Below are 69,513 nucleotides of genomic sequence, written 5' to 3' on the forward strand. Positions count from 1 at the left end.
CATCAATAATTCACCCCTCCTCACATAAGTTTTAGGAATTAATTTTAATATTTCTTTTGGTTGTAACCCATATGCGATGTCTTCACCCGTTGGGGGTTGTTTAACATTTAGCATTTTTTCATTTTCACTAGTAGTTATATTATTGATGTTACGGTTTTCGTTAGTATTATCATTTATTACCTTTTCAGTTATTGTTATTTCTTGAGGTTGACGTTCTTCCATGGAGTAATGTAAGTATCTTTGTAAAATTTGTAGATAAAGCGCCCATTTTTCGCGATCATCAATTTACTTGATATAATTTTTCCATTTCTAAATCCAATCTACTTTGCGGTGTTACTTTATTTTCATTCTGATGTTTCAGTTTATCAATAAAGTCTTGCTCAACAAGAAGCATTTTTTGTGTTCATTGTGATTTATTAAAACAACTTACAAGGGTGCTTAGAATTGTACCCAAAATTATTGGAAGAAAGGACCCTCCTTTTTGTATTAAAATATTTTTCCTGTATTCAAAACTTTTTCCTTTACTGATCAGATTACGTAAGAGATTTTTAACTTTTTTTAATTTTGTTTTTGTATTCTCTTTTAAAGGTACTTTTCTTTGTAAAACATTGTGAATATATTCACATAGACAGTTAATTTCTTGATTATTACAAGACTTCAATAATATCCTACGATGTTTGGGTTTTAATTTATGTAAAGCTTATAACAATTCCTTATGCGTTGTTATTCGTTGATACATGGCTCATTACTGACTTAGAGTGGCTGTTTACAAAGATACTTATACCTTTTCATAAGAACATATATTGTACAAAAATTACTAGATTCAAATATTTTAGATTTTATGCGGCGAGCATCATCAGTGTTTTGTTTCAAATCAATCATTAAATAACCATGAGATTTTTTAGTAGCAACGGTATATGAATCTTCAATAAACTTGGTATCTTCCGGTGAAACTTGTCTAGCTAGAAACCGTATTTGTGTTTTGTCACGGGGATTTTTAAAATAAATAATATAACTTGAATTAAGTGAAATGTCGCGCTCACCTCTTCCTTGATGAAATAAGTTTTGGGTTATGTAAAAAACACTCAAATTTTGTAAGTATATCAACAACTCGACCATCAGATTCCCTCATTAAGTCATCTATTATAATCAAATGTGGATTTTTACCATCAAACATATGCAATTCCGGTAGTCCTTGGTGGTAATTTACTCCGGGTATATTATATAGCGGCTGCATTTCATCATAACACCATGTTATTTCTAAAAAATCTCATTACATATACTACTTTTATGCTTAATGAAATTTACAACAAAGTTAGATTTTCCACACCCACTAGGTCCTGCTACGATGGCAGCAAAGGGATGAATAAAATGAATCATTATTTTTTGACTTCTGTCTTCTTCAGGGAAAGGAATAAAACTAAGTTGATATTTAAAAAACAATTTATTTATATGAAATATACAAAAAATGTAAGTGTTATATTACAATATTAATGTACACGTTTATACATTATACATGTACAAAACAAATTTATTTTACATAAAAATTTACAATTTGTTATATTTACAATAATGATTAACTTAATTACATACTATTGATTTGGTAATGACCTATAGGTAACGTATCGATTTTGTTTCGTAAAATGTACCGCTTAGTGTCATTAAAAAATAAACACACCTTATTTATTTCCTGTGTAAAAATTGTATGTTTTAATAATCTAAACCGATACATTTTACAATGCTGTACGTTTTTATTAAACTACGTGTTAGTTATAATTATCCAACGTTAATTTTTTAGTGACACATTTGTTAACACACTTCGCCTTAGTAATAATTTTATCATCTACCTGTAATGCATACATTTTTGATCGCAAACCCAAAAATTCTGTAAAGATTTTACCACAATTTTCATTTTTAAAATAACCTAAGTTTTTCTTATTTACTTGAGGAAAATTAAAAACATTGTTTGGATCATAATCTGATGTATCGAAATGTGTACAAATGTCTGGCTTTATATCATTATAAAAGTTACTAGTAAATATTTGATAAATGAGACTGTCAGTATTTGTATACAGTAGTTTCAGATTTGAAGTAAATTTCTCTTTCATGTAATTATAGTGGAAATCATACATCAGCGTTTTAGATATATCTATTATACAAAATCCGAGATAAATAGGTTTATTATAAATTAATTTCATTTTGTTTAATTGAATTGCAACAAGACTATCAGAAAATATTGAAACACTGTGAAAATGTGGTTGAGCAATTAGATCCCCAGCTCCCAATACTCTGCCCCTATTTTCCCAGTGGGTTAACAGTTTAACGTTAACTCGTTTCTCAATATTTTCCATAGTCTTACGAAAAACAGCGTTGTTCATGAGTTTATAGAAATCTTTCTCAAAATCGGAATTAGCTCGAGTTCTTAATTGTGTATTAAGGTCTATATATTTCTTTAACCATGGAATGGATGCTTAAATTTAATTTAATATTCTATAAACTTTTAATAATTTTAAACCCATTTTCAAACATTGAATTAAATTTCGATAGTGAATAATATATTTGGATTTCCTTTCCTTTCCTTTCCTTAGCGTCCCCAACTGGTATATTTTCTGGACAAAGAGGTAAATCTGAATGTTTATCATGTAAATCCACCGGATACTCCAGATCTACTTCTAAGATAAAACCTATATCCGATGAACAACTAACATTAAAATCTGTATCAACAATAACCCACTCAAAACAAGAGTCAAGATATTGTGACATTGCCCAACCATATAGATTATTGGCATCGAAATACATTAAGAATGACTCTTTATCTTTCGCATTATAGTCAGACATGTAAACATTATTTGCTTTTGCATAGCGAGTGGTACATTGCGAAATACCACCACAAATTCCTGATTTAATAAAAGCAGATCTATATCAGAAAGTAATTCAATTTCTGTTTTAGTATGTTTTAACATAGCATCCCAACTTAATCCAGGTGCTGTATAGTAATGAGCCGGGTCTAAATCGTACGTTTTAATGCAAACTCACCTAAAATTTTCAAAAATATCTGCTAACAATAAAACATCAGTTTTTAAATAAAGATTTGAATAATCCAACATATTTTTACAATTGAAATGATTCCAAACATCTTTGGCATGGTTGTAATCTTCATTAGAAATAATGGAATCTGTAAGAGTACTGTAAAAGTGTGGAAGATCTGGAAGTTGATAGTAGTTTAAAGTATCAAAATCTTTAATGAATTCATATGGAAATACACCTTTTTTAGTCAGCCGTTTAAAGTCTTCTGAATTGGGAAAGCATTTTGATAATTCATTAAAATTATTTTTCATTAAATTTTTTGCTAAAGTATCTAAGCTGCTGGGTAAAAATTTTAGGGAATCCACAAAACGTAAAGTTACATTACTGTTATTGATTTTAAGAAACTTTGAAAATGATATGCATTTTTTCTTTATTTTGTGGGAGAACTTCTACCTGACCTTCATCAAAGTTTAAGGCATGTACGATAAAATGTGCATCATAATGACTTAAATTGTGCAAGAAGACTGGTATAGTGTAAGGTACTCTAAATTTTTCTGAACAAACTTTATGTATGACCCCAACAAATTCCCCAGTAAACCAATCGTAGTAAATCATTGAATTCCCACACAAAATTTTATCACAAATATAACAATGATTAGATTTGCTAAGTATATCTTGCTGTATTGGTGATATTTTATTAGCAACTTTTTGGAAACCATTTTTTTTAACAATTGTTGTCAAATTATCTTTCAGTGTTTCCATAAATTTTAAAGCACCAGTATATGTTACATATTTAGACAATTTATCATCGTATGAGCATTTAATGTAGTATCCAAAACTATACACATTATGTTTTTGTACATTTATTGTATGTGATTTTGAAGGATCGTTTGAACATGATGCTAAGGGACTTAAAAAAGCCTCAAATTCCGCATATATAACAAAAGGTAACATCAATTTACGTTGAAATTTATCAAAACTTAATTTACATTCAGAAACAATATAACCCCACCAATTTCTTTTATTTTTATCTAAGCTTGGTATTTGTGTACAAATATGTCTGCAATCATTTATTTGATGGTTATTTAAACGTTCAGATGTTGAAAAATAATGTAAACAAAAGTCACATAGATATATAGCTTCCTTGGATTTCGAAACTTGACTACTTATTAATCGTGACATATTTTTTATATAACAATAATGACCGATTTTACCCTGTGTCAAATATAGTAAATTTATATGAGTCTGCATTTTATTCTTTGTAAAATACAATGGCCCAACAATACAATGTTTTTTTCTTTGTTCCTTATATTCTAACCCAAAAACATTAATGCTTATATTATTAAGACTTTCAATTTTAACCTTAATGCGCAAAGGTCTTCAACAAAAAGCACAATGATTGACTTTGTACAATGTAACATAGTATTTATACTAGTGGAAAACTGAAACATTACTTAATTATATAAACATATGGTATTAAAATCTGAAGCATGAAGAAACTAAATGAAACTATTTTTTAAAACTGTAACGTTTTACACTATCTTCCTCGGATATCCCCTTTGTTATGTTGTATACAATATCCTTTATCTGAACATCAATGTTGGAATCGTTTTTCATGTAATATGTAACACGAATATCTGCATTTTTCCAATGTTGTGCCACTGGGATTTCTTTCAACTTTTTTAAACTATATAATTCCATTCTCACAAGTATGTCAGCGTCCATTCCATCATCTTTATCAGTCGATATATATGATATGCTTCCCTCCTTCCCTGCACTGTCAACACTTGAAGAAAGTTTAGTTTTTTTCTTCTTCCGGTCAGGTTCTTGAAGAAAGAAGTCATCTAAACGATTGGTCTTCTTATTTTTATTTTCTGTTATGTTTAAAACGTCTTCTTCATCATCAGATAAATTATAATAATTATATGGTCTGAAACAATTTTCCACATCTTTCAGGTTGTATGAAGACTGAAATATAACATAAACAAATCAAAATGCGTTTCAAAAAATAAATAGGAATTATTAAAGAATTTACTGAAACCAAATTTAAAAAATATAAATAACTTACCTCCATTGTTGTTTATTATTTCAAACTTTCAACCACTTCACTTTTGTCGAACTTAGAGCACAATACTAAATCTTTCTACAAGTATCGGGTTATATAGACTGGTAATGGATATCATTATCTAGTTACGATATTCAACTCGACTGCATGTTTGAACAAGTATCCATACCTATCAGTAAAATGTGGATAATAAATACAAAGGGCACTCTAAATACAAAGGGCAATCTTAAGTCATTGCATTTTTAAAATATTTTTGAAATAGATAAGAACAGAAATATGTGTATCTAGTAGTTTAGCCACCACATATACGTATAATTATTATAATATTAAGAACAATAAAATATATTTACGAATATGAAAATATAAACGAATAACCTTATCAGGTTTTTATTAACCTTCATTACTTTTGAAGTATATTTTAGGATAGGTTCCTAAGAGATGTATTATAGGTTTTAGCCTATATATAGATGGTCAACAGATACCTTCAAAAGCGTTACAACCATCATTTCCAAACGATGTATTTACTAGCGCATACCACAACCTGTACTCAGGCACCGGTATACATTTTCTTAACGAAGGTAATGGAATATCGAGGGAGCAATATTCAAATGGGTACTGTTTACTAGCTTTTGATTTAACACCTGACTTGTCGGCTAACTCTAATGTGCATTGGAATCTTGTACGCCATGGTAGTGTAAGAATGGAAGTAAGATTCGAGAGCGCATTGACTGAAACAATTAACTGTGTAGTTTACGCAGAGTTTTCAAATATTATAGAAATAGATAAGAACAGAAATGTATGTGTGGATTATAGTAGTTAAGCAATCACTTATGTAATTATTATGATATTAAGAATAATAAAATATAATGTAATCGAATATGACATGGTTTTTATTTACCTTCATTACTTTTTTTTACAAAGAGACTCATTACTTATGTTGAGATCATATTATGTGTGTTTAAATACATTGGTACAAATATGAATTGATAGTAATAAATGTAGTCAGTAAGAGAGTGAAAGTGTGGGGGAGTAAACGCGTATTAAAGTATGAACACGCTAGAATTGCAACGTATATCCTTCAAATGGATTGCCGATGTATGCTCAGGTGCCAGCACTTATCATATGCAATCTTGACCCTGATTCACAGCCGGGGTCTCATTGGGTGGCTATTCATATAAACGTTGAAAGAGTTGGGGAATACTTTGATTCGTTTGGACGTAAACCTATTGAAGCAATAGAAGGATTTTTAAGGAGGAATTGTTGCATGTGGAGATACAATAGCCTTACGGTTCAGGATTACCTATCGGCGGTGTGCGGAGAGTACTGTTTGGAATACATATATTACAAGTTCAGGGGGATGAGATTAGAAGACTTCCTTAGAAATTTTACGTGTGACTCAGAGAACAATGATACGGTGCTAGTAAATTTGTATAGAAATATAATGGACATATAAATAAAAGAATAATACCTGGAATAAAAATGTTTTATTTCAATATGTAACCCTTACATCTAATTTTATTATAGATAATGGTGTTAATGTAGGTTAGGTATATTTATTGTTGTTTGCTTAGACCCGTAGGTTAGGTTAGGTTAGACATAGTTTATTCTATTTTTCTTTTAGAGCCATAGATCGGGTTAGTGAATGTAGGAAAGTAGATAACGATGCATTCGTACTGAGTCATTAAGTAATTAGATAATGAGTGGGAATTTCGTGCAGGAAATAGTAGCTGATAAGGTGGTGATTAGTAAGTAATTAGCAAGGGTTTTGGGAAAGCTATCTCTGGAACGGTTAGAGCTATCACTTCAGGAGTGAGTGCATTCGACTCCACACGGCCTGTTTAGTGGGGGTAGAGTACAGAGTTTTTTTTTTAGGTTTGGCCAACCATGATTTTTACGTTTTTGGGGAACTTTGACGTGAGGCAGTCGCCGGGAATCCCTACTACTGTGGTCAGCTTTCTCTATCAAGTCCTTGCCTATTAATTGCTGACCATATACGTAAGACTTGGCACTGGAATAAACGGGATGAAACGCACCCCAAGTTTCATGGTGGTTTAACGACAACATTGCTGGGTGATTATGCCTTAGGTATCCATTTAGAAACTATACCTAAAATACATATTTCAAGTATATTTCACATTTCATTTAAATGTTAAAAATGAACGCTATATATATCGTTCCGAAAGCGTGTATTTGTAACACAGTTTTAAAGCTTAAACTGTTTTGTCCTTATTACTCTTCAAACACATTGTGAATAAATAAACGTGACAAAATAGGTTACGGATACTTTTATAAATGAGAAAATATAGCAACATATAATAGCTTTATCTGTATGTTTGCAAGAGAACAAAATGTCCAAAAATATGTATTGGAGGTTATAAAACAAAAGACTTAACAATGAACGAAATTCGCTTGTATGTTGACCACAGGGTCTCCTCCAATCATAGACACGCGCCTCTATCCGTCGTTTCATTTGACCAATCAAAATCAAACGGAACGCGTTTTTCGTTTGTTAAACATTCTCACGTTTTTAATAACATGTAAAATGGAACGCAAATAAGTGAAAGGTCTAGGAGTGAGCGAGATAGAAGGATAAAAAATATGGGAATCACGAATGTTGTCAATTGTCTTATAGTCTTTAGTTTATTCACGTTTTGTAGGTGCTCGAAATATCGTGTTATTTAAATAATGTAAATTCACGTTTATATTTGTTAAATATTTATTCCAGGTCGGGTGGTAATTTAATCGAGGTCTTAATTACCAATACTGGTGATCTAATATAACAATACTTCATCTTCCCACCACCATACCTTATCAGAGACATAGCCACCGTTCCCTACGTTGAAGCGATGAAAATCGAACCCACCTAAATTACTCGTTTGACTAAAAGTGCAATCGTTAATGTTATTTTAATGTCGGTTGTTTGGCATTTTCTTATTAAGATACAGACGCAATATGAAATTTTATTGTCCAGTTCATGAAACTGCTATTAATATGAGATAATTTCATTTTTAAGTTATCTGCATTTGTCAAGTTCAAATCTTAAAGATACTTTCATATAAATAAAATCTACGAGATCCTTCTGTAGATTTATAAATGCTTCTCTTTATTAGTAATTTACTAAACTATATTTACAAACTATATATCAAATTACTTGAATTACGCTTCAAGCGTGTAATGAAATTTTAAGGATTCTCTCAATTTCAACTCATAATGACATATATTTTCTGATTTCGTATTAGTCAAAGAAAGAGACAGATAGATAAAAGACACGTGTGTTATGTGAATTAAAAACGTAGCATTTATTTGTTTTATCTTAAGATATATTATGTTCATTTGTTTATTTTGTTATAATGAAATTATATCTTTCGAAAAGAAAAATGGTTTTTTAATTCAATAATTAATCTTTATTTTTCTATTTTGAACTCCGTGAATTAAGAGATTAAGAAGATTTAAATTCTTATTAATAATTAAGGTCGTTGTATATGAATTGCATTTATAATAAAAATCCATCTCAAAAATAATAGAAGGTTAAGGAAAGGACGACCCCGAAATAGATAGGGCAATAATATGCAAAATCCCTCATTACGAAAAAAAAAATAAACAATGATCATGATCTGTAGAAAATAATTATTGATCTTTATATTCAAGAATAAATTTATCGATGATAAACTTCGCAATTTCTGGTTGTTCACTCGGCACCATGTGTCCCGCGCGCCGCAGTAACACATCTGCGAAATTCCCGCCATTCTTCTTGAACCTGTAAAATTGCATACATACGTTTTCTTCATTGTTTTATGTTTATGTATACAATAAAATAAACAAATACAATCTGATTGAAAGAAAACAATTTTTAACCTGATTAAAGCTATGTGTATTATTACAAACTTATAATTATAAGATAAATTTTCCGACGTACTTTACAGCGTGCGTGGTCAGGTTTACTGAGCGTTTCTTAATATAATCCGATTTCATAAAATTCAATTAAATATGTCTTGATAAAGATCAAATAACTATTAATAATAATAATAATAGCAATATTTATTTAAATACTTTTACGTTTAATACGTTTCTATTTGAATCTTCTTTTAGTGTATCTGTGTGCCTTTTTTTGGCGACGGCCTCCTCCAAATCCCGCCGTTTCTCTCTGCACTCAAAGTCAAAGTCAAAAATCATTTATTCATACAGGTAACACAATGTATACTTATGACGTCACTGTGCCACTCTCGGTCATGTACCACCAGCTGTAAGCTTTTCTTTAATTTGGTCTATTTAAGGTGGATACCTTCTCAGTTGTCTTCCTCTTTTTAATTTGCTGTACCTTGAGCACCAGTTTAGTACTTCTTTGCTCTACTTTTCTGGACCTCTTGCTGTGTGACCCGCTCATTTCACCTTTAGTTTATTAAATTTCATTGTAACATCTGTTACCTTTAGTTGATTTTCTTTATTTTATCTATTCTTTTCTTTCCTATCATATTATATATTTTATTTATAGAAAAGCAAAGGGCAGGAAGCTCGTCTGAAGTTAAGTGATAGCGTCCATGGATACTCTTAAGGCCAGAGGGATCGCGTGTGCCAGTCCAGCAGTGCCTGGTCCCACACGAATATTATTATCCTAGGACCTCGGCAGAACGAAAGACCTGCCCACCGACTAGGTGGTCTGACGACATCGTCAAGGAGGTTGGCTCCCAGTGCATGCAGATACCCCAATAACAGGGCGTGTTTGAGGGAGATGGAGGAGGCCTATGTCCAGAAATGGACCAAAAAAAAAGGCTGATGATGATGATCCATGTGAGTATGCGTAATGCAGGAGTTATATCTATTGTAATGCTTTTAGGCAGCAAGTGGAACAATGCAACGATTTTTCAGTCTCTCTTCTGTTTCTGTTCTGTTAGGTGTAAAAAATATTTTCAGTTACTTACGCTACAATTCTCTTGTCGCCAGCATTGCGCAGACGCCGTCGTGGGGCTTCCACATACTCATCTCTTTTTGACCATTTTAAGTTGGAGTAGAGGTTTACTGATAAACCATATGGCAGCATTACATCCAACTGTCCGCTAGGAAATTATTATTATATCACACATTTTTGAAAGTTATTCTTCTCGTCTCTTTCCATAGGTTAGACAAATAGATACGTGACAAGCATTCATAAATATAGAAGAGTCTTTAAATATAGTCATTAAAATAACGGACACAGAACACACAACTAATTTACCAGCGATAAGTGGTCAATGATGTTTTACGAGTATAAAAATACAGACGCAAATTATGTAACCTACCATTAGTTAAGTTACATATAAAATAAAACAAAATGTTGGCAATTAACGTAGACCTAAACTCATATTAGTTTTTACCACAGTCATTAATTGTAATTAAACATTCTCGTTTCCGAAAATCTTCAATTACATAATCGGATTTAGATTTATGAACCCTTACATAATTCAAGTTAGTTTTTGTTGTCGCAACCTAAAATTAGGTTTAATTGTATGCTCATATAAAGAAAACACTTTTTAAATGGATTGAAGCTATGTATTATTATTATAAACTTATAATTATTTACATAATTTTAAATTTATTAACATAATTTCAATAGAGAAGACGGCCTAAAATTATCAAACACCTGGGATCCAATAATATCCAAATTAAAACCCCAAGACAAACCCCAAGTCTTCTCTATTGAAATTAAAACTATGTAATTAAATTTAAACTTATGTAAATAATTATAAGTTTATAATAATAATACATAGCTTCAATCCGTTTAAAAACTTTTTTCTTAATGTGTAAAAGCTATGTCAACAAAAGACAATACTTTATGCTCATATTTTAAACGAATAAAATCAATTGTTACCAAGCTTCAAACAAAGTGCCACCAAACTAACCTAGTACAAGGAATAAATTCAATTACCTATAACACAGGACTCCATAATGCTCAAGAAGTTCTTCAACCCACGGTTTCGTTGTGTTCATTATATCTAGCTGCATTTTTTCATACACATACTGGTTATTTAAATCAAAAGATGCATTTCCTGTGTGTATTTGAGCTCTAATGTCTTCTCGCTTAACGAAGTGCTCGAACGCCGGTGCACTGTTATTTTGCTCATCATTGAAGTTAAATAAACTTACGCCGCTGTGTTTCTTTATGTACTCCAGAGTTTTGTTATACGCCTATAACAGATATAATATTTGTTTCATAGAGATGAAGATTCTTATTCTACGCACCCGAAGGCGAGGTTTACTAGAGGTGTAAATTCTTATGGATATTGAAACTGGCCAAGCCCGACGATTTGTATGCAAGTTCAATATAGTACCAATGACGCTACAAACATTTAGGTCTGGGTCTCAGATTTCTGAATCGGTTCCGTTATCCGTAATAGGCAAGTAGGTGATCAATATAGTTCTTACAATATTCATCTCACAATGAATGACCGTTATTATCAATAAAGTTACTTTTGGCAGTCATCGCGTCATATATATACCCATTGACAGCAACGCACCCACTAGGGGGGAGTTGCTGGCCTTTCATGGAAGGAATATACTCGTTCTCTAAAAAATTAGACGTCAAAAATACCTGGGAAGAGCCCGGGAGTCGATTACACAGTTTGCTAGTTCGCAAAAGAAAATGTCTCGTGAAGCGGACCTTGGCTGACTTCCAACTTTCAATGAAATTACTAATACTTTTGATTTTTTATTATTATTTGAATGGTAAGTACTTTAATAAGGTCTAAGAATCTTTTTCGCTACATATACATTCACACCTTCAACAAATCACTTCAACATAATTTGCTCTAACAAAACTAATCCGACCGGCCAGTCTGTGGTTACGAGGTCCGCTCTTGAGGTCGGAGAAAGAGAGTCGGAAATAGTCAGCCCCCACACAAAGCACGCTAGCTTCATAATAATTCTTACCAATGCGGCATCCAACATTTTCTCCCCCCTTATGGCCTCAATAACGCTGTCTTCAATTGTTTTCAGCACTTCTAATTCCCGACTTTCGAGAAGACCAAGAATTCGACAGAATTCCGTATAATGCAGCATGCTCAGAGGGTCTATCAAACCATTACCAATTGCAATGCCCTGAAAATTACTTGTAATATATTCTCCTATGTCCATTAAGAAAATGCTAATGTACTAGGCATTTATCGTTGCATTACTGAGCGTTTCTTCAATCAGTTTTTGCCACGCACCACCAATATGTAGAACCAACTGCCCACCGTAGTATTTCCGAAACAATTTGACTTGCCCTTCAAGAAAGCTAGAGCCAATTCTAGGGCCGGCAACGGACTTGTGGTATCTCTACAGTGGGCAGCTGGTTCCACATAGTGGTGGTTAGAGGCCAAAAACGTGGAAAACGTGGAACGACGGAAGCCGAGGTGATGATGATGTATTCAATATGAATTCATCAACTATTCAAGTTACTAAATCAAAAATGTCATTCCCTTAATCAAAATGGCATTTAAATGACTGCCTATAATAAAAATAATAATGAAACCTTCAAATTAATTGGATGCTTTTCCATTCTTCTATGTATTTGAATGGCCAAGGCAGGTACGTATTTCCCTGCGTATGATTCACCAGCAACAAACAATGGTGCATCTTGTAACTCCGGAAACACTTTCAGGAATTGGACCAGAAATGTGTGCATTTGATCTCCAACCTGGAACAAAATTTTTCTAATCTAAATTGACGTCAAGCCCTCTAGACCTTGATCAAGCTTCCTAGCTTCTCAGCCACAAATCTGCCTGATAGGGTTCCTATATAAAAAATACGAGAAATATACGACTCGTTCCTAAGGAATAATAATTGTATTGCTATATATAAGTATATACGTGGGTAACACTGAAAATGTTTAGAACTGGCCAGTTAGAAACATTGCTAATGAACACTTTTTTGAATTTCAATTTTCGAACTCTTTGGTAACCTAATGTAGTACATTGCATACATTTGTTTTTGTAAATTGGCGGCAATCTAATTCTTTTGTTTCACGTGAAAATAAACCTAACGCGAGAAAACTTTCGGTCAATGATTTATTATGACTTTCATTGTGGGCTTACTGAACAACAAAGCTATGATAGGCTTCGATTAGCATTTCTTAATGAAGCCCCATTTCATGCCACTATTTGCAATTGGTTTAACGAGTTTAAGCGTGGACGTAGCAATCTCAATGACGATCCGCGTGAGGGACGTCCTTTAACAGCGACTATTGAAGATAACATCAGTGCTGTGCGACGCCTGATAGAGGAAGATAAGACAGTGACCAATCAGCAGATACGGCAAGCCTAGGCATTGGTATAAGTCAAGTTCAAAAAATATTACATGAACGTTTAGGCGTCAGGAAGCTCTGGATTCCCCCTAATTTAACCGACGACCAGAAACACCCTCGCACGGACTGGTGAATAGTTGACTATGGTAGGTGTCGAGATAATGAGTCATCCGCCATATAGTACTGACCTGGCGCCCTGTGACTTTCATTTATACCCAAGAACTAAAGATAAAATTCGAGGTATTCGCTTTACGAGCTCTGAAGATGCGGTGAAAGCGTACGAAAATGCCATAGAAGAGAACCCTAAGGAAGAATAGGCCCACTGCTTTTCTCGATGGTTCCATCGAATGCGACGATGTGTAGAGAGGAACGGAGATTACTTCGAAAGACAATAAAAGTATTGGCAACTTTCTACATTAAGCTGTTTTTCATTATCTAAACATTTTTAGTGTTACCTAGGTATAAGAAAGTCGTGTGAGTTACACTATTTATCCCTTAAGAATAGCTGAACCGTTTTGGTGAGAAGGTTAGCTAGCTTTTTATCGTGTTTGACGCGACATAAAACTTGGTACAACGAAACACAACAAACAGAAAAATGATATGCCGATACTATCATTAACATTGACACGACTTAAGACAATCGAATCGAGTTTAAATAGTTAATTTATAATTAGAAGTTTTTTTAATTTTGAAAATTTTGTTTTAAGATATTTACAGGACCGCTATTTTTTTACAATACCGATAAACAAGTTTCACTTCAATACTTCTACATAAACACTTATCAACTATATCCTGCTCAATCGTGATTTCTGTAATTCATCTTATTATTGCATTGTAATTCCTGAACCGTGACATTAGCAGTTTCTTTTGAAGTTATACTTCTTTTGGCGCGAAATAGAAAAGTGATGAGAGTAATTATTACTATGCGCGCGCACAGCGTTCAAAAACCGACACCCTGAAGTTAGCATAGTCAACATTTAAAATAAAATAAAAATCTATTTCTTTAATTATCTAGAAATATTTATTTGTGATGTTCAAATAAACTTTATTTAACTAGATAATGCGTTATAATAAAACTTTCAATGGTTTAAATACCTTTTTTTCTACAAACGTAGAATAAGGCGATTTTTTATCTTGTTACGCCAAAGAAGTATAACTTTTAACGCGTGTACATAAGTACGCACACACGTATTTTCTCCATGTTTTTATTATTTTAAGTTTAAGTTTGGAAATTCTATAGTTTGGGAGTTACTTATAATTTTATTTTTGTTGATTTGCTTATACACTTCTTGGACTTTACACTAAATGTTCTTTTTTTTAGTTCTTTCCTTGATAGGGTTGCCTGGAAGATATAGCTTGTTAGCGATAAGGCCACCCGCTGTATCCCTAATAATTTATGTTCTTTTAATGTAACGATGTTTATATAAATAAAATAAATATAAATAATAAAAAGGGAAATCATTTAAGCCTGCATAATTAATGTCAAATTTATAATCTTACATCATCTTCATTTTCAGTGTAGCCTCGATCATCGCCCGTGAAACTAAAACCGACTCCCACAGGGTTGTCCAAGAAAAGTAAGGAATAGTCGGAGTTCCAGGAAATGTGGTGCTTTTTGACTGTAAAATTACAATTGATTAAAACTTACTGCTTTATTCATAGTGGGAGTGTTATTGCAACGTGCTAATTGCTTTATTCGGTGCACTGTCAAAATTCCAGGAACAATAGACAAATATAGAACGCTTTTGTTTTGTTCACTGTATACAGCTGTCACCACTGAAAACTGTTGCTAGTGACAGCAACTTAAACCTAATTTGGGGCCATTTTTGATTAAAATAATTGTGATTGTATTTCTTTTATGTGTGTGTGCTTTAAATAAACGTTATTTCTTTATTTCTCAAATCATATTTTACCTTCTCCACTACGAACATCAAATGGCCCGATAATATCAAATAGGCCTTTAAGCGAGCTATAACCAGGTCCTCCTTGAAGCCATATAATCAGGGGTGTGGTGCTTATGTTCTCTTTAAACGGGAAATACCAGAAGAAAAGATTGGAGTCGTACTTCTCATTGACAGTGATAAACCCCGAATGACTCTTTATATCCAGAAATTGAGTTGAGTTTACTTCTGAAAGTTGCTTTGCGAGATCTGTACTACCATTCTTGATGTAAGGTGTTAGTATCAAACAGTCTCCGCATAGTTCGTGGGATCTTACGTTGATTACACTGAAATTAGATAAAAAAATAAGCTATTATCGATTTTCAAATTGGATGAAAAGAAAATAATGATATAATGATCGAGTATTTGTTAGTACCGCCCTTTCTACGGGACTTATACAATTCCATATGGTAGATGTTTGTCTATTGTTTAATAATTATGTCCCACCTGAACTGAGACATATAACCAAAACAATGAAATGCGCTATCGATATAAAAATCGACTGACAAAAGTTACTGACAGGCGCAAAGTGAGTTGGGATTTTATTTACTTTGACGTCTTTTGTGTTTTTGAAGTACGCAACCATAGTACATAGACTGTCTCTATATAGAGGTCATGTGGTTATTTTTATTAACCTTATTGGTCCTCAAATCTTAACTCAAATTTTCGGTTAAAAATAAGTGTAAGTATCAAGACATAAAGTGTTAAATGCTAGTGAAGGATTTAATTTAACAATCAAATATACAGTATTTACAATATTCTTAACCTACATAGAAATAATTAAAAATTAATAAAAAAAATTAAAAACTTTCATTTTCTCGCTGTATTGCGATACTTATATACTTTAAAGATCGATTTACCGACTCCATCCGATATTCATTGTTCATTAAAAAGGGTTAACCAGTACAATGCAATTATCTTTTAGTTGCTATTTTATATTTCTATAGCTAAAATTTTTCTTATCCCTTAAAATACCGTTTACCGCGGCGACAACGTGCATGAAAATTTTCAAAATTATACCCTTGAGATTTAATCGCGCTTAAAGGTAGAATCACTAGATGCTACGTTCGGTGAATATGGAGAAATTTCCATCTGAAGCCAGCTTCTTGAATAATATGCGCGGTGTGTCTTGGTGAAACAAAATAACTTTAGTGAGTTTACCACGCCGGTGCTTGCGTATTTCCCCACGCAACTTTGTGGAAACGTCATAAATTCGGAATTGGAGATGACGGCCTCTTCTAATAGTGGACTGGTTACTGGGTCATAATGATGATAAGCCAAGCTTCGGCTACATGTACTGAGTCAAATTGATCAAGATGTTGTTATTACAAATCCAAATAGCTTTGTAAAAAATGTAGTCTCGATTGTTTCTGCGCGTCAGAAAGTATCCTGGGCAACCAATGTTGCAAGACACTTTTCATACCCAAATGGTATTTGTATTTCTATTAATATCTACATGTCTTATGCTATAAAACAAACAGTAAGACGGCGTTCCGCCAATACAAAGTTTTATACATTAACTTTTTAATCGTTAGTCCTGTCAGTACCAATGTGCGCCGTCCTGTGACGGTCATTTTTAATGGAAGTTCTCGAATCGAAATAAGAGTATGAAGTGAATGAACCCCTAATGAATATCTCAAGTCTTTTAGCAGCTCCGTAGTAAAAAGTTTCAAGCATAGATATCTTTTTACCGCGCGAACATAAATTTCACCCAATTTTAAAAACACGCTCCGACACGACGCAAACAAATGACTTCAATTAAAAAAAAATGTTTGTTTTTTTATTTTTATGATACCAGTTGAGTTTGCCTGCCAGTATTGTATTAGTTTTAAGGAGAATGTATTACATTAACACTTTTAATTGAGCACCCCTATTAGGCTTGCACTTTGAAGTTTGTGTTTATAAAATTAACCCAATCCAATCCCGCTTCCTCCATCTACTTAGCCATGTTTTGGTTCCTGCCATTTTTAAAGTGAAACAGTTACAGAAACATAATATGAGCATGTCTACCAGACGTCCCTACACTTATTTATACGCCTTGTTGAGTTACATTCATTCTTAATTTAATGAACAATAATCTCACCATACAAGTAATACACAAAACACGAGTAACTTCATCGTAACATGACAAAATGGCAAAATGGCATTTCAGTGTGTCTGATCGGTACGAAAACATATACCAAAGCGTGAAGATAACTCAGTTAATGGTTAATTAAACAAATCTGAATTAAACAGATTTCTGTTGATGCATCGAAAATGTAAAATAAGCATCTTTTATTACCCTTATTCATTACTTTGATTAATGTATCGTCCTTTCAACCTCTGCTGTACAAACATTACATGTTCACATTGTATCCCTGACTTCGTACTAACTGATCTGAAATTATGGTGATTGATGTGCCCCTTTTCTTTTTATGCGCCTATTTTCTTCTACATGTGCCCCTTTTATTTTTTCTGTGTCCTTTTTTATTGTCCCTTTCACTGTTTATGAAATGTATAAGTTTTAATTGCTTTGCTTCGTTTACCTAAGTAATTTTCTTATATCCAGTCTTTTATATTTATCTCACAGTGGTTGCCTGCAAGAGATCGCTCGAAAGCGATAAGGTCCGCCAACTGCCCCTAATTTTTATTTAATTATTTTAATTGTAATTTTAACTGTTTTACTGAAACGAAGTATTAATAAATAAATTTATACCAGCTGACCCTGCACCCTGTTTTGGTAAATACCTAGTTTATTGTGTGTGGCAGAAGTGACTCCTGTAGACGCCTGACAGGGATAGCTGATACTAAGAGTTGAAGAATTTCACCTCGACGTCTTTTTTACCTTTTTATTTAAGGCAGTTTTTGCCGCCCATCACCACTTTAGGGAACCAGTAATCTACTTAAGTATTATCTAACCAATTCTACTTAGGGTCCTGTAAGAAAAGAGTTATTATTATTAAAATGCTACTCTCGCGAGCCCTTTGGCATTGACAGTTTCCATAGGTTGCGGTATCGCGTAACATCAGGTGAGATTACTGCCGGTTTCCCCTTTCTAAAATATGAAGATTAATGATAGAGTAGTAAAAATCAGGGTTAGATTATAAAAAAATACAACTTTGGGATGGATCAGCCTCACTTAAAGGTACAATGGCTTACAAACAATTCCAGGTTTTGTTAGGTCTACAGACCTGTGACACGAGAATTTTATATACATTATACCCTACGTTGGAGGAATTTTGGCGTATACATTAATAATTTTCAGTCCTCCTAACGTGAAGCAATTGAAAACAGTGGAAAAAAATGTAGGACTCCTTCCCGTACAGTAGCCAAGGAGATTTTAGAATAATAAAATTGCATATATATATACTTGTACAATGTATGACAATAAGATGAGGATAAATAAAGGCTTTTTATATTATTATAAACTAAGTTAACCACCTCCTCATTCCCCGGTGGGGAAGTATTACATGTCAATAAAAACCAACATTACATTTTTTGTTATTTTTCCATCAAGTATCTTTTGACATATAATATATAAACACCCTTAAATCCAGTTAAAGTTCTTTAAAACATTGCAGAGCACACCGGTTCATACAAACAGTGTAAATATATGAAGGAAAAACTGTTCTTTAATTCGGGATTCGTACACATGCAGTAATTCGAATCCAGAGAGGATTTAATAAATACAATTTGTTTTATTCGACTGTAAGAATCTAAAATTTTTTAGACATGTGCCTCTCATGCCTCAGGTGTTGGGTTCGATCCCATGCTGTGCAATAATAGACTTTCTGTATATCTGTGCCTTGAACATTCACTCGTACGCTTTACCTCGCTAGTAGACAGCGTGTGTCAGGCACAGAAGGCTTATCACATACTTGGCTATTAAAACAAATGATCACGAATAGATACAGTAATCTGAGGCTCAGACTTCAAAATTGGAGCGCCATTACTTCACTGATAAACAAAATATTTTTGATTAATTAATTAATATAATTATTTATTCCACATCCTTATTCTAACATTACAGTTACAACTAATTCGATAGAACGTCAAATTACCTACACCGATTATCCTACATAAAAAACATTAAAAAAATATGCATTGATATGCCTAAATCTTATAACTAACAATATAGCAAGCAACTCTTGTGAACTCAGCCAGTGTACAAACAAATAGGTCTACCTCAGTAGAATTTTTGTTAATTATTCGTTTTGCTCGCGCTTTGCTAACCAAGTTGGAATGTGCGTGGGGTACATCCAAAACTTTTGAGGGAGGCCTTAGGTTTCTACTTAGAACCAGTCTCTCCATAATATCCACATTATGATATATAGGTATACAATTAAAATTCGATATAAATATTTTATAAACAAGGCTATTTAATATTCAAATGTAACAATATTATAAGTTCACATGTAAGATACTAACATAAAAAAGAACCTTGAAACTAATTTACATTCAATACGGTCCCTCGAAGCCTTTTCCAAGCCTATCAGAGATATCTTAAAAAGAACACCGATAACTCGGAACATCAATTTAAATGTAAAGCACACTGTCAGAAAAAACTCCCCACCGTGGGAAAATTTATGTACGGACGTTTGTAAACGACCCAATGCTACATTAACGATTTGAGTCACGTATCATATGTAACGTATCGATGTTTGTTTTACTATCAACAGCCTAAATATAGAGCAAATCACATTTGTAAGCGTGCAAGAATCTATCATAGGGAGCGTGGGAGCGCGTTCATGCTAAACAGGTCATTGGTACCCCATACCTGTTCGCGCATCAATTTAAAGGGTGTCCCAATTATATATATTGCCAATATATTAACAATATTGAAGGAAGGAAATTGGTTAGATTAGTTCACTGTGAGACATGACCATTTTTATTAATATTTGTCTCGTGTTTTCTTCTTCTTGACTTCAATTTTTTTTTTTTTTTTTATAAGGGGCATACCAGTTTTTTCTTTTTTGCTTTTGTTTTGGTTTTAATTTTTTGCTATTATAATGGACAATTTTATTGTATGTAAGTAAATCACTGTTTTGGTTGATTGACAGTAGTTATCGATGCTCGTGTTATTTGTGTACTATCAACTGTTTGTGGGTTTCCTATTAGCTATTTTTTTTGACTTCTCTTGCGTGGTATATCTGGTGTATTCTTTCTATTTTCATTGTTCTGTTTATGCATACATATAAATCACTGTTGTGGTTGATTGGCTGTATTTTTATCGGTACTCGTGTTATTTGTGTATTGTCAACTAGCTGTTTGTGTTTCCTATTAAATAAAAACATGAGTTGTCAGTGATATTATATGTGTCGTCTATAAAAGCTTGTATTTGAAGGTACACAATGATGGTGATATAAAAGAAATTATTTTTGGGTCACTGTATACAATTCGTGTTAACTCCTCTTGTTTTCTGTCATATTAGCTAATTTATTACATAATTATGATATATTGACTATGATTCTAACTTAGTTTTTTTGAATGGAATCACGCTGTTGGCGTTAAGGGCCTTTATAGCTCAGCTCGGGCTGTTTCGCGTGCTTTACAGCGTGCGTGGTCACGGTGACCGAAGACAAAAGGTGTTGAATGTCAAAAGTATCACAGCTGTAGACAAAGTTTTGTTTATTTAAAATGAAGAAAAGAAAATTTAAAATTATGTAAATAATTATAAGTTTATTATAATAATACATGAAGTTATCCGGTTAAAAAGTATTTTCTTTCATTGTCTATTTTATGATAAAAGTTCAAATCAGTAATAACTATATAAACACGTGTTATTTACCTAAAATCTACTAACGTTATCTATGCTATACAACAAAATATTCTACGCACCACAGACGTTAAAATATTTTTACTAACATTTTTAGATAAAGAATTTAAAGCTATAAATCATAACCACGAGGATAAAAATAATAAATAAAAATCGGAACACCATGTATAAACGATCGAGATAAATCCAAGTTCAAGGCGTAAGCTGTACAAACGAGAATCGGTGGGTATACAAGTTTCCTGACGCTAGTACTACGGCCCATTCCGCGGTGATTGCCCAGGGACACTAGACCATCATCAGTTATCTGCGCCCGCGCATCTCCAAAATGTTCAAATGGCTCGTCTTTCTCACGTAAGTTCATGTTTATGTATCTGTGAGACAGTGTTATTGTTTATATTCGATGAGTCTTTAATTATTGTCTTTGTAAAGAAGTGTTTGTCAAGAAACTCTACGGAACGGACCAATAAAAAAAAGGATATTTAGACGGTCTGGTTCGGTTAACTATTTTTATTTTTATAACCTTAATTAAGGGTGACTTTAAAAATATATTTTGGACAAAATTATTTATTTTTATATAATTTAGAATTTGGCATTAAACCCTTTATTTTTACTCTTCTATCATCGACCTCTATATTTTACTATTTTTAATTGACAAAATGTGTTATTATTTTATTTTTTATTACATTTATCGAGATTTAATATCACGCTCCTAAGGAATTAACGCTAATTAGAATAAATCACAATAATTCTACTAAATTTGCTTTTTATAATATCTGTCAAAGTAAACAATAATATACGACCAAGTTCGAACGACGTTGTATAAGTTTTAATAAATAAGTCCAGATATTTCGAACAATTTTTAGCTAAAAATAATCAAAATTTTCAATAATTTTCTATTGTACTTGTTACTTGTAATAAATAACTTTTTTAGTTTGAAGTCTCGCTTTAAAATGGCGGGAAATTCAGAGAATTCCATTGTTTGATTATCAAGTTTATTCAAATCAACCAATTAACATTTATATTCGAAATTCAAAAACATATTTTTACGTCATCTAAAAAGTCTTTATTCTAAAAAAATTTAAATACGTAGATATAATAAATTAATAATTGCAAAAATCAAAACATTGAGAAGCGCCTCATTAAGATGGAATCCAAAAAGGATCAATATACTAAATTCATTCAATCTCGGCTCTATTTGTTTTTTAATAAAAGGAACTGGTATTTCAAGTTGCGGGACCGTGGGAATATTATTATGGCGCCACCGAGACTATCTTCGTTCTAGGACATAGTTTCACTTTAGTTTGTGCTCAATATTATTAAGTATTTATAATCATCGATGCTCTGTGCCTATTGTGTCGAAATTCAAATATCGAATTCGAAAATTATGAAATTTTACGTACTCAAATACGCACAAGTATTTTCCAGGTTTTTTATTATGATAATTACCGGTTTTTGATGTAAATAAAAGGTCTAGGTCCTTCGAAATATATTTACCATAGTACGAATCATATAATTGCGGGAATTGCCAGTTAATTTTTTCCCTGTAATTCATTAATTTATTAACACTTCGTTGCAAGAATACAGAAATACATGCAACTGGCGGCCTTATTGCTTTCGAGCGATCTCTTCCAGGCAACCACTGTGAAAAAAAAATAGATAATGGGAGCAAGTGCAAAACTACATATAAAAACAGTGAAAGGGCTATTAATAAAATAAAAATGAATGGGTATTGTTATAGGTACAAAAATAATAAATAATGTGTTTAGTTTTATAAAGATTATCTAATTGTTGGTAAAATCTATACATTGTTCCGTAATATTACAAAGGCTTTAGACTGCGTTCTCAAATATCACAGGGTTTTTTTTAAACAATATTCAATAAATCAGATATTTACAATCATAGCGACGTCAAAGATTTATTAAAGTAGTCTTCGAATACATAAATTAAAAAAAAACTCGAATCTCCACGGCCAGTCACTTTCCAAGCAGCTTGAACCCTTGACGTTGCGTAGAGATGTGGGGTCTTTCGGAATCTTCTACCGCATTTACCTTGGAGAGAGTTCAAAAGACTTGTACGGATAAATATGCAGCTGAGTTTCATTATCGGACGTCGAGGCAGAATACGAAATTCCACCCGTATCACCTCGTTGTCCATCGTTCTGCAACTTAAGGCAGTTTTTGCCGCCCACCACTAATATGTGGAACCAGATACCTACTGAAGTATTTCTGAAATAATTCGACTTACTTTAAGAGCGTACCAATTATTAAAAGGCAGATAACGCACTCGCTAAAGCATTGAGAGTGTCCATCGGCGGCTGTATCACTTAACATCAGATAAGAATCCTGCCCGTTTGCCTGTTCTATAAAAAAATATTACGGCGACTATACGCCGTGTTAGACAAAGTCCAGTTCTAGGGCTTTTGAACTACAGTCAAAATCTATTATAGCGACATCGAAGATACCTACTACTCATATTAGATCGTTAAAACCGATAGTCGTAACAGCCGATGACGTTGTTATTAAGTACCTAATACAGTAGAATTCAGCCGGTACTTTTGATTTTGGTCTATATAACTGGTATGTTGTTCTAAACGATGTAGTCGTAAATGGTTTTTTACTGTAAAAATAGTATACTTTTTATAAAAACTACTTTTAAAATATTTATACACTATGTTGTATTCAATTCAAATATTTACCATGATTATAGTGCAATAAGTTATGTAATCAAACTGAACAAAAAAAAACAAATTTGACTGCTTCTACGGCGTTACCTGTGAGCGAAGGATGTTGTTATCAATTCGATTTTTATTTTTTTTACCATAAATTCAAAGAGAAAATATTCTTTAGCCGATTTAAATTTCGAATAAATATGTGCATAAAACAAAAAATATATTCTGTAATCTATGCCCCACACTCGTTCCGGTCTAATGTTAGTAAGTACCATTTTAACTGTTATCAATTCGATGTTTATTTTTTTTACAATAAATTCAAAGAGAACATATTCTTTAGCCGATTTAAATTTCGAATAAATATGTGCATAAAACAAAAAATATATTCTGTAATCTATGCCCTACACTCGTTCCGGTCTAATGGTAGTAAGTACCATTTTAACTGTTATCAATTCGATGTTTATTTTTTTTACAATAAATTCAAAGAGAACATATTCTTTAGCCGATTTAAATTTCGAATAAATATGTGCATAAAACAAAAAATATATTCTGTAATCTATGCCCTACACTCGTTCCGGTCTAATGGTAGTAAGTACCATTTTAACTGTTATCAATTCGATGTTTATTTTTTTTTACAATAAATTCAAAGAGAACATATTCTTTAGCCGATTTAAATTTCGAATAAATATGTGCATAAAACAAAAAATATATTCTGTAATCTATGCCCTACACTCGTTCCGGTCTAATGGTAGTAAGTACCATTGAATGTTAACTGTTATCAATTCGATGTTTATTTTTTTACAATAAATTCAAAGAGAACATATTCTTTAGCCGATTTAAATTTCGAATAAATATGTGCATAAAACAAAAAATATATTCTGTAAACTATGCCCTACACTCGTTCCGGTCTAATGGTAGTAAGTACCATTGAATTTTGTATAAGGTTTTTACAGATGTTGTATTTTATAATCTTACTTATCGACATGAACAGTAACAAGCAATGGCTTATTTTCTAAAAGCCTACACAAGGTCCGCAAATCGTAGTTCGTTTGGGCAGTAGCATACTAGTATTAGTTCTCTTGACGGATACGATTTAACTTCAAGCGATGCGATCTATGGTCCTCCTCCCTACCATAGCCCAATGGATGAAGTTGGCGTCCACACGCCACTTTGACAAGGCTAAACACCATCCCAATCCGCTGGTGCGTAATAGCATCAACTATTACCCCTTCCGGACAAAAAAGGCTCGTAGGAGGCCCCGACACATACTAACGGATCCGGATGATCCAATTACCGTAGCAAACGATAAATTAAAAGCCGCCCGCGCGGCCATAAATAATAAAAATAGCCAATCACAGATTAGGGTAAAAAACCGCCTTCACCGGGGAAGGCGAGGACCTTTACTTCGCACTTCGCTCACTCCAGTGAGCTTCCGTCCTGCCCTTCAGGCGATTGACCGCCCCGCGACGGCCCAAGCCGAGGTTCGAGTCTCACAGGAGACGCCCTTGCGCTAGCCGCGGGATAAAACGCCATTCTGGCCGAGCTACGCTTGCCAAAACAGCCCGAGCTGAGCTGTAAAGGCCTTTAAGGCCAACAGCGAGATTCCTTCTTCAAAAAAAAAAATATGGTCCTCCACCACTTTCCCGATATTGCCCCTGATTTGAGGGCCGTGTTAGACGCTTTTCAGCCCTTTCGTAAACAAAAAACAAAATTACTATAATAATAAACATTAAATCCACTATGTAATGACACCACTTCTAGATAACATCAATCTTGCATTTTAAAATTATTCTATGTACAAACCCTTTAAATACATATTTCCACAGATGCACAAATGCAGTCCTTTCGACAACAGACCTCTACTCTCTTCCCGAATTGCCTCCGGGAGAAGCTCCTGAACCCATCATTTCGTTTATGGAAAAAACATATGCCTTCGGAAGAGGAAGAATGGCTTATGATGCTGGGGAGCCTCTTCTTCTGACCCCATTGATAGAAGAGAAAAAGCTAGAAGACGCAAGAAAAGCGGCATATGTCGAACCTGATTATCTATTGCCTGGTATGGAGAGTTACGCAGGTTATTTGACTGTAAGTTGAAATATTCAATTATTAAATAAATATAACAGTGGTATTTATTTTGTATGGAGCAAGTGAGCAGCACTGTGAGTTCAGATCAGTTGAGGATTTAAGGCCCTATCCCAGGACGCATTGCTGTGTCAATGTGCAAAATGTGCAATGGAAAGAAACATTGTACTTTTATGGAGTTGTGCGACCATATAGGCCCTTAATGATACTTATAAACGGATATATTAGGTCCTACATATGAAATTGGCGTTTTGTATGGGAGGAACAAAAAGTCGAATATTTTTAAATATAACATATTTAATTAATAAAAGTACGAACCATTGTTTTCTATGCACTTTTGCCATCTCATAGCTAGTTCATTGATCCCTTTACTAAAAAAAACAGTCGGACGGGAATCAATAAAATCTGTGAAGGCGATTTGGACTGCCCCATCAGAGTTAAATTTTTTCCCTTGCAAGAAGTTGTCCAAATTTCGAAAAAAATGGTAATCAGTTGGAGCAAGGTCTGGGGAGTACGGAGGATGTCTTAGACATTCCAATTGAAGCTCTTCTAATTTGGTAGCCGTCTGTTGTGCAGTGTGTGGTCTAGCGTTGTCGTGAATTAGCAGTGGCGTGGAGCGATTGACCAGCCTAGGTTGTTTAGCCGCTAGCTTTTCCATCATGGTTTGCAATTGCTGACAATAGACATCAGCCGTAATAGTCTGGCCAGATTTGAGAAAACTGCAATGAACAATACTGGCACTAGTCCACCAAACGCTTACAAGTAACTTTTTTGGGGTTTATTTTCGCTTGGGGCAGGATTTGGCTGGCTGGCCAGGATCCAACCATTGCGCTGAGTGCTTCCGATTATCGTAAAGAATCTATTTTTCATCACAGGTAATGATTCGGTTTAAAATACCTTCATTATTGTGCCGGTTCAGTAATGTAACGCAGCAGTCGACGCGCGTTTGCCGGTTTGCTTCAGTCAATTCGTGAGGTACCCGCCTTTCAAGCTTTTTAATCTTCCCAATTTGCTTCAAGTGAATTAAAACAGTTTTATCACTAACACCGCAGCCTGCAGCTAACTCGGACGTGGTTTGCGATGGATCCGCTTACACAATAGCCTTCAATACTTCATTATCAACTTGGGTCTCAGGCTGTCCACGGGGCTTGTTCTGCAGGTCGAAATTTCCAGAACGTTGGAACCAAAAATGAACTGTGTTTTATTTTGCAACATGACCGCCATACACATCATTCACCCTTCGAGTCGTTTCCGCAGCACTAGTGCCACGGCGGAACTCGTACTCGCAAACAGAAAAAAACAAATGAATAGCGGTCATCGAAGCACAAATACATGAGTAAATAGCTGTACAAATTTGAATTTGAAATTCCTAACCAAAGAGGAGGTATTTGAGGTCAAAGTGGCCAGTACGACAAAACGCCAATTTCATATGTAAGGACCTAATATGTCCAAGATCATATTCTTTCTAATAGAATATCAGAAGTTACAGTTCTTGTACAAGTTGTATGGAGAACTTTGAGCCGTGAGTTTCATTAGCGCCGTTGACTCCAGAGCTGGTGCTTTCCTCGCTGAACGAATAAATATCACAATACAGCGAGGAAATGCTGCCAGCGTTAAAGGTACACTATCATAGTGACCAAACTTTTAAATCTGATTTATTTTAATTTTTACTTCGTAAGTTGTAAATACTGTTTATTTTATCGTATTGTTTAGGTTGTAATTAACGATTCAGTATAACTACTTAAAGAAAAGTTTTAGTGTTTCTCAAATGTTTCACTAGCGATTGGTTTAATTAATTTACAAGCAAATTATATTTATACATTCTATTAAAAACATTTAACATTTAAAACTACCTTTATTGTCAGTTTTAAAGAATAATAATTAACTTTGTACATGTTTCAAGCTATACATATTATATTAATTATAACATAAAATTTCCAGGTAAACAAAGAATATAACTCGAATCTATTCTTCTGGTATTTCCCCGTTCAAGGGAGTCCAGTTGAAGAAACGCCATGGATAATTTGGCTTCAAGGGGGTCCAGGTGCTTCGTCACTTTACGGTCTCTTTACGGAAATAGGACCTTTCTATGTTAATAAAGAAAATGAACTGGAAGGTAACAGAACATAATTCATGTATTTATAACTAAAACGATCGTATCGGATGGATAAAATTTTGTTTTCTTTTCAGAGATTAAATATTCGTGGGGTCAAAATCACTCTCTTCTATTCATAGACAATCCAGTCGGAACCGGCTTCAGCTTTACCGATGATGACCGTGGCTATGCCACTAACCAGACAACGGTATGTTTATAAATTAAAGGAATATCTCCATAACGAGTACATTCCTACTGTATTACCTGTTCTTTAACAGCTTTAAACTGTCGTTAAATATAACGGTGAAGTAGTTGTTTATCGTTAAGTTGGAAAAATTTCTTATATCAATAATATTGAACGGTAATTCATGATAATTTTAATGGAAGTCTTGTATTTTATTTACGTATAAGTTTTAAGCGGCAATGTTTTTGCACCTTCTACTTAAGTATGTGCGCGAACGTTTACTAAATATGAACTGACGTTGATGAATCAGGATCCTCCGACCTAAAGGTAGGATTCTCGACCAGTCTAACCACAGATCACAGTGGTTAATTCGAGAAGCTCTTTAGTAGTCAGAATAACTTAGCTAGTGCGTCTTAGGGTGTAACGTCATTGATGTGACTGTAGATTATAGGTGTCGGTACTCAGACCTAAAACATGCTTTCTAACCAAAAAATCACGCATTTAGGAGCTTCATAATTGATTGGATTGGGAGTTAAAAACCTAATGAAACAGATGCAGTAACCCGTCACATCTACGTCACCAAATGTGTGGCTCCAATGACTCTAGTTTACTTTATTCCTTTTTCAGATTGGTGAAAACCTGTACACAGCCCTACAGCAGTTCCTAACACTCTTCCCTGAATTACGAAAAGCTCCTTTGACAATTGCAGGAGAGTCATATGCTGGGAAACATATCCCATCCCTTGGAGTGCAAATATTGTGGCATAGGCAGGAGGACCCAGCTATTAATCTTCAGGTGATTTTTTATTAGCATTTAAATTTATCATACAATTCAGACTGCCGTCCCGTAGTTAAATATCTTGAATATCACCTTTAGCCTTTCATCTCCAATTCTGTTAATATTGTGTATTTGATCTATAACGTAAAACCAATGTCAATTTATAATAAGCATTATGTTTACGCACGCCGTCCGCAGCTATTATGGAGCCAACACATTGGTTCTGGTTTGGTAACTTTATTTTCTTTTTTTTAATTATATGTGACCTTGTTTTACTTGAATTGTGTCTTGACGTCATGGATACACTACATTCGGAAATTGCTTGCTAAAATCCCTATCCACTGCAGTACAAGATTGACTAGAATCAAATATACCTTTTACACGCCTGTATCAAATTTGTGGTCATCGTGTAATGGTCAGTTAACAGATTGTGTCGGATTTACAGTAAAATTGTGATGATAAAAATGTGTGCATGTATGTACACTAGTACATACGTAAGGAGTGAAACTTCTTTATGACCTTATTTTTCGAAAAATTATCTACTATTGTATACTTTACAGAAATTGGTTAAATAAAGTTAAATAAGATAAAGTTTAACAATAGGCTTTTTATTATCATAAACATTAATACAATTATTTCATTTTACCTTATTACTACTAAAATTATTACAGAATTTCATTAATTGTAATAAAATTAATACTATCATTGTTATTATCGTCATTATATATTTTTGTTATAAATGGCTTCGAATCTCTTCGAATCAACCGTGGTAGGGACAAGAAAAAGATGGCGCGTAACGGAAAAGTGTGACGTTAAATTTTTTTCCAAAGCCGATAAAGAAGTTTCACTTCAAAAATGAGTCGACGGACTTTTTCAGCAACTCCGGAGAACTTTCGCGGAGTCGTTTTAGAACCTTGCTGTGTTAATTGTATTCTTTATTCCTACATAATTATGTACATTATATAGTACATTTATTGTGTTGAAGTAGTTTTACGGATTTGGTTAGCGCTGCGCCTTTTTAAGTTCTCATTCATTCACACGTGTATCCATTTCTCAAATATATTTGCATAAGTATCTGATTGCCTCATTTTAACAAGAGTGCAGTATGAGATATAAATAAGAACAGTATTTGCCTAGAGGCTTTCGTGTTTCTTATCACTCAGTTTCGAATTCCGGCTCTGCACCTATCAACTTTCTGCCTATGCGTATTGAACACACACTCGTACGATGAAGAAAATCGGAATGCATCGACGATGTGTCAGCCACAGAACTCATCTATAAAAGAAATAATCACGAAACAGATACAGAAATCATAGGCGCAGACCTAACACACGCTGTAGCGCCATTAATTATTTTTGATGTGAAGCATCTATAGCCGCACGTAAAATCGACTTCTGACGCGTCGCCACGGTATACGAATTGTCACAGTAATACCGTCCTCAGAGGCAACATCGAATATAACTATTACCGAAGTCACTGATTAAACGAATTAAGTAGTCACGATTTGAAATAAATTCGTACATTTTTGTATTTAATGAAAATAAATGTTTATTCAATAAATAGTCATCTATATCTGGAAAAAAATCGTAATATTTTATTTTATTATTATGACATATTTAGTTCATATCACAATATGTTCTTTTCTGCATAATACTATTACAAAATAATGTCGATGTTTCACATCTGCCAGGCGTCCCGTGACGGTTCACATTTTTTATTATAAACTTATTATTAACATAATTTTAAATTTAATTTTTTCTGACGTTTTGCGTGCTTTACAGCGTGCGTGGTCACGATGACGGAAGACAAAAGGTGTTGAATGTTGATAATAATACATAGCTTCAATCCGTTTAAAAAGTGTTTTCTTAATGTGTAAAAGCCATGTTAACAAAAGACAATACTAGTTGCAGTTTAGTTTTTAATTTCAAAATATTGTATTGTTTTTAACAGGGTCTTGCCATTGGTAACGGATTTATCGATCCATTAACCCTTCAAAGGTACAGCTACTTCGTACGTGAAACTGGTTTAGTGGATGATAAAGTGGCGAATTTTATGAACCAAATCGAGACAGCAGTGGTGCAGTTTATTAACAATGGAGAAATGCTCAAGGCATATGCTGTAAGTATATAACAGGCATACACTGTAACGTCCTCCATTCCACTAATATGTAGCTTCTCTTATGCCCAATTGAGTTTTACCGAACTTCAAAAAAATAACGTTCAGAGGAGCAGTTTGGATACAAAGATGAATACGAAATTCCATCCGTATCACCTCGACGTCCGTCCTTTCACAACTGAGCGTTTCTTAAAGCTGTTTTTGCCGCGCACTACCACTATGTGGAACCAGCTGCCCACTAAAGTAATTCCGAATTAATTCGACTTCAAGAAAAGAGCATTACCAATTCTTAAAACAACGCACTTACGATCAGATGAACCTCCTGCCCGTTTACATTATGTTAGATAAAAAAGTCCTAATTCTTAAAAGGCCAGAAACGCACTTGTTCCTAAATTATATTTGGATATATTATTGTTGCATGCTGATATCGATCATACTAAAGACAACAAATAGTCAGCGCGAATTAGCCGATCCAATAATTTTAATGCAAATATCCCTTACCTTTCAGTATTACAACTACTTACTACAATTATTCCTGTCAGAGTCAAAACTTAATAACTTATACAATTACCTACAAGATGAAATTAGCCTGGATGGTGCCTATTTAGACTATATTCAAAGGGATGACGTTAGAAGAGCGTTACATGTGGGAAACACAAATTTCACATCAATCGGGGTTGTGTATAAAAAGCTAGTCCCCGATTTTATGGGAAGCGCTAAACACTGGCTCGAAGAATTGCTCGAGAATTACAGGGTTATGCTTTATAAGTAAGTGTTTTAACTCATTATTCTCTACTTTTATTACTCTAGATAATACAGTTAACCATTAAGAGATACAGATTATATTAAGTGCTTTATAAGTATTGGGAACGCAATTAACATAGTTTGACAGTTGGACAACAGATGAAAAAACATTGTCACGATTTGAAAGCGTGTTTATTTTTCATAATAGCACCAAATATCTGAGAGATTTGCAGGAATAGTGGACAGCAAGTACTGTTACTTACGCATAAATAAAACTTATTAATAAGTTGTAATTGGTTTACAAAATATGTTTTTTGTACGTACACCATATAACACCTAAATACACTTAACATTTTATTGAACATATAAGTTGTCATTTGCAAGTATAACGTCATCGATCATGTCAATTGCCTAGCTGTCTGATCAGCTGAATATCTTTCCGGCCGCTAGTTTAATGGCTAGGCTGGTAATGGAACGGCTGAATAAGCTAGTTGGCTGCGACATATCTATAGAATCCTTCAGAAAGTTGTGTTTTTTAGTTTTAGAATTAGTAATCTTTGGTATTAATATGTATAAAAAGAACTATTCGCATGAATACTTCACAATTTGTGATATAAATAAACATAGATAAAGTAGAGCAATCCTTTTTCCAGTTCACAACGGACAACTAAAAAGGTTTATTAATCCATGGAGGTCATTTAGTATCATAAGGCATCGTGTACTGTTTACCCTTTTCAGAACCAAGCAAACAAATGCAAGAACAAAAATATTGCCATACCTAACGAATTTGATTCAAAGAAACTTTTAATAAAATAATATCTTTGTACTCAGACAAGGTATCAAATGTTTTCAGTGGACACTTGGACATTATTGTTGCATACCATCCTTCAGTGAATACGTATGATGCCCTATCATTTTCCGGTTCGACAGAATACCGGCTTGCAAAACGACATCCTTGGTACCACAATGAAGAATTGGCTGGGTAGTATTTTACATAATTATAAACAATCATTCCCGTTTTTCACAATGTCAGTATTCATAGAAATTATATATTTACGCTTAGAATTGTTTAATTATTTTTATCAAATTATTTCACTGTAAAAAAATCATGCTATCATCAAATCATTTAGTAATGCGCAATTCTATATTTTTACGTATAAATAATAATTGAATAAGTTTACTTCCGTTAAAGCATAGTTGTAAATTTATGATTTTAACCTTTGATACATATTTTATATTGACATTTTTTTGTTCATTACAGGTATTTCAAAATGGCGGGAAATCTGACAGAAGTTATGATCCGTGGCGCGGGACATATGGTTCCCGCAGACAAACCGCAAGCAGCACTAGGATTGATTTCAGCATTTGCACGCGGAATAGCTTTGTACCAAGATACTGGATCTTTGGTCCCAGAAAAAAATTCCTTCAGAACTCGTCAACTGCCAGTGAACTAATCTGTAATTTTGTATTACTTAAATGGACTATTCTGATTTTAATAAGAATTTAATGATTCGTAAATCATTACGTATTTTCTAATTGTATAATCTGTTTATTAATCAAAGAGATCGCTTGTGATTCGTGCATGAGTTTCGTCCGTAATTTAAACCACTTAAACAGATAAGTGTTATTGTAAATGTAAATAAAAATGTATAAAGCATAGTACGTAATTCATTGTTTTAATCAAGTTTCCACTATTCCTAAGATGGATGTGTATTTGTAGTTTATTATGTTATGGCTGAAATTAACTATTAATTATTTAATTCAGTAAACACCTTATTAACGTTTATTTGTAGACTTAAAGATCTTAGATATAAATTATTACATTCAGAAGAATCTCAACATTATTATTATTTAAATTATTTTAATATTATATGATTTCATTGATATGATTATTTGGAAGAAGCACAAAGCTTCTTAAAAAACCCATCGGGTACTCCTGTAAATATGAGATTCTAGAATACATATTGTGTTACATAAAAATTTGAATAAGCCGCTTACTCAATAATTATAGCCCAGTACAAAGAAGTATAGTAAACTACAGGGTATGTAGCAAGTGTAACCAATAGGAATACTTACAGCATATTGCACACTTAGCTAGCGAATTTTAAAAGTAGAAATACACAACCGACTAACAAGTCATACGTGTAAAATGCACATGTGTAGGCACATTGTGTCATAACGGTGTGAAATGTCAGTCACACCTATACCTATAAAAATTTCACCTGTTAAATAACACCCGAGTGTGTCTCACGGTACCCATCATCATACATCATGGTACAATACGGGTTCAGTCAGACGACTTTGTAATTTTACAAATTCTGTTATATATATAATCTATGTTCTCGATCTTGTTTTGATAAATTATCTATGTCATTTTGATGACGTTTTCTACCACACCAACACCGAATTGACGTTTACGTTTAGTCAATTGTCTATCGTTTTTATCTATCAAATTGCGTCTGAGTATAAAAGATTTTGTAGAATTTGTTTTTCTTTAACCGGGTATCCCGGGTGTTACTGCCGTTTAACAAAAACCTTATTCGATTGAAATTAATTCACATTGAGGAAAAAGTTTACGTGGATGAAACACAAAGTGTTGTGAAAACTATGGCCGTTCCGTACGTGCTGTGCCTCTGGATTTTAGGGGTTTCGACATCCGTAAAAGGATTCTATTTACCCGGCTTAGCTCCAGTTAACTACTGCAAAATTGGCGAAGATAGCGGAAAGTCTTGTAAAGTATGTAAAACTTCTACTTATTGTGTACCTAAAACTTATCTATAGAAATTTATGACTTACCACGTTTACAACCCATTGCGTATAAAAATACATTAGATGATTCATTATCTAAACTAGTTTATGTCCCATACTTCATTGATCTTGCTTAGAATACCAATAAGACTGTAATAAATCATTATTAATGCTTCCAATAATTGACTGTAATACAAGTTTTAAATTTGATTCCAGAGTGATATTCCACTATATGTAAATAGACTGAACACTGAAGAATCAGTAATACCATTTGAATATCATCACTTTGACTTTTGCTTATCCAATGAAGCTCAATCGCCTGTGGAGAATCTTGGTCAAGTTGTATTTGGGGAGCGAATTCGCCCAAGTCCATATAAAATAAACTTTTTGGAAAATACAACATGTCAGCATCTATGCACAAAAACTTATAGAGGCTCAGATCCTGAATCTACCAAAAAACTTAATCTTTTGAAAATGGGTATGGCTCTTTACTATCAACATCATTGGATCATAGATAATATGCCAGTAACTTGGTGTTATCTTGTGAATGAAGGGGGAAAATCATACTGCAGTACAGGTTTTCCTATGGGATGTCAAGTACGAAGAAATCTTGTAAGTAGATTTTTTCTGTTCTATAATAATCTATAAGTTTCTACAATATTGGTTTTAGTAGTCAGTATTGTTAAGCTTATTGGCAACAGGCCTTAATAAATAGCATAAGTTGTGTTATAATGTAACAATTATTATAAAATATATTCTTGTCTATATAGTATCATCAAACTTTGCCATTCTATACATAATAGTTAAGTCTCATCATATCACATTGGGAATTGAAGAAATTATTTATTTTTATCAAACTATACAAATATTAATGACAGTAACATGTGATGTTATCTGATTATTTGATACAATCTATAAGGGAAATATACCTTGATTTTTGGATTTAATATGTTTAAAGGATATATGTATAATGTATATGCTATTTTAATACAAAATGTAACATTGGTACTAGTTGGGTCATTATTGCACTGGTAAACTATTTTCTCCATACTAAAGCTAGACTAGCATACCAGTAGTTCTTTTAAAACAAGAACTTACTATTAAAACTAGTAAGTTCTGGAATAAAAAAAGATATATAGTAGGTATCTTTCCCCATGATTTAATTCAGACACATCTCAAAATATTGCCTTGTCATACATTCTTACAGTCTAATTGTTGCATCACTCAGTATTTACAACATTTATGAGAATTTGTGTGTTGCAATATATAATAAATATGTTTTAAATTTTAGGATACTTGTAATCCAATTGTAAATACATCACCAAGCAAAGTGGGAGCATACTATCTATTTAATCATGTGGATATTGATATTACCTACCACAGTGGCGGCACTGAGGAGTGGGCCGTTGGATTTGGAGAGAATGGTGGGAGAATTATTTCTGTCAAGGTAAAAAATATGTATATTTATTGTAAACTGCTGAAAGTATTGTTCCACATCTCTGCTGGCAAAGTCTGCTAAGATTTAGAGCCGACAAAATGTAGAATGCTTGATTTAGCAAGCATGACAAATCAATTGTATGGGTTTTTATTCTAATTCATCATTATTATTATTAGTTATTATTTTTATTAAATTCAGCATAACACAATACACCTCATAATTTTATTAATATATCATAGTCACCACGAAATAGCAACTTGATTGCTTAGAAGTATAAAACCTTTTGTTTAATTCTGCTTATTAGGAAAAATTCTGAATATGTAGTTATTGAGTTAAAAGGACTTGTCTAAAATTATTCCAATTCAGGTCAAAAGTTTTGGTAATTTTATCGGTTATTATAAATTAATCGTAGTTTGAAACTTATTTTGCAAATTGACAGTGAATTATTTATTGATTAAAATAATTAATTATACAGAAAGTTAAAGTTGACAGTTATTGCATTACATAATTAAAAAAATAAGGTTGATTCACAAATTACGTATTACTCTGTTTTTGGTTCAGTAATATTCTATCTCTTTTTTACTTATTATATATAGAAAAAAATCTTGTATACATGATGTCCATAAATCAATGTCAAGCATAGGACAGGTTTTGACCCGAGAAAATTTTAGGTCACTTGCTAACATTGCATAGTACATTATTATTTCAACATGGTCTGATATTTTTATGTATTATAAATATATACGAGCAGTGTTGGCCTAGTGGCTTCAGCATGCGACGCTCATCCCTGAGGTCGTAGGTTCGATCCCTGGCTGTGCACCAATGGATTCTTTCCATGTGCGCATTTAACATTAGCTTGAACGGCGAAGAAAAACATCGTGAAGAAACCGACTTGCCTTAGACTCAAAGGTCACCGGCGTGCGTGAGGCACAGAAAGCTGATCACCTACTTGCCTATTTAATTTACAAATGATCATGAAACAGATGCAGAAATTTGAGGCCGAGACCTAAAAAGGTTCTAGCGCCATTGTTTTTTTTTTAATAAATATGAACACCACAGTGCCTAACATACATAAACTTTTTAGAATGGCAATAATTAAAAAAAAATTGTAACATGAGATATGCCACCCCTATATGGACCCCTATATTTATGAAAATCTATAAAAAAAGTTGCTTAAAACCCCCAATTTCAGGTCCGACCAGCAAGTATCAACCATCAAAATCATGATAAGCCCGACTGCACCATTCAGAGCCCTTTGGAGATTCCAAACAGCCTGACGAATGAGGAAACCTTCAACATAGCATACACATACAGCGTTCATTTTATTAAGAACAATACGAATAAGTGGTCGTCAAGATGGGACTACATACTTGAATCGATGCCACAGACGAATATCCAGTGGTTTTCAATATTAAATTCACTTGTGATCGTTCTGTTCCTAAGTGGTATGGTTGCTATGATTTTGCTGCGAACCCTACATAAGGATATTGCGAGATACAACCAGATGGAGTGCGGTGAAGATGCTCAGGTATATATTTTTTAAATTGCTATAGAAAAAAGTATATATATCACATGATACTTATTTGTAAATTTGTGTGAGCGCTTGTTAGCTTCAGGTACAAAACAGTGAGTGAAAAAAATAGAGCACAAAAATATAGTCTTTCCTACTAGGCTAGATCGTATAGCGTAATATATATTCATATATCAGTTTAAATTTCTTTTTAACATAGCGTCTAGCTGGGACCATGTTTCCATAAGAATTGTGGTCATTGACAGATATATTTCTGTGTCTGTGTATAATGTTATATTTAACGTAACTTTTATAAAGTGTCAAAGGAGAAAAAAAATCCATTTTAACATAGTGTCAACTGACACCATGGTTCCATAAGAATTTTGGTCAGAGATAGACATATTTCTGTGTCTGTTTCAATCTTGTATTTAACGTACCTTTTATAGAGCGTTAAAGCAGCACAGAACTCCATTTTAATATAGCGTCAACTGAGAACATGGTTCCATAAGAACTATAAACAGAGATAGACATATTTCTGTGTCTGTTTCAATCTTGTATTTAACGTACCTTTTATAGAGCGTCAAAGCAGCACAGGACTCCATTTTAATATGGCGTCAACTGAGAACATGGTTCCATAAGAACTATTAACAGATATAGACATATTTCTGTGTCTGTTTCAATCTTCTATTTAACGTACCTTTTATAGAGCGTCAAAGCAGCACAGGACTCCATTTTAATATGGCGTCAACTGAGAACATGGTTCCATAAGAACTATAAACAGAGATAGACATATTTCTGTGTCTGTTTCAATCTTCTATTCAACCTAACTTATATGAAGCGTCAAAGGAGAACAACGTTCCATAAACCCTATTACGGCATCCAGAGGATAAATCTCAAAATAATGATAGGACAATTATGGACCACTGTCTTCTTTATATCTCTTTGTCCTTGGCGCGACAGACCCTTGTGCAGAGGCTGTTTCAGTGAATCATTCACCCACGTAGTCCTGAGTTTCGAGGCTGTACCTTCCCAGGAACAGAAATCCTCGGAGCTGTCTGGTTGCTCCGCGAATTGCCCAGAGAACTGAGCTTTTTGAATGCGCTAGGCATCCAGCACAACGAACTGGGTCCAGGTGTACAAACAGGCCACATACCCTATTGAGGCTTGAATGTGTCTGCCATTTTTTTAAGCAACTGCCATAAAGCGTCAACTGAAAGCTTTTATAGATTTATTTTTGAACTTTGATTGTGTTTTAATTTCAGGAAGAGTTTGGTTGGAAGTTAGTTCATGGAGATGTGTTTAGACCCCCTCGTCGTGGGATGTTATTAGCTGTTTTTCTTGGATCTGGTTCACAGGTAAGATATTAAACTTAATATTTTATAGGAAAAAAAAATATTTTTTATAATTTATGTAACTTGTAGGAAGCCTTTGTAATCCTGGGTATACTCTTACAGATTAGTTAGAATTTTATAATCTATATTTCTTTGTGTGTCCCTCTAAAACCATTAGTGGTGTGTGTATAAATATATTAATAGCAATCATATACATAGTTGAAACGCTCACATTTGGACGCTACTTTTTTTTCTTTACTCACAGTGGTGTCCTGGAAGAGATCGTTCGAAAGCGATAAGGCCGCCAGTTGCCCTCCTTTTGATTTAATTATGTTATTTTTTTTTTTATATTGTAATGTAACGAACTGTTCATAAATAAATAAAGTTTATTTATGATATTTTTGAATGATAACAGGTGTTTGGTATGACGCTAGTGACCCTAGCCTTTGCCTGCCTGGGTTTCCTCTCACCGGCGAATAGAGGAGCGTTGATGACCTGCGCTCTAGTTGTTTGGGTACTTCTTGGAGCTGCTGCGGGTTACGTCAGCGCACGGATCTATAAGAGCTTCGGTGGGCGACGGTGGAAGAGCAATATACTGCTGACTTCCATGCTGTGTCCCGGGTGAGTTCTGAAATGGGTTCCTTTCTAAACCCAAGATTCTCAACTCTTGAGGTCGTGAATTCATATCACGTTTCGGTATTGTTTTTATTGAATGCTATGGATTAACTATTATTAATAGCAATATTATTGAGTTTTACAAAATTGTGAACAATGCTGATAAAAAACAAATGGTATATGGTAGGTACCAAGTAAATTGTAATTGAGAAATAAAGGTCATTGCGCCTGCGCAAAATTTCTAGCAATCGATTGATACCTTCTATTCATTTTTAAACTGTACGCACTGAGAAAAGTCAAGATGGCGCCTCGACCTTACACGAGGCATTTGTACCTTTATTTGAAAGAAAACAATTTTTTAACCTCAACGGTCTTCAGTCACCGTGACCACGCACGATGTAAAGCACGCGAAACGTCGGAAAATTTTAAATTTATGTAAATAATTATAAGTTTATAATAATTAAAATAGCTTTAATCCGGTTAAAAAATTTTACGTTGACACTATAGGCATAGATAATCTAGAATTAAAGATGTATTTTTTTCCCTTTCTTGGCCTGCACGGTTTGTGCGTCAGCCATGCAAGAAAAGTTAGAAAGTGTGTTATTAGATTTATTTTATTGGTTTGGAAATTGGATCGGAATTTGAAAAAAAGATCAGATAAATTAGGTATATAATAAGTACATAAATGATTATAATTTTATATTATTATGAAAAATGAAACTGGCTAAAATTTTATATACATCAATATTTATATTAGTTAGAAAGATAGAGATTGAAGTAGGAAAAGGAATTTTAATGGGCAAAAGCGAGGAAATAAAAGCGGAACAGTCAAAGAATATATGATTAAAATCCCCAACGTCATTGTGACAGTGACATATATCGTTAGGTAAAAGGTTAAGCCTTGCCAGTTGGTTGGTTAAGGGAGTGCATGGCCCAGCCTCATACGAATAAGGGTCGAACTGTTAGCTTTACCAAGCGTCAGAGTTGAAAACCACGGTTTTGGAGGTATATCGTATACCTGAATCGTGTAATAAAAGATGTTTTCCATGAATTTCATTGTGACTTTTATACAGGGTGGTCTTTTCGATCTTCTTCATCCTCAACCTTGTGCTGTGGGGTAAGGGATCGTCGGCAGCAATTCCCTTCTCGACTCTTGTGGCTCTCCTCGCTTTGTGGTTCGGAGTTTCAGTACCATTAACATTTATCGGCGCCTACTTTGGATTTAGGAAGAGGGTAAGTTATTATTTATGTCTTAAGTGTTAGCCCAGGTCTTTAAGTCTCCGGAACATACGCTTGACTATATATTTGCGTGTTGTTCCCACGAGAATGTAAGTGCGTGCTCCTATTTCACCATGCCTCCTGCTGATAGACGACAAATCCTTGTTTTTAATTTATTTTACTATCATAAATTACTTAGGATGTCATGTAGAACATGGTGTAATGGTTGCGGCTCCTTACAAATGTTGTGTAATGCAAAAAAAACTTGGCGATTAAAAAGAGTGGCGGAGAATTTATTGCCAGTTCTTCTCTTCCGTTCTACGCCCTTGATTTGAGAACTGGCAGTAAATGTTAAATTAGAAGTATTTATTGTATATTTCTTTTTTATTGACGTTAATAAGTGTACATTGTGTTACCTATTTGGATAAATGATTTTTGACTGACATATTTACAAGTTTTAGTAAGTTTTTATTGTAATATTGGCCATATTGACTTTGTTTTAAATTAACTTAATTCCTCCAAGAGCAAACATAACTGCAAGTCTAGGCAAAAGTGTTTTGAGCAGGTCATTTACGTAATGTATTTAAAAGGCAACTAAAATTTTGGTTTTGATTTCTTAAACTAACTTTTGACCAAAATATTGATATTAAAATAAAAAAGGTTTCCTAATTATTGCAATTTCTTTCTTGTCGCGAATTGTGTAACTATTTTTTCATATCAGAATAAAGTACTAGAGATAAATAATTTTACTTTTCAGATTTTAGACCACCCTGTGCGTACGAACCAAATTCCTCGTCAAATTCCCGAGCAGTCACTCTACACTCAACCCGTTCCCGGAATCATTATGGGAGGAGTTCTGCCGTTTGGATGCATCTTCATTCAATTGTTCTTCATTCTCAATTCTCTATGGTCCAGCCAGGTCAGCAAATTTACCTATTTTAAAGCTATTTATATAAGGTTTTTTATTGCAATTTCAGGAATGTCTTTATTAATTAAAAAATCTAAATACAATGTTTGATATAATTGATGTTTATTTTTAAGGATTTTTTAGAGTTTTTCCATGTATTGTTCTTGACAGAATGTGTCCCATAAATATTTAATATTATTAATATCTTCTATTACGGAAGGGCATTATTATCTGGACCAGATTTTTTTAAATTTCATAAATCAGAAATTCTAATAAAGTTTTATATTTTCAGATGTACTACATGTTCGGTTTCCTCTTCCTCGTGTTCATGATTCTGGTAATCACCTGTTCCGAGACAACGATCCTCCTGTGCTACTTCCACCTCTGCGCCGAAGACTACCACTGGTGGTGGAGGGCCTTCCTCAGCTCAGGGTCCACCGCTGGCTACCTCTTCATATACTGCTGCCACTACTTCGTCACAAAACTCAATATTGAAGATGCTGTCTCTACGTTCCTCTACTTTGGGTATACAACGATAATGGTATTTTTGTTCTTCCTTCTAACAGGTACTATTGGTTTCATGGCTTGCTTCTGGTTTGTTCGGAAGATATACAGTGTTGTTAAGGTTGATTAAGATGTTCCCGAGTCAACAATATGGTAGCAGTTGTGTGGACTTCGTCCTACATCCAAGTCGTAGGTGTATTGTAATTTATAAAGTTAAAATCATAAGGAACTAATAAATAAAACTAGATAAACTTTTAATATTTTTTTTAATTCAATCACTACATAGAGTTTGGTAGGACTCTAAATCTATAAAGTATTAATCGAAAGCCTTTATATAGAACCTGTAAAGGTTATCTATAATCTGTATTTACCTGGGCTGAATGACCAGTCTCGGTCTTTAAGATTGAAGGTCCTGACTTAGCCCTCAGCAATCCTTGCTGGTTACTTTATTGGGGGCAACGCCAATTCTCGAAAGTCTAAATTTGTAGGATTTTGTCTTAAGAAATATTGGTTACAAAAAGGATTTTTTTTTTCAACTTTTTTTTTTCTAGTTTATTTTTATCTATTTTTCGATAGTAATCGTCATAATTCTAATGTTATTTGTCATACGGGAGAAATACTTAGCTAAGTGTAAGATTCGGAGTCGAAATTTTAGTTCTCACTCTAATGTGGTTAGTATTCATACTAAACTCGTAAAGTCTGGCTCAATAACGTCGCGGTATTAACCATAGACTATGTTAATATCGGGATTATAATAGTCAACTACATATAAAGGATGGGATTGATGCCCTCGTCCTTGTATTAAGGGTGGACTAAAGTACGGAAATAACATAGCAATTAAACTAACTTTAATTGTGTTTTTTTTTTAAAAACCGTAACTTCTAAATACTGTAATACTTGTTGCGGTACGGCTCTATGTCGGGTATACCTGACTGTAAGGTTTGACAGAAGTCGAACCCAAAAGCAAAGCTTTTTATACATAGCTTTAACCACACTCACTGATTTTAATACTAGATTGCAATGCGTTTTCATGACATAATCCGCTGAACTGATTTCGATAAAATAAAAATACGGTTCTTAAATTAGGTTACTTATAAAAACTTGAATGTTTAAAAATGCGTTTTGTTAATAATTAAAAGATTATGTCATTACTAACAATTTTAATTCTATAAACAGTATTTCATGATTCCTATTTTTATTATTTTATGTATTTTAAATAGCAACTTTAGTAAAAAAGATATTTATATTCGGTGTACAAGGTCATTGCTTTTGTTTTTAAAATTATATGTAAATTAGTTTTACACTTTTTCTAACTTTTTACAGTAAAAGATCAGCTGTTTTCACTAATACCTGAATTACAAAGCAGGATTGATATGAATTGTGCTTTGGTCTGTTGTCAATTGTCATTGTCAATGTTTTTGCAAAATTAAGTGTGTAGTTAATATATCTATAATTGACAAACCTGAAAATCCGGAGACATGACATACTTTGTCTATTCTGTTTTAGTGAAAGCAGCTCAAAAGTGGTGATAAAATCTCCATGTTGATGCGACCTTATAGTATATTTTACCTTGAGTCATTATTTTCTAATAGATTTCTTATCCTCTATATGTATTAACACTACACAACTAATGTGAACAGCTTGTACTTTGACAATTCCTAATGATTCAAGTTGGCCGAGGCCATAGACAACTTTAGCTCCAGATTAAAAAGAAAATTGGTTGAGGTATAACTTATTTCGACATTAAGAAATTTCGAATGTAAATATTTTAAAATCTGTGAAAGTTTGCACAACGCCACGTTTTTCATAGATACCTACTAGATTATAGATAGTACTTAAGAAACGATATTTGGTGTTAAAATAATGTATTTTAATTTTCAACCTAGACAATTGTTCAATGTTAGACTTCATTAGAATCTAGCAAAACCTTTGTTGCCTATAAAAGTTCTTAAGTACATTGTCTAGGCAATTGCATTTAGTTGAGTAGTTTCATTATATTTATAGTGATATATTAATTTTTTTATCTTTAGTTAACCTATGTGTGTATATTTTAAGGTAAATAGTTCGAGAATGCTTCATATTGTAACTATTGAAGATGTATAAACAATAAATTGGTTATTTTAAAACTGTAATTTATTTCAATGTCATAAATTATCAAACGTTTTTATATTTTGAAAATGTAAAATGATTTTTTAAGGGTTGAACATATCTTAATTTCCAAAATATCATCCATTGTTGTTAATTTTTATTTTAAATGGTAAGTTTGATTATTTCATTATTTATGTTCCTCTAAGTTAGTTTCCTACTTTCTTTCCACTTCATTTTCTCGCAGGTATGAAGTAGCTTGTGTTCTCAGATCCAAATTAATTGGGAACGGTACAATGTGAGCCACTCAAAGCACCAAGCCTTCTAGTTACTGTCACTGCTATCGGAAAGCTCGGCTTTAGCCTTTGGCATCACAGGCTTCTTTTTTGTATACCTTCGTTTTCTGTCAATTTTCGTCTTTCTGAATATTTCTATGGCTTTCATTTTATTCTCTAATAGACTCTGTTTAGCTTTTTCTTTTTGTGGAATTAATTCATGGCAAGCGTCGGTTTTTGGTATGATAAAGTTAAACTCCGGTTTTTCGTCGGACTTTGCTACTTTGACGATTCCATTAATATTTTTGAGCTCATCATTTTGAGCCTTTCTTTTGCGAGTGGTTTTTACTTTTTTATCCTTCTCATTAGTGACATCTTCCAGATCATTTTGTGAGTTAGGATCCATTTTTTTTACAGCTGCCTTAACTCGTTTGCTCATTTGCTCGTCTAGAGATTCGCACACGATTTTCCGTTTAAAATAGTCATGCACAGTTTTTTGATTTTTTCTATCAAGCAACCTTTTTAAAACCGGCTTTATTATTTCATCTACTTTATTTTGGGACCAACCAAATTTATCTTTTGTGTAATCTCGCAAAATTGTTATGTCTATGTTGCCCCATGTGAACTTTTCTTTACTCTTTTCAACATTTGGATCTAGATAGGCTTGTACTACCTGAAAATTTTAATATTAAGACAAAAAATATTTTTCTGCTTTTTTAAGAAAAGAGCGCACCAATTCTTAAAAAGCCGGCAACGCACTCGCGAGCCCTCTGTCATTGTGAGTGTCCATGGGCGGCGGTATCACTTCACATTAGGTGAACCTTCTGCCCGTTTGCCCACTGTTCTATAAAAAAATACGCTTAAATATCGAGTATTCAGCGATTTTCTGGTACAAATAGTGGAAAATATAGTATTGGCTGGTATGTAAAGCTAAAATTTCTCGTGCTAAGTATGTCTTCCGTAGTTTAAAACCAATAAGATTTTGTCAAGCACTATGTCTCGATTAAAAAATGAATGGGCTAGGCTTGAAGCCGCTTTTAAGACAATTTTTTTAAAGTAAAATAATTCAATGTTACAACTTACCCTAATACTAGGAAACTCATCAGTGAGCGATACATTTTTTAATTTTTTCTTAAGCGCAATATTATCTGTTCTCTTCCCTGCTCTAACCCATCGCTTAAACTCTTGAAGACCAGTCAAAATTTGCTGGTACTGCGCTTGGTTTGACATCTCACTAAGTTTTTTCTTATTAAAAGGAAATGATGCAAGTATTTCCATTGCAGTTACTGGTCCAATTCCGTTAACACCAGTTGTATAATCGCTTCCAACTAATAGGGCTAGCAGGATCAGTTGCTCCCTACTTAGATCTAAAAAAGTCTTACGCTTTAATATGCAAGCCGATATAAGTTTTTAAAATAAAAATTCTCATATAATTCATAAATACAAGGCTTATGACAATATAAATGATCTAATAAAATAAAGACTAGTTTCGTTATAATTGTTCACTACAGGAGTCACCTAACATTAGTTATGTAACATACCATACATATATTACTTAATATTTAGAAGCGCAAATGTTAAGAATTTTACATGTTTTTTATACGCGTAACTTAAAACATAACATTCTTGTGTCCGATAATATCCAATAGGTTGACTACACATATATTCTTTATAGGTAACAGACGTGTCACTTAGTTTTAATAACCCATCAATAAGTTATAGGCCATTATAGACGATTAGAGTCAATTGACCTAGTTTCAAATTGTTTCTTTTTTTTTCAACCACCGAACTAACTAAAAACTAGGCTAAGAAAAATAAATATTGTTACAATCTGATTAATATGTTTGTGGTTTAAAAAAAATCGTTTGTCTTGTCTTTGGTTACAATTGTAAAGTGTGTACAATCTTCAATGATCTGTGGATGTGTCTGATTGAAGAATAAAATTGTACTTACTATATGATCTCTCAATCCTTTCACTCAAAAATTGAAGGACATGTTTCTTTTGATTAAAAAAGTTCTTGTATACAGTCTTTCCTCCAAATAGCCAAATATCACTGTCGTCGGTAATCGTGCCATCAGTCAATTTGGCGTCCTCCAAAAATGCGCATTGCGCCTCCGCTTCCATTGGCGCGACAATATAAGGAATGCCAAAAACTTGAAGAAGTTCTTGCGCATCTTTAGTCATTTGTTCAGAAATGTTCCTACCAACGCGATCAAGCCGTCCTTTTTGATGTAATAATTCTTGTTGTTCATTTTCCATTTCCACTTCCATTGTTTGTAGTCTTTCTTTACTTATAGGTTCAATGGGATTTTTAGAGGCTTCTGGATATTTTAATAGGGAATTCTCAGAAGACTCTGTTGCTATATCGTCTATATCTTTCACATATTTAATGTTTACATCACTCTCAGCCGTACATTGATCATCCTTCCTACATTCATTATTTTTATTGTTTATTAGTGTACCGGTTTTGACATTTACTATATCTTGTGCCATTTCATTATCTGTCTTTGGAGCAATTATTTCATTTATTGGAAGTACGCTAACATCTTTTAAAGGTGTCTTTTTAATTTGTTGCGTTTTTATTTTTATAGGTGACAAAATTTGGTTATCATTTTTATATAAGATTTGTTTACTTTCAAAAACATCAGAAAAGATATCATCTTCAATGTTATCTTCTAAATTTAATGTCAATTGCACAACTGGTTTTGGTTGGCTTTCTGTTTCAGATACCTCTTCAAAGTCATCATCACTAGAGTTTGATAGATTCGAAGTATCATCTAGACTTATGATCGCTTTTGAACTTTCTTCTGATGAATCAAGATTTATTACATGCTCCTTTTTATTTTCCACATACAATATAGATGAATCATTATTGACAACATTGTTTTCTGTTCTTTGCAAAACCTTAATAGTTGTGTTGCCTAAATTTGGGTCTGCATTATTGTCATCTAAATCATTCATAACCATACAAGAGGTTGATATTTGAGGTTTACTTAATTCTTCTTCACTACTCAATTCAATTTTATCCTCTATAATTGTTTTTTCATGATTTAGCTGAGCTATTATTTCTTCCACATTGATTTCTTTTGCTTTTGCTTTGGGTTTTTGTTTATTTTTAACCAGGACAATATCATCAATGGCTTTATGTGTAAAATCACTGTACTGCATTATGTAAGCTTTAGCAGATGTAATATTTTGGGGTAAATATTCCTCTTCCTCGTCAGAGTAATCTGAATTAGAATCTGTCATACAAGAAGTCCAAGACTCATCTGCTTTTGAAGTTGATGCACCAACTGAAGGTTCTGGTTCATCTACACATTCTAGGGACATTTTTATTGCTTTCTGTAAGTCATCTTCAAGTTCATCAATTTTAGTTTCTTCATTTGAATTAGCTTTCATCTCAATTGTTTCAGTTTCTAATTTATTTTCCTTTTCGAACTCCATTTCCTTCTTTTTTTTAGCATCAGCTAAAGCCTGTTTTACATTATTAATTAGAAGATATCGAGTTGATTGATCAGAAGCTATACGCCGAGAGGGAAAATCTTCAATATTTGTATTAATACCTTCTTCATTAAGTAGTGTTTCCAAATCATTTAATGACATTCCGATGTCTCCTATTTCTTTTTCTGTTTCTTCGATACATTCTTGCACCTTTCTTCTCTTCAACAATCTTTCCATCTGTAATCATAAAATAAGCAATATCTTTATTGTTTAAAAATAAATATTTTTATTAGAATAGATTACCTGAAAATCAGAAAAGCTGTCACTTTTCTTTGGTAAAGTGTGTAATTTTCCCCATGAGTTCATTTTCCTTGTCTCTTTTAATTCCAATAAAAGGTCATATTTTTCTTTGGATGGCATGTTTTTAAAGTCTTGGGATTCCAAATCCACTGTGTGCAAGTCAACAGTGGAAGCACTTGAGGTATCTTCATCATCTGATCTAATCAAATCAGAAATTCCAAGATTTATTTATTAGGAACTTAAATATTCTATTTTAATCACTCATACATACTCTGTGTCACTTTCTGTCTCTTTTTGGGGCAATGCAGGTAATTTAAAGATATCCTCATCATTTGCATTTGTATTGATTTTCTTGGGAGATATTTGTTTACCCAAGAGTGCACCCACAGCAGTTTTTTTGCCAATTAAAAGAGCAAGCTCACGTTTGATGCGCTCAGATTCTGAATTGTACTTTAACTTGTTATCTTGTCTTTTAGCCTGGAATAAGATATTTTTATATGATTTATTATTATTAAATAATTTTGGAACAACTGTAATAAATAGACAGAAAACTTACAATCGTTTGTCTTTTTAAATCTGGAACTCCCCCATCAAATACAAATACAGGTTTTATTCTAAAATATAATAATTTACATAATCTCTGAAACAATCCAATAAGGTGTGCATTAGGCAATGGTGCACCTTTTGAATCTTGGTATCCTTTGACCATCTGATGCAACCATATAGAAATATCTGTGAAATTTAAATACATGTTCTAAGACTGTTGGGAAAACCTAATGGAGGAACACTAAGGTTAGTTATTTAAATTGTAATAAAATGATAACTTCCATACCAACAGCTAAAATTTTGTTTTCTAGGGTTTCAACCGGCACTGGTTTCCCTGACGGCTCAATAAGGCGCCACAAACCAGTAACTCCCATTGCATAAGTATAATTGTTTTCAAATGATTTTGTTTTGACTAAACTTTAATATAAATAATGCAGTATATAATATAACAAAGGTCGTTTCCCACGAGATCTACGGTCAATCGCCGGCCTCTTCCTCACACAGCGCAACCTTTTCGCTTCTACTGAACTCAATGTATTTATAACACACACAACAACAAAACGAAATGATAACTGCTTGCTACTGGAGCATTCGTAAGTGTTCGCTTCACTACATGCAATATCAAATGTTTTACTACGCGACGCCCACTCTTTCCCACACTTTATTTTCTCACGCCCCATGCGTAACCCCACATCCTATGACCGGCTGTCTGCCAGTCGGCACGCTAAAGTCGACGATTTCGTATCATTCCGCTATTTTCGTGTGCATGTAAACAGCGCGTCGATATTTTGTGCTTGAACATCCCTTCGTGAATCGGTCTGCAGTCTATGCCCTCTTGACAGTTACCTAGCGTTGTCGAACCGAATGTCGTATTTACTTGGATAAACAACGTTTTGCAAACAATTATCAAACAAAAAATTTAAAAAGTGCAATAATAATGTTTAAAATAAACTACAAATTATAAATTAAAAAATATTTTATGTCAGTTAATTCGTCAAAACACGAATCTGAAAATACCACTCAGGAACAGGTGTTTTTGATAGAAAAGTGTGTTGCTGTTCCCATCGTAATTATTTATTTACTGTGATGTGAATAATATAAAAGTGTATCGATCCAGTGTATATTACATTACCTTTATACAGTGGCATTTTCAATAGTGATATAACTTAATAAAGTTGTACATTGAAAACTCGCTACCGGTTGTTACTAAACGCTATGAAGTGTAGCTATAGGACAGTGTTTTATCAAAGGTGATAATGTTTTTCAAGGCTTTTCTATGGTGTGCAGCGTTATGAGGTGCAAATTAAGGTGAAAGTGAGCCGTGGCTAGCATGCCACATCAATACGGCGCGGGCGCTGGTGGGTTGGGCGGGCGCCCACCATCCCCGCCGCCGCAACCTGGCGCCTTGTATCCGCGCTATGCCGCAGCAGCGGGACCTGGCGCCGGCGCCTATCGCCCCGAAGAACGCCGCCTTACTAGAGAAGCTATGGAGAGATATCTCCGGGACCGATCTGATATGGTTGTAGTCATCTTGCACGCTAAAGTAGCTCAAAAATCCTATGGTAATGAGAAAAGGTTCTTTTGTCCGCCTCCCTGTATCTATCTCTTTGGTGATGGATGGAGACTGAGAAGGGAAAGAATGCTCCGAGAAGGTGAAACTGAGCAAGCATCACAGCTTTGTGCATTCATTGGCATAGGTAACTCAGACCAGGATATGCAGCAGCTAGATTTAAATAATGGAAAACAGTACTGTGCTGCTAAAACCTTGTACATATCAGATTCAGATAAGAGAAAACATTTTATGTTATCGGTCAAAATGTTCTATGGCAATGGTCATGATATTGGTATTTTTAATAGTAAGAGAATAAAAGTTATTTCTAAGCCGTCTAAAAAGAAGCAATCACTGAAGAATGCTGATTTATGTATAGCCAGTGGTACAAAAGTTGCCCTGTTTAATAGATTAAGGTCACAGACTGTTTCAACAAGATACCTGCATGTAGAGAATGGTAATTTTCATGCATCCTCTACACAGTGGGGCGCTTTTACAATTCATTTATTAGATGATAATGAGAGTGAATCAGAAGAGTTTGCTGTCAGAGATGGTTATGTACATTATGGCTCAACAGTGAAGCTGGTTTGTTCTGTGACAGGCATGGCATTACCTAGATTAATAATAAGAAAGGTAAATTTTATTTATTCTATAAAACATTTATACCTATTTTATAAATTGTAAAAATGATTTTAGAAAATTATATATTAATTAAAGTATGCAATTAATAGCAAAATTTGGATTTTATATAATTAATTAACAGTAAAAATAATATCACTTAGACACTTAACTGCTAAAGTAAATTTGATTATTTCTAGGTATATATTTTTTAAAATCTATTTGTCTACAAACCTTTTGTCAGTAAACCCAGTAAGTAAGGGGCCAACATCATTTTGTAAAAATATTATAAAGAAAAAATAAGCAATATTGGTTGTATGAAATAATTAATAGAATCCAAAAAGTAATATATTTGTTTAAGGCATACTACTACTTACTATCCCTTAAAATACCTAGAGGCAGCAAATGATCTCCCCACTAAATGCTGGAATATTTCTTGCAATTTTTGAGATTACATTTGTATCTCATATATAGGACCAAGGGCTTAGTCAAGATGCATCTTGAGCCAAGCCTGTAAGATTTTGCAATAAAATAGTTTTCTTCAATTTGTGTCCTGCTTCATTTTAAAATATATATATCTCTCATGTCATGGTCCTATAAATTAGCTTGATGGATTTTTTAACAGAAATATAATACATAAGTACAATGTGCGAAAATGACTGAGTCCTAATAGATAATTATACTATTGTCTTATTCCTCTTTTTAAATATTCAGAGTTGTTTGACTGTGGTCTACTAACTTTGGTCAGTTAATTTAGAGTAATTTAAAGATTTCTTCTCTGAATACTTAATCATTATGTATTTTAGGTAGACAAACAGATGGCTTTGCTAGAGGCCGATGACCCAGTCTCACAACTTCATAAATGTGCATTCTATATGAAGGACACAGAGAGGATGTACCTTTGTTTATCACAAGAAAGAATTATACAGTTTCAAGCAACTCCTTGCCCCAAAGAACCAAATAAAGAAATGATTAATGATGGAGCCTGCTGGACCATTATATCAACGGATAAGGCGGAATATCAGTTTTATGAAGGAATGGGACCAGTCAGGTATGTGAAACAAACCATTTATATGTAAGTCAAGAGGTTCCCTAAGACCAAATAGACTTGTATAACCTAAGCTAAAATTTGGTTTACTTCATGAGTTCAGTCAAGATAAATACATTTATTTAATAAACTGCATATCTTATTATTATTTTTAGTTCAGTTTCTTTTGATAACTGCGCTTATGTAGGTAATTAGGAATATTAGTATTTTAATATGTTTGTAACTGACAAACAGCTCGACCAATTTCAACATTCTTGCACTATAGGAATTCTAAAATATTTCATGATATAAGTATCTAGCTATCTGCTGGGAGAGACTGTTAGTTTATTATTTGCGGTATAGAATCAAAACACAATGGAAAGGTTTTAAGCCAGGTTTTTTTTAAGTATTACTCCTGTGTGTCAAAAACGTGTGGCATATGGGAGATGAACTTAGCGCTATGTCTCGACTCGGAATCTCATCCATAGATGTTTTTTTATTGTTTTGCACGAGCCCATAGAGTCCGGCTTACCAATTTTAAATCTACAAGGGGATTAATATCTACAAAAAGTATTGAATTTAGTATGTAAGATTACAAAGCATACGGTGCTATTAAATATATATATATATAAAAGTAGTAGTAAAAAACACTTTCTAAAGTGATTTCGTCGAAGGTTTTACCAATTTTGTGTTAATTTTTATTCACGTTCTGAGAAACGCTAAGGCGCCGGGACAACTTTGAATAGATTAACCGGAAGTCGTTATCAATAATTGCAAACCGGTAACCACATCCATAATTCGATAAAAGCTGTCAAAAATAATCTCGGCTATTTGAATATTTAATTAAGTTTTAAATAATATTAATTTAATGTCGCTTAGAAAATACGTGAATTGGAAAAAAAATATGCAATCTCAAGCCCATAGAGTTGTAGTGTAAACCAAGGATAATATTATCTATTTGTAGTTTATTTCATTTAGTAATTTAGGTTCGAAGCCAGGCGTTCTTTTAGTTGTACCTTTATATACGCATATTTATTAGACAATAAAAAATTTAGTTACATAGATTTTGAACGTCAGTGTTTATCACTAAATTATTGACAATGAATCGATAACATTCAACTTTGGCCACACTATCAAACGCATTGGCAAACACGTAATGATACATAAATGATATGAGGGGACATTCAATTGCTATCGAAAGCCAAACATTTTATACTCTCACGTCAATAAACAGGGCTTAGATTATCCTAATAGTTCATATAAGTATGTACTGTGGCCTGGGACTTCCGTCTGGCATTAGTGAACATATAGTTTAGAATGCTTCTTCACCTTGCTTTGCTGATAATGATTAGGTTAAATTATCGTAACAGGTTTTACATGTGGAGCTATTATATAATGGTTACAAACATTTAAAAAGGTAAACTTGGAGATGTAAAAGTTTACCCGTTCTGGTCCGTTCTACGCCTATGATTTGAGAACTGGCAGTAAATGTAATTTTAGATGTTTGTTTTTTCAATGACGTCCATAGATACCAATATGATATGTTGATTCTGTTTATATTAGCGTTCAGTGATGACATTGAACGAGTGAGAGAATTGTTAAAATTTGTTGGTTTTTGAATTATCAAACGGGGGTCGCGACCCTTGGGGGGATCGAGTTTATTTTTAAAAAGGGGTCGCAGTCTGATGCAAAATAATAATTATATATAGAAAGGATTCGTTAAAAGTACATTTTATTGTAATTTTTTGTTTGTTTTACTTATGTTTTTGGCTTTTTCGTTCATAAAAATAGTTGAGAGAGGTTATTATTTATATTTTTGTATTCTAAGAATTTAAAAAAAAATTAGATATAATTTCCTACGTTTCACTCGAGTGAATCTGGGTATAATTAAGGAAATAAAAAATATTCATTCACAATATATATTAAACTTTAATGTATAGCTAATGTGGCTGTGTTGTACGCTATATATTAGATAAACATACCGAAAAATTATAATCTATTGATCGTGACGCAACACACGGCAGTTGCCTTAATTAGAAATTCGTTAGAAGCATGCTTTTTTAAAAATAATTATTCACGCGAGGTTTATTTAAAACAAATATTTGTATAAGATTAAAATTGAATTAATCACAGTTGTTAAAAATCAAAACTGGCATGTTTTCTTATATGTAGACAGCCTCGCCATAGTATCATAACTATAACGCATTTTAACTTGATAAATCTGTGTGCTTGTAAAAGCTCGTAGATATTTTCTTGTCTACATTAGTGTTTCTCAATTAGTGGTACGCGTTGGATTGTAAGGTAAAAATTAATTTAGAACTACTGGTATACGTTGAAGAACATCTCATATGAAAATGTCGTTTAAATTGTGTTACCTCTTAAAGCGAGTAGACATGAGGCGTTTAGAAAGCGCGCTTTAATAACTCGCGTTGTATGAACTCCGAGGTCTTATTGAAGTGTACACATGCAAACGCATTCAAGATAGGTGAGCAGCCATTTTGTTGTACATACGACCGGGCGGTTTCGTAAAGAGTGAACGCACGTTGACGAAAATGGAGACCGAATGATACGGATACGGATTCTTTATGAAATCCAACTATTTGGGACATGGGATATTTCTGAACTAAGCCAGATGTATACAGTATACTCGCCCTACTAATGCTCGTCGAGCGCCTGCAAAGCGCGGGGTATGAAAGCTACCAACGCGCGTGAAACGCAACGCCGAACGCTCATTTGTTCTCGCTCTTATTCGAAATAGTAGAGGATTGAAGATTGTTGTACACAAGTACAGTAATAATATAGTATTTACTTCCCAAGCGGTCAGATAATTACGTCAAGAAAATAAATATACATTTGCGTGTTTGTGAACTGTATAAAAACAAATGAGGTCACAGAAAGTAATACCAAAAAACCTTTACGAAGAGAGAAATATTATAGAATTTGGCAGAGGATGAGAGAAGAAGAAATGCCGCGTTAAGAAGTATGTATGAGGTTACATTTCGTTATAGGATAAGTTCAGTGAGCTGTGAGTTAAAAGAGGACGTTGTAACTTGGATAGGAAAGAGAATGCTTAGGTGGTTTGGCCACGTAGACCGGATGAATATGATGCGGTTTTCAAGTAGGATATATGTACAAGGCAACCTTGGATCGGAGTGGTGAGATCGGGTTGGGTAGGTCGTGTGGTACATACCTGGACCAAATCTAGAATACAAGTTAAAATTACCGAAGCATGCATGGTGATTGTCATGAGGGTAGATGAAGGGAGCGGTATCTCAGGACCGTAGCAACTGGAGATCTTGGATTTCTTGTTTTTCCTCTGTCTTTCGGAAGAAGGCGTGATGTTATAAATAAAATTTTACAAAACCATTTTTTAGATATATTTCTCGACTTTAATACCGGTTTCCGTATAAATATTAATTACACTTCGTATCATCGAGTACACATGGAAATATAGAGTTACTATAACATATGTTAGGCAACGACCTTAATGCAACTTTAGTGTTTTGTTTTATATTTACATATTAGTAGACATTTCAGTTTGGGAGGCTTTACGATAGTTACAGCCCAAACATTTATTACTAACGAAAGATACACACGGAAACAACATTATAGACAAAATAATAATAATAATCAAAAATGGAAAATAACAAAAAATATGGAGAAAAAGGAATAAGGTACATTTTAAGTGTGTAATGTGTGTGTTTTGTGATTGTAACTGGCCCTGGCTCAGCATTATGTTAGTGTGCGCCTCAGACGCAAAAATCTCAGTCAAAAGTTATAGTAAAAAATAATAAAAATATACTCGCGTTTATCTCAAAGAAGCAATACGATATTGTCAGTCAATTGAGCACCTCAAACACGTAAAATTATACGGTATACAACATTGAAGCAATGCATGTAGGTAAAAGGCCTGCAACGCACTCGCGAAGCTTCAGTAAGGAGTTTAACGGTGAGCCTCCTGCCCGTTTTCCACTGGCTCTATAAAAAAACGATTTGTTTAGTCATTAGTTTCTATGTCTACGCTGCCCAAGCTTTTTCCCATTCGTTTTATATATAGAGTCAAAACCGTTTAAGATGACATTGTTTAAAACAACTATATTGACTAAAATCAAAGGTCCCGGCGGATAAAAGTATTAGGTACTTAATAACAACGTCATCGGCTGTTACGACTATCGGTTTTTACTACCAAATACGAGTTGTCCATTCGGCGTCGTCATAAGAGATCATGACTGTAGTTTGAATTATTTACAACTAATACTCATATATAATAATGAGGCTCTAATAGTAATAATAACAAAGTACCTAGACGAAGGTTCGTACGATAAATATCAATGAGGTTAACTCTTGTCACTTACATCACCAAATCTTTTGTTCATAGGTCTCCAGTAACACCTGTTCCGCTTGTTCACTCGTTGAATCTAAATGGTGGCGGAGACGTCGCCATGTTAGAACTCGCCGGTGACAACTTCACGCCGTCTCTGCAAGTGTGGTTCGGAGACGTGGAAGCAGAGACGATGTACCGATGCGCTGAGTCCATGCTCTGCGTAGTACCGGATATATCGCAGTTCAGGGGACAGTGGCTTTGGGTGCGGCAGCCAACTCAGGTAGGACGCGAGTTTCTTCTGCTCTTGTTCCAGGATGGCTGACTCTCTGTGGTTCTTTATCGGGAAACTTCCATACCTACGTCTAGCCAAAAAGTATCAAAATATATTATGTCGTTTGGGTGTAGGTTTTTTAAGCTATACCTTGCGGGATATAAATAACAAATCATGAATTTTCTTTTAAGTAAAATAGCTCCAAATAGTTGTAGTGAAACGCCGTATATAAAATATATTTTTCTTCAGGTACCAGTATCACTTGTAAGAAATGACGGGATCATATACGCCACTGGCCTTACATTCACCTACACGCCTGAACCTGGCCCACGGCCGCTCTGCGCACCAGTCGATGACGTCATGCGACCAGAACAGGCCTGGCACCATGACACGCACAGACTACCAGACAGCATTCAATAACACAGGTTTTCCTGATGCTGTTCATCCAAAGAATGTCTGCGGTGAGTGTAGTTTAGTGCTTTAGGCATTCCAAAACATAAATCAAACTAAGCCTGTCAAATGTGACATTGACATTTTGATTGTCATTTGTTTGTGGTTTATTGGAATAACCTAAGGCTACTGACAAGTTTGGAGACTAGAGCTAGCTTATCACTTATTAAAACCGATACACTGGGGCTAAGACAAAATCACTTTTCACAGGTCATATAGACCACCAAACGCCAAATGAATTTATATGAAAATGGTCACTTGACAAATTATGAGAAAATCTTATTATCATATTTGAAATGTTTATTTTGACAGTTTGAAAAATAGGTAAATATGCCATTCCATGGCATATAAAGCAAAAGTGTAATCTAGAGGGTATGGATTCGTTAATTTAAAAAAATGCGACGGTCATTATAATGGGGGGGGGGGGGTCAATTCGCCCAGCGATAATCTAGCTTTTAAGTGTCCAACAAACCTGTCAGTGTGTAATGTAATTTTAAGGCTGTATGTTGGTACTTGGCATTTACCTCTGAGATTCTTATGTAATTTTTATGTGTATAAGATTCGAATCAACGTTTGTCTGCGATATATCCGTCACTAGATATTTCTTGACAGGTTATTTTACGCTTATTTTTGTTGCAATTTTGTTCGTGTAAACTTCAGGTAGATAATGTAAAACGGGAGGCGAAACTGACTCCACACAGACGAGAATGTCCAAAGGCTTTTATACATTATAAAAATAGTGTTACTTAGAATAATCCGTATATAGGTTTTAAAAAGTGTTATAAAATATATTTTTTATAATAAAATCCAGATTAAAAATGATTTTCATACGTTGACGGTCACAGATTAGTCGAATCGACTATGGCGTCTGTTCTTGGACTTCAATTTCGTCGGAGATTTTGTTCGAAACATGAGTATATTTTGTAAAATTTAAAATATTAAACACGTATTTGACGTTTGTTAATGTGTTACATGACTGACATGTTACATGTGATATGATATGTTTTGGCGGGATCTTGAATCTATGAATGTTAAAGCCATAACAGAATAAAAATAACAATTGGTTATCTATAGTCAAATAGATAATCAGAAATAGTTTTTAAATTAGCCCGTTAAATTTCCGTTTTACATTCTTACCTATTTAATATTGGACACGCAAATAGTCCTTCCATTATAATTTTACGTAACTGAACTTAAATAAACCATTTTATATAGTATTATATTTAAAAAACCGCTTAACCTTTATCATTAGATCACAGACAATTAAGATTATGATTAGCATTAAAATGATAATTGTTAATGTCTTGATTTATATGAAACCATACCATGGGAATATTTATAACAATACAGATTCAGACACGAATTTATTTTTAATTAATTTATTACAATTTTTTGTCGGAAGATACGTTTTTTTGTGTTAAATACACATTTAAATATCAATAAATATACAAAATACCGAGTATGAAATTTTTCGGTAATTTTATTGGGTTGATAGAAGAAACCTTCCTGAGATTACACTGGAGTAAAAACTCTTTTCAAATAGCGTAAGGAAGCGTGTTTAGCCTAAGCCTGAATTGTATAATGAACAACTGGTAATAACGTGATACTTGAATCTGGTAAAGATTTTTAAACTTATGTCTAAACTGTTTGTCAAAGACTGGAATTTCTTAATACGGCTCTTTAAAAAATTTAAAGACATTTGTGTTCCGTTATAAACTTTTTGACTACCTTCATAAAGAACAAGATTTATGTTATATTCAATTAGATTATTATTATTTCAATAAATTAACGTAAAAATGCTGTACGTAAGTATTAACTTGATTTTTCGTTCCATTTTGTATATACAATTGTTTTAGTTGTAGACGAAAACGCTTGATTTCAAAGAAATATATTAATAACATATATTGTATTGTGTCATTACCATATAAACCCTATGTCATTGTGTATGAGCACACTATATTTCAATCATTGTTAATCAATCAATATAATTCTGATGCGGCAGTCCAAGCTAGACTAAAAACGTCTCATAGGAGTCAAATATGTGTAAAGGTTGGTTTTCAACAGTATCCACGTGATAAGCTGTTTATTACATTAGCTAAGTCCATCCATTTTGGTTGGTGTACACCAGAATAAGCATTAAACCTTTAAGATTACGTGATTAATCGATTTAACGTATGCAATAAATGAACTGTGTGACGTAAAGATGTATTTTTAAATACTTTTCGATGGCTTTATTTATACAAGGCTATTTGAAAATCTCATTACTCATGATGTTAGGGAAAATGAAATTACTCGACGCCATAGTAACCAGGTACAATTAGGAAATCTTTAATTACCAACATGCGCAGGAATTTTTTTATTTATTAACTTCGCGATACAATCGGTATACCGATATCTGAGTTACATTTTGAATTAGATTTTTACGCATACAGAACACTTTGATTGTTAATCTTTTATCAATAATTGTATATATATGTCGCAGCCAACTAGCTTAATTAGCCGTTCAATTAACAGCTAAGCTGTTCAACTAAACAGCGCCGTTTAACTAGCGGCCTGACGGATATTCAGGCAGTTGATCAAACAGCTAGGAAAATGACTTGGATCGATGTCGTTTCATCACTTGCCTAACCTGTTGACGGTTAATTTAAATTTAGTTCAAATTTCTGTCACTCTCAAACTCGAAACGAAACTTCAAACTGCGACTCAAGCAATTTAATTTGTTAAGACATATTTTTTATATCAGATATTTCAACTCTTTTATTTCTGCCACATGGTCACTCTATCGTACGATTGGCCAGCCTTTAGCCAGCCAGTTTATTCAATCTCGTTACAAACGCTACGGCTATCTTTCAGGCCGCTAGTTAAACGGCGCTGTTTAGTTAAACAGCTTAGCTGTTAATTGAACGGCCTATTAAACTAGGTGGCTCACATATACACACATTTAAATGGCTCACATTACACACTGTTACGTACTGTTTGATACAGATCTATCATTTTCATCTTCAAAGTCTTTTTCTATTTATAATGGACAAGAGATCTTAAGTTTGAGTTTATTGAATTATCTCCTAGATACTTTTGGATTCGACTAATTTGCTTCGGCGTATATCGCTATGTACATATATTCAAAGACAAGACCAAAGGACAATTCTTCAGTGCACAGTTAATTGTCTTTTGTAATACGTTTAAATATCTCAATTAGTGTTTTAATTGTATAGATTGTGTAAGTTAAAATGTTTCTGTTAATTTGTCAGAAATGAACAATGTAGCGTAAGTGTAGCGTAGTGACGGATAGGGGTGAAATTTTTACAAAATTACGTACTGTATTTATATAAGAGTGTGATTTTGAACATTCCATGTGGAAAGTTTTATAAGAAGTACAAAGTATATTCGATATTTTTGTAGAAAAAGTTTAATGGATTATTTGGACGTAGTTTTAATTTGTATGTTGGAAGGAGGTTTTATGGTGGCTCGGATGGCTCACAAGTGACTCAATCTTAGCTGGAATTGGTGATTCAAGGGTGGTGATTCCATTGATGTAGCGACTAAAACTTTTGAAGTCAGCCGGCAGCACTTTAGCTGAGAACTACACGGTATAAAAACTCAATATTTAAACATCCGCAAATCCGAGCCAACATAAATCTTCTCTTATTCTGACATTTTGAAATCCGTCGAAGTGTTACATTCATATACCTTTTGGTATTCAATCAAGATTCAGAAATTGTCATTCAAACATGGATATTTTAATAAATCTGAATTTGAAAATGTTGATTTTTTATTTGATAACCCCATAGCAAGGGGGGGTTTTAGTCAAGATGACTTAACAGTTTGTATGAAAATGACAGTTCGTGTCGACAAAGTTTCATACAAATTTAGTTTTCGACTTTCTACATACACTACTGTTAAGGCATCTTGTCTAAGCCCCCAGGACCATAGCAACTCTTTCATTTATAGCGTAACGAAAGCAGACAAAGTGTTAGTCGAAACAGTCTTAGTAGCTGAGATTTATGATTAAAGGTCAAAAATAGTTACGTTGCCTAAAGTATATTTAAAAAATAAAAACTATTATTCGCTGTACCTTGAGTCTGTTGTAAGGACCACACTTACGTTTTTGTAGTCATACATTGTTATTAATAAAAGTTCTAGTTATAATTGAAATTTTATCTAATATCAAGGGTTAGTTGGGTCCTACGAAATTTGGAGGAAAAACTTCTGATGTTCAGTATTAGTATCACCATAGTACGCATTCCGTAGAATAGCTAGATTTGAATATGTAACTGAAAAATAAGCCAAATGGTGCGTTCTAATTTTGAATTTACCAACAGACGTAATAAGTTTTATGTCACGTGTCATCACGTCATCATAGCATCTCTAGTCTATACATCGACCATTGACTAGAGATACTGTTGTCAAAACAAACTAGGAGTTAGTCAAGATGCCTTATCAGTAGAAAGTCGAATACTAAATTTGTATGAAAGTTCGTCGACACGAACTGTCATTTTCATAAAATTTAGTTTGCCTTAGCCCCCTGAACACTAGGTTTAACACCACAAGTCGCTTAATATTTGTCCAGTCCAAACTTGACTTGTATAATTTCCCTTTTAGAAAGCAAATTTAAAGTAGGTAATATTAAATAACATAATCCCCTAGAATTGCGTTGCGTTTCGTTGAGTTTCGTTGCGTTAATGCGTTGTTCAATAAATTGTCTCTGGTTTACGAGAATTTATATAAAACTTGATGGAAAAGAAGACTCTAGAATCTACCAATGAAATAAAATATTTTTTATAAATAACAGCCGACGGGTTTTGTTTTTAAAAATTATTTTAAGGCCAAAGACTTACAATACTAGTTAAAAAGTTATGGTAAGCAAATCTTAAAACGCTGTCACAAAAGACGTCAGCGTAAAGTAAGAAAGTGTTTTTTTTTGTAACCAGAGACAAGCAGCGTCTCTCGTTACGCGGAACACATTTGAAAAAAACTATGTACATATGTATACAAAAGATATCGTGTTATACCTATTAAACCTACTCTGTGTGCGAGTTGAGTTAATAAAAATCTGCAACAAGGTTCCAAATCACTTCCCACAGGTGTAAAAAACACAAAATATTAATGTAACAAGGGTCAAGAATCATGTAATTAGATTATGAATCAGAGTTAATGAAGGAATCAGTGTGGGAACGTCTTGGAGAATTCTTCACATGTAGACTACCCCATCGCGTTCCGCGCTGCTGGCTACGACCTCTGATAATCATCACGGCATTGTCTGAGATTTAGAAATATAAATAGAGAATATATATATATACTGTTTATACGTGTTTAATAACAATTTTACAAATATTTATATATATATATATATATATATATATATATATATATATATATACTATAGTCAACACGAAACGTTGGTTAAATTTCAATAATTAAACGACATCTAGAGTAGTAAAGTTTTTTTATTAGCTTACGGAAAAGATACAATGCTGTCAACTATGTGCACCAAAATAGTTGTGCAATAAAAGGTCGGCAAACGATAAAAATGTTCCATTCGTAAACACTCTTCCTAAAAATTTATTTAATTAAATCAATAACAAAACGTGTCAGTGACGATTATCTTGACGACACAGATCGCATGACGACAGCAATTATTGTGATTAACGTGTAAAAAACAATTACAGATAAGAAATTATGAATGAAAACGGCATTTCCACATCCTGTTCATTGATTTCAAATAGCGTAGAAACCAATTTTTGTAATTAATTGTCTAACATGTACTTTGCATCTGTAAACCTGTAGTCTTAAACATAGCTGTGTTTGTGTAGTGTTTAGGCCCGTGAGTCACGGTTGTATATAATTTCTTGGGTTTTGTGTTTTTGCACCAGAAACACTTATTTGAACGGCGAAGACCACTATTACTAGGAAAGCGGTACTAAAAAATTAAGTAAGGTTAAGTATTTTCATGCTCATGTTTCTCTACTCAAATCAAAGACAAAAAGCTGTCAGAACCAAAGATAAACAAGATGCTATAATGATGGGTTTACGTTTGTAACTGCTACATGACTTCTATTTAATTCGATAGTAAAACAACAACACAAATAATTATCTAAACACGACCGACCACTATCGAAGTCTCAAAATGGCTAACATTGTAAAGTACACTTTATTTTCTGTAATAGAATTTTGAAATCGTCTTGAATTACGTTCAGGTTGCTTAAAAATACCTAATTATGAAATTAATTTACAAGCAAAAAATAACATTTCAAAGCAAAATTTCCCACGCAGTTGAATTTTGAATCAATAACCGTTGTCATATCTCGAAACTTCTGCGCTTAACTTTTTGTGTCTCGTTTTATCGTCAATTGTCTTTATAATCACTTAAATTTGATGTATGATAAAAGATTAATTCAGACAATTTTGAGTCCTTATAAAATATCTAACAACCTACCTAACATATAAAAGTTCATTAAATGTTTTTGTGAAGGGCATTATTATTTTTGCTTTTAAATCTCTAACAATATAATTCAAAGACTACATTTAAGACATAAGGTATAATAAAAACTTATTCATAAAACCTCATAAATGTCTTGACTTTGTCTTTTATCATTTTCTATCAAATTATGTGTATTTATATTCATAAATTTTATCATATTACCTATATTCTATATTCAATATTTAAACATCCGACATTCTAAATTGTATCATATTCCTTTAAAATATCTAAACTTTGAATTTGGATGATCCGAAATATAAAAATCACTAATTTATAGATGAAATTATACAATAAAAGGTGTGTGAAAACAAGTTGATAGCGTGGCGTGACATCATTAGATTTCCTATCATGACGTCTCAATGAAATAATGACGATATTATATCGATTATATTAGTTTTTCTAAGAATAAAGACATCCTGGTTTTTGTATTTTAACAGTCATCTAAGAGATTCCGAGTTTGTCACTACGGGATTTTCTTATGCCGTAACAATTTGGTTTTAAATCAGTTTAATCCGCTTGTATTTGTAAATGTGTCTATTTAGGCTTTCCCGCACGTGTTCAATTTCATAAGTCATAACAAATATCGGTTTTTGTAATTATACTTGAGTGGTATTTGTCAGTTTATTTATTACTATTTTATAATGATTACCAGTGATTAGATAACTTTTAAGAAATAACTAAATAGACATGTCGTAAGGAAGCGAACACAATAGACACGAATAACAACCCAGTCTTTTGCAGATCTTTTTGAAATTATATTATAATTAATTCATTGCGTCTTCATGGTTCAGTTGCGTTGATTAATTCAATGTTTTTTCAAAAGATTTCTAAAATAGAAATGGTTTTGCAGACGCTGTGGCCATACAATATTTAAGAAAAAAACATTTGACAACAATTCATGATGATGTGTAAGATTTGGGAACCCTTTTAAGTAACTAAAAAGGTTGTCGTAAAGTTGGTTTACGGACGCTAGTTTAGTGACAAAGTCATAACAAAATATTGATGAAATGATTGCATACTTAAGTGTTCAAGTGGAAGAAAGATAGATGCAGCGCAAGCGTACAATGAGCGTAACGGGACAACGAGCGTGACGGGACAATGAGCTTAACGGGGCAATGAGCGTGTGTTGTGCGTGCGTTTCACGTATTCATCTATTTATTAGACGTAATTTAGATATTTTTGGTTTTGTCACGCTTGTGTCAGAGTTTCTAGCTGTTCCATAACAATAATATATATAATATACTTAATCACGGTCATTGATCCACGACAACATGTCAAGTATGCATGCTGTATATTATAATAAATAGTTATAATATTTACTTGAATACATATAAACTTTATCTCAGATGTCGTTGTGGTTTGATTACCGTCGTATTGAAGTAATTAAAATACGTCATTACTTACTAAGTTCTTTAGCTTAGTATTTTTTATACAGAGGCTCACCTGTCTTAAAAGACACTCTCAATGCCACAGGGCTCGCGATTACGTTGTCGGCCGTCAAAGAATTGGTGTGCTCTTTTTTTTAAGGACACTAAGTCGAATTGGTTCGGAAATCCTTCAGTGGGCAGCTGGATCCACAAGGCGTTGGAGCGCGGTATCTGCCTCGATATACGATGATGAAATTCATCCCCAGATATTAATCCGAACAACTCATCTGAACACTCTCCATGGTAAATGCGGTAGAAGATAAAGAGTGACCCCAAATCTCTACGCAACGCCAAGAGATCAAGCCGGTTGGAAAGGGATTGGTCGTTGACGATTCAAACCACTCTTCGATGAATACGGTCAAGTGGAAGGAGTTGGTACCGTCCCCAGTACCCTCCTGCCCAGAAGGGAAAGCAGTATTGTATGTGGGTACGAATTTGCACTTTAGTAATAATAGTTAATTTATAACACATGAGATCTCATTAAGTAATTGCGCGTATAACATATAATACAACACATACGTACACTGCGGAGTCTCGAACGGTGGACCTCAAGACTGAGTTCCGCGTCTTCAGCAAATCGATCTTCCGTTCTTATATATTCTTGTACCTTTAAACAACAGGTATGTTCTTTTGTTTCTGTAGCTGTGACACTCATCCGTGAGGTGGTAGGTTCGATCCCCCGCTGTGCACCAATTAACTTTCTTTCTATGTGCGCATTTAACATTTAGACGACGTGTGTCAGGCACAGAAGGTTCTCCTACTTGCCTATTACGAGTAGATTGATAAATGGTCATGAAACAGACTCAGAAAACTGAGGCCCGGAAGAGGTTGTAGGGCCATTGATTTTTTTTCTGTAGCTGCAATTTTACCATCATACACTTGTCTACTGTACCTAATTCGGAGTCACTGGTCATTTACCCCGTTAATTAATCGTAATGATTCTGCGATACTGTGAGAAAGCTTTGTGCACAATTGTATCATTGTCTATGCTTTTTTACAGTACACCTTGATATATGGTAGCAAGATATGCAGAGTGTGGGAAATATTATCTATGCCTGCCTTTCCAACATGTCATCTCTGGCCGTGGGAAAGAATTATTTTACCGCGTTGCTTTTTGTTTGGCTTTTACTGTACCAAATCATAATATTATTTTTAATTTGATATGTAGTTTAGTTTGTAGCTCGTTTTTACTTGTTATTTTCTAGTGTTTTTTAATAAATGGCGTTAATTTTTAATAATATGTACATAGCGCGATATTTTTAAAACAAACTCAACCCCCCCCCCCCCCCAAGGGTCGCAGCAACCCGCCGCTAAAGAAACGATGATCTAAATAAATAATATAATTATGTCTAAATGATAAATCATATCTTTGTAAACATTTATAACATGCAACAAAGAAACAACGCAACGAAACTCCTTAAAACATATCTTGTAGGAGACAAAATTCACTGCTCTTGCGTGATTTTAAAATAGAATACTTTTCCAAGTTCTCTAGTTTTAAAGAGGTAGACACCGGTGGGCGTTCTCTAAATCAGCCAATGTGAACTGAAGTACGCAAAAGCCAGCGGTGATTGGCTGACTTCAAGGTCTTAAGTTTGGGGTCTGCGAGGTTATTCACCGTGCAATTTAATTTTGGGAAACCAAGTAAAACATTAAATGGTAGTCGCGAAATAAAGAGAAACTTTGGTCATGTTCAAAGTGATGATACCTCGTGAACATTTCTCGAATGAATCCAAAATTACTCCATAGAGATGAATCTTCCCTACGAACGGACACTGTTGACCTACTGGCGTACGACTCATCCCTGAAATCGTAGGTTCGATCCATAGCTGTGCTCCATTGGTGCCTATGTTAATATAAAACTCTAGCACAACAGACTGCTACCAAATTAGAAGAGCTTAGATTGGAATGTCTAAGACATCCACCGTACACCCCGGACCTTGACAACAGATTTTTTTTCGAAATTTGGATAACTTCTTGCAAAATCCAACTCAAAAATTCGAGTCGAAACCGCCGAATGTTTTTTTTTTTAGTAAAGCGAATGAACTACCTATAAGATGGCAAAACTGCATAGATATCAATGGCGCTTACTTTGATTAATTAAATATATTCTATGTTAAAACATCTTTTTGTTCCTCCCATACAAAACGCTTTCATATGTTAGAACCTAATATTTATATACGTTTCATCTAACGCTCATAGAATCGAATCCCAGCGAAACAACTTTTGTTTCCGCTGTAAAGTCAATTGTCCTTAATATAATGATATAAAACTGTGTTTTACAAACGTGTATTTATAGAAATAATGATGGCTAATTGGTCATTTATATTCTGCTTAAGGAAGTTATTTTTATGTCACGTTTAACTCGCCCATCATTAATTTGTCTCCTTCATACGTTAATTGTTACATCTCTGTAATACGTCATAACAATAGAAATTATAATGATATCTAGACATTCCAATGGCATATTTTATTTCGAAATATAATGCTTTGGTGAGACGATCTATTTTAAATTTATAAGGTTATACTATCCAATGAGAAAATTTGTCCCTCGAACTATACATACTCCTCTTAGTAATAAAGGCATTAAGATTTTTTTATAATCATTTGTTATTGGAGTGTTTGATCAAAGAGGTAATCATTGTATCTCCTTGCAATTTACGGATACCAGAAGAGACCATATATAAGGCTTATACCTAGGTAACACTGAAAATGTTTAGAAAATGAAAAACAGCTTAATGTAGAAAGTTGCCAATACTTTTATTGTTTCGAAGTAATCTCCGTTCTTCTCTGCACATCGTAGCATTCGATGGAACTACTGAGAAAAGCAGTGGCCCCATTCTTCCTTAGGGGTCATTTCTATTGCATTTTTGTACCCTCGAATTTTATCTTTAGTTATTGGGCAGGGCGCCAGTTCAGGACCGTTTGGCGAATGACTCATTATCACGACACCTGCCATAGTAAAATATTCACCAGTCCATGCTACGTTGTTTCTGGTCCTCGGTTAAAGTATGGGGAATCCATCTAGTACAAAGTTTCCTGACGCCTAAATGTTTGTGTAATATTTCTTTAACTTGACTCATAACAATGCCTAAGACTTGCCCGTATCTGCTGATAGGTTACTCTCTTATCTTCCTCTATCAGGCGTCGCACAGCACTCATGTTATCTTCAGTAGTCGCTGTTAAAGGACGTCCCTCACGCGGATCATCATTGAATTTGCTACGTCCACGCTTAAACTCGTTATACCAATTGTAAATAGTGGCACGAGACGGGGTTTCATTAATAAATGCTAATCGAAGCCTATCATAGCTTTGTTGTTCAGTAAGCCCACAATGAAAGTCATAATAAATCATTGACCGAAAGTTTTCTCGCGTTAGGTTTATTTTCACGTGAAACAAAAGTTTTAGATTTGCCGCCAATTCACAAAAACAAATGACAAATGAATGCAATTTTATACTACATTAGGTTACCAAATAGTTCTAAAATTGAAATTCAAAAAAAGTTTTCATTATCAATGTTTCTAACTGGTCCGTTCTAATCATTTTCACTGTTACCCACGTATTAGGACTCTGTGTATTGCTGAGTAGCGGGGGTTTCACACATTTGCTGCTCAATGCCGGATTTAGAAGTATGGAACTCTTGGGACAACCAAGAAGTGGAGTCCCCTGGGCCGAAATTGTTTTCCAATTAAAATAGTCAATTTTTTTCAGTCGATTTTACCAATACTACAAAGCATAGATTCTATTAGTCTTTAATTATTTGGGAAGTTTAAAGTATCGTTGTGACAGTTCCTAGGTTAATCAAGTTACGGTTTATTGAAATTCAAGAAATAGTCTTTGGGTTTAGTTCTGGGCGAATAAATGCTAATAATCGAAGTATAACTTGTAACTTTTTTATTACAAAAAATTGAGACTAACCTGCCGATCTTGGCTCTAGAGGTGTGCGACTGTGACTCTCATCCCGGAGGTGGTAGGTTCGTTCACACCTACTCCTCGCAATGGGCTTTCTATGTGCGCATTCAACTTTCGCTCGAACGAGGTAGTAAGGAGAACAGGAAATTGGCTTGCCTTGCCAAAGTCGACGGCGTGTATTAGGCACATAATTGCCTTTTTGATTGACAAATGATCACGAAACAGATAAAAATGTTGTAACGCCATTGAATTATTTAATATTTTTAAGTAATACAAGCTAAGAATAACGATTTCCTGCTGGTTGCTCAGTGTGAAACTCTATAATTACGTATATATTCGACGTTATTAATGACTTAAATTAGTTCAGTTGAACTTGCGCAATTGAGTAATAAACACAAACCACGACTTAGTATATTGAGTCTCTAACTTTTGACGGTCACAATTACTGCGGGACAAAGTGATCCCACTGGAGCTTTCGGGTCGCCCCTCTATTGGTTAGGCCAAAGAGAAAACAGTCACAAGTACCTACTTGCTAGTCCTGAGTCCTCCTGAGTGGGAGATTTGATGTTAAGTGATACCAGCGCCCTTGATCACTCACATTGACAGAAATCTCGCAAGTGTGTTGCTAGCCTTTTGAGAATTAGTACATTCTTTTCTTGAATGACCCTAAGTCGAATTGATTCGGAAATCCTTCAGTGGGCAGCTGGTTCCACATAGTGGTGATGCGCTACAAAAACTGCTTGCTGCTCAGCATCCACGATGAATGCTGACCATCGCCAATCAGCTGGTGGCCCTGTCGATATCTCAGGATCGGATTGAAGCTTGC

At 33.7% G+C, this 69,513-nt stretch overlaps 5 protein-coding genes and 1 long non-coding RNA gene across 6 annotated transcripts; 3 read left to right on the forward strand and 3 right to left on the reverse strand.

Moving 5' to 3' along the window:
* Positions 1-8,699: 8,699 nt before the first annotated feature.
* Positions 8,700-17,468, reverse strand: LOC123707055 (venom serine carboxypeptidase-like). The gene is made up of 8 exons (XM_045656825.1): positions 17,373-17,468; positions 15,263-15,576; positions 14,850-14,968; positions 12,579-12,743; positions 11,996-12,163; positions 10,995-11,254; positions 10,012-10,146; positions 8,700-8,849 (listed from the first exon to the last, which is right to left on the reverse strand). Exons 1-8 carry the CDS (start codon positions 17,405-17,407, stop codon positions 8,720-8,722), a joined length of 1,326 nt encoding a protein of 441 aa, XP_045512781.1. The 5' UTR covers positions 17,408-17,468; the 3' UTR covers positions 8,700-8,719.
* A 3,736-nt stretch (positions 17,469-21,204) lies between these two features.
* Positions 21,205-33,376, forward strand: LOC123706769 (venom serine carboxypeptidase-like). Its single transcript, XM_045656183.1, has 9 exons — positions 21,205-21,395; positions 25,539-25,797; positions 27,736-27,910; positions 27,985-28,097; positions 28,701-28,868; positions 30,801-30,968; positions 31,474-31,733; positions 32,563-32,691; positions 32,971-33,376. Exons 1-9 carry the CDS (start codon positions 21,370-21,372, stop codon positions 33,161-33,163), a joined length of 1,491 nt encoding a protein of 496 aa, XP_045512139.1. The 5' UTR covers positions 21,205-21,369; the 3' UTR covers positions 33,164-33,376.
* LOC123706770 lies at positions 33,031-34,598 on the reverse strand. Its single transcript, XR_006753422.1, has 3 exons — positions 34,506-34,598; positions 33,786-33,916; positions 33,031-33,164 (listed from the first exon to the last, which is right to left on the reverse strand). It is a non-coding gene; the product is annotated as an uncharacterized LOC123706770 (long non-coding RNA).
* On the forward strand, positions 34,154-43,152 carry LOC123706768 (transmembrane 9 superfamily member 2). The gene is made up of 9 exons (XM_045656182.1): positions 34,154-34,445; positions 34,674-35,069; positions 35,749-35,904; positions 37,088-37,423; positions 38,668-38,760; positions 39,152-39,357; positions 40,425-40,584; positions 41,327-41,488; positions 41,769-43,152. Exons 1-9 carry the CDS (start codon positions 34,317-34,319, stop codon positions 42,108-42,110), a joined length of 1,980 nt encoding a protein of 659 aa, XP_045512138.1. The 5' UTR covers positions 34,154-34,316; the 3' UTR covers positions 42,111-43,152.
* A 44-nt stretch (positions 43,153-43,196) lies between these two features.
* On the reverse strand, positions 43,197-49,343 carry LOC123706771 (DNA excision repair protein ERCC-5 homolog). The gene is made up of 7 exons (XM_045656184.1): positions 48,915-49,343; positions 48,639-48,814; positions 48,354-48,559; positions 48,086-48,281; positions 46,294-48,019; positions 45,424-45,707; positions 43,197-45,013 (listed from the first exon to the last, which is right to left on the reverse strand). The coding sequence occupies exons 1-7, from the start codon at positions 49,000-49,002 to the stop codon at positions 44,390-44,392; spliced, it is 3,300 nt and encodes a 1,099-aa protein (XP_045512140.1). The 5' UTR covers positions 49,003-49,343; the 3' UTR covers positions 43,197-44,389.
* Positions 49,344-49,521: 178 nt separating this feature from the next.
* LOC123706772 (suppressor of hairless protein) lies at positions 49,522-60,621 on the forward strand. Its single transcript, XM_045656185.1, has 4 exons — positions 49,522-50,810; positions 51,602-51,846; positions 56,201-56,426; positions 56,667-60,621. The coding sequence occupies exons 1-4, from the start codon at positions 49,959-49,961 to the stop codon at positions 56,835-56,837; spliced, it is 1,494 nt and encodes a 497-aa protein (XP_045512141.1). The 5' UTR covers positions 49,522-49,958; the 3' UTR covers positions 56,838-60,621.
* Positions 60,622-69,513: the final 8,892 nt, after the last annotated feature.

The sequence above is a fragment of the Pieris brassicae genome, chromosome 3, assembly GCF_905147105.1.
Source record: "Pieris brassicae chromosome 3, ilPieBrab1.1, whole genome shotgun sequence".
NCBI lineage: Eukaryota > Metazoa > Arthropoda > Insecta > Lepidoptera > Pieridae > Pieris > Pieris brassicae.

Coding starts and splice junctions, on each gene's coding strand:
- LOC123707055 (XM_045656825.1), bottom strand. CDS start 17,407: ATGAAGTTACTCGTGTTTTGTGTATTACTTGTATG. Junction 15,577..17,372: donor TTTTGTGTATTACTTGTATG/GTGAGATTATTG, acceptor ATCTAATTTCAG/TGTAATCAACGTAAGATCCC. Junction 14,969..15,262: donor TGATGTTCGTAGTGGAGAAG/GTAAAATATGAT, acceptor GTAATTTTACAG/TCAAAAAGCACCACATTTCC.
- LOC123706769 (XM_045656183.1), top strand. CDS start 21,370: ATGTTCAAATGGCTCGTCTTTCTCAC. Junction 25,798..27,735: donor GTTACGCAGGTTATTTGACT/GTAAGTTGAAAT, acceptor TAAAATTTCCAG/GTAAACAAAGAATATAACTC. Junction 32,692..32,970: donor CACAATGAAGAATTGGCTGG/GTAGTATTTTAC, acceptor TGTTCATTACAG/GTATTTCAAAATGGCGGGAA.
- LOC123706768 (XM_045656182.1), top strand. CDS start 34,317: ATGGCCGTTCCGTACGTGCTGTGCCTCTGGATTTTAGGGGTTTCGACA. Junction 34,446..34,673: donor ATAGCGGAAAGTCTTGTAAA/GTATGTAAAACT, acceptor ATTTGATTCCAG/AGTGATATTCCACTATATGT. Junction 38,761..39,151: donor TTCTTGGATCTGGTTCACAG/GTAAGATATTAA, acceptor GAATGATAACAG/GTGTTTGGTATGACGCTAGT.
- LOC123706771 (XM_045656184.1), bottom strand. CDS start 49,002: ATGGGAGTTACTGGTTTGTGGCGCCTTATTGAGCCGTCAGGGAAACCA. Junction 48,282..48,353: donor GAGACAGAAAGTGACACAGA/GTATGTATGAGT, acceptor TGATTTGATTAG/ATCAGATGATGAAGATACCT. Junction 45,014..45,423: donor ATGAGTTTCCTAGTATTAGG/GTAAGTTGTAAC, acceptor TAAAATTTTCAG/GTAGTACAAGCCTATCTAGA.
- LOC123706772 (XM_045656185.1), top strand. CDS start 49,959: ATGCCACATCAATACGGCGCGGGCGCTGGTGGGTTGGGCGGGCGCCCA. Junction 50,811..51,601: donor CTAGATTAATAATAAGAAAG/GTAAATTTTATT, acceptor TATGTATTTTAG/GTAGACAAACAGATGGCTTT. Junction 56,427..56,666: donor GGGTGCGGCAGCCAACTCAG/GTAGGACGCGAG, acceptor ATTTTTCTTCAG/GTACCAGTATCACTTGTAAG.